Source organism: Parus major, chromosome 5 (genome assembly GCF_001522545.3).
Source record: "Parus major isolate Abel chromosome 5, Parus_major1.1, whole genome shotgun sequence".
Classification (NCBI taxonomy): domain Eukaryota; kingdom Metazoa; phylum Chordata; class Aves; order Passeriformes; family Paridae; genus Parus; species Parus major.
This window is the reverse complement of record NC_031774.1, coordinates 5,572,338-5,644,426: the sequence shown is the minus strand read 5'-3', so window position 1 is coordinate 5,644,426 and position 72,089 is coordinate 5,572,338. Positions and strand designations below refer to the sequence as shown.

At 44.4% G+C, this 72,089-nt stretch overlaps 1 protein-coding gene across 1 annotated transcript; it reads right to left on the bottom strand.

The window, feature by feature from the left end:
- Nucleotides 1–14,252: 14,252 nt before the first annotated feature.
- Nucleotides 14,253–69,927, bottom strand: LMO1 (LIM domain only 1). Its single transcript, XM_015631346.3, has 5 exons — nt 69,823–69,927; nt 69,318–69,419; nt 30,947–31,160; nt 20,052–20,177; nt 14,253–15,568 (listed from the first exon to the last, which is right to left on the bottom strand). The coding sequence occupies exons 2-5, from the start codon at nt 69,340–69,342 to the stop codon at nt 15,463–15,465; spliced, it is 471 nt and encodes a 156-aa protein (XP_015486832.1). The 5' UTR covers nt 69,343–69,419; nt 69,823–69,927; the 3' UTR covers nt 14,253–15,462.
- Nucleotides 69,928–72,089: the final 2,162 nt, after the last annotated feature.

Sequence of the window (72,089 nt, the reverse complement as noted above, 5' to 3'; positions counted from 1 at the left end):
CTGACTTGCCTCAGGAGCCCAAAATTATGTTAGAGCAATTGGGACAGGGTTAAGAGAGAAGACTGTACCCATGAGCACGAATTTCTCCCTCCCACTGAGCAAACCAGTGCCTCCACATTTTGATCAGGGGCCAGCAGCCCCTGATTCCATCACCAGTGAGACTGCAATACTCTGCATTTTTCTAGGGAACCTGCCTCTTAACACCTGCATGCGTGAGGAGTGTGCACACAAAGAAGTGCTTGGGTTCAAGCTCGGTTTGATGCTAACTTAGATGCCTTGCTGGAGAGCCCGTAGGCTTCCTGAGATGAGTGTTTTGTCAGAGTTCTAAAGGCATTCTGGAAAGGCAGTGCAGTGGAGCAGAAGATACAGTTCCCTGAAGAAAAAAAAAATCCCAATTAAATGTTGTGTTCTGCAGAAGGACATTGCAGAAGTTTTCCATGTTGTAAAATGGCATCTTCAGGAGTCTCAAAACCAGGATTATCTTCTCTTGCCCAGCAGCTGGCAGCTGCTTCTCCCATCACACCCCAAAAGACTGTGCTGCCAGTCCCAGTTGCTTTTGCTTGGTGCAATGTGGGAATGATCAACTAGAGTGGGGGGAAATAAATTTGAAAAAAAGGAGCAGGAGGGGAAGGAAGATTGCTCACTCTAACCATCATCCATAACAACATATTTGATCTTTACATGAGGCTCCCAGGGAGGCAAAGAGGCAGTGCAGGTCTGAATCCAGGAATAACAATGTGCACTTAATAGTTCTCACTGCATGATGGAGTATGACACTGACATTTTACCAATGTATCTTCAGAGGTTAATGAGGGAAAACCTGCCTGGAGCCGACAGCCCAGGACCTGCCAAATGGGAACCAAATGGGAAATGGCTTCAGTGAAGAGAAGAGACCCAAAAGAGACACAGCACAAACCACATTGTACAGCTACATGATATTTCAGTGGCTAATGACAAGGAGCAGAAGGAGGGGAACCTGGTGCCAGAGGGGAGGCAGTGAGGGGAGTTCAGCAGCGCACAGACAAGGAGTAGGAAGGGAAGAAGAAAAACCACACGTCCTTGTGGCAGTCTCAGCATTGAACATAGCATCAAACAGGCTCTTCATTTTGTCCCTGATATTGTACCCCTCCTCCTCTAAAGCTTTGCTTTAGAATATACGTGACCTGGGTGTGTGAATCAGCTCAGAAGCAGCAGCATTGTGATTAATAATAATAATAATTAGAAAAAAGTATTCACACAGAGTGTGAGAAGTAAGCACGACCTCTGAGAAACCCAGACAACTCTGCAATTCTTGGGTACCAGCATTAAATGAGGTTTAAAAGCTTGCTGCCCTCTCCAGCCCGTGTGTTAAGACCAGAGGTGGTGGAAGATTGAAGGAGAATAATTTGCAAGGGAGGGGTGTAATTTATCAAATTCTGGGAAACTCATCACTTTGCTTTGGACAGGAACTAGAAGCAAAAATAGCTGGTAGTGATGAACAGGTTTAAAGAGGCACCTGCTCCAAAAGTGCTTTGTATTATGCAGAAACAGAAAATAATTATAATTTTAAAATTATTTTGTCTTCCCCATGGTTCATTTGTTCTCCTCTCACCAAATGAATGAGACAAACAAAAAAGAAGAGCCCTTTTTTCCCCCCAGCTTATTTTAGGAAAGTTACACTTCATTGCTAAGAACAGCATTCCTCATCAACAGGTAGAAGCACACATGGTTAGCCTTGAACCACAGGCGAAGTTGCCTCCTGCTAATGGCAGGTGTTCTCAGGGATGAGAAATCCTGATCAGAAGATGTACCTAATCCTGCAATTATTTCTGACTCTGACACGTAGCAGTGAGCTACGGACGTGGCATCAAATCTCATTTCAGTGTGTTGGAGGGGCGTCGCTGACATTCCTCAGGGCTTCCCAGAGCAGCGAGTGTCCCATGCACCTCGGGATGCATCCCAGTCCTAGCCATGGCTGCCTGTGGCATGCTCTGACCCAGCCTGGCTGTTTCTTTGGGGCTTTTTATAACACAAGACCAAGACACCAAGCGCCCAAAGCAGGTGGCCTGTGGCTGAGGTCAGGGGGCGTGGGGCTCTCCCTAAATGGTTCCCAGCCATGTGGCAACTGGCCTCACATCAGCCACCCCGTGGCTGAACAAAGGCAGAACCCTACACACAAAAAGCCCCAGACCCCAAAGACAGGCCTAAATGTAGGGGTGGGACGTGGGGCCTGGCAGCTGGCACAGCTTCGTGTCCGCATCGGCGCCACTGCTGCCCCACAGCATCGAGGACACACGGCCAGGAGAACACGGAGTACTGCTGGCCTGCCCCAAGGAGGGGAAGCTGGTCCTTTATAAACCCTGCCTGCCCTGGAGCTGGGAACCACTGAATCCCTCCCGTTACCCAGAGCTGAGATTTATATGGCAGGAGGCGGGGGAGCGCAAGCTCACGGGCCTGAGCAACTGGATACCCTCAGATTTATACTCCATTTGGGATGATAATGAGGTGGTTAATACAGAAATACAAGATGGCAATAAAGCACTGACTTTTATAGATCTCAGTGTGAATCTGAATCATCATTTGGTGAGCAGGAGATGGGTGATATACAGCGGCCTGTCCCGCCTCGCTCCTCGCGGCTCCCTGGGAGAGCAGCCGCACATGGGAGCCTGCGAGCACCAGGCTGATAAATCCTCCCTGCCTGTGTGGCAGCAGGGTCCGTGGGATGGGCTTTGCTAATGGAATATGGATCAACTAATCTCAATTAAAAGCATGTTCTTGTTGCACTGAGATCCCTCTTCCCCCACTTGAGTTGTGCTCATTTTTAAGGCCTTACGTTCCATTGGAAATGCACGCTGGCAGCTGAAGGCAGATTGTGTTGCTTGCTTTAATATAGGGACTAAAATTTGGTTTCTGATGGGCAAGGAGCATTAACTACCACTAAATGATCTACTTTCAGGTCACATAAAGTCATCTAAACTTGCACTAACCTGTTTATAACTTTTTTAAAAAAAACAAACCCACAAAACTATGGAATATGTGGTGTAAATGCCTCAAAGTTCACAAGAGTTAAAAAAAACCAAAAAAAAATAGCAACTTGACAAATTCATGGCTTGAAAGGCCCCCTTACCTTACAATATGACACCTCCTTACAGCTGGCCCCAAAGCACTGGAGGCTGGACAAAGTTGTGGGCAGATGCACAGCCCTGGGTGCTCAGTGGTGCTGCTGCAGGGCTCATCTTGCAACTGTGCCCTTGGCTGCTCCTGCTGACCCTGGTTTTTGGGGTTTTTTTTCTGTCTTGGACCAGGAAAGCCTAAAAACCGTATAGAAATACCTTCCAAAGTAAAATAGGGACTTTAGGGTATGTGGCTTTAACAGCCTGACTGCTGAGAGCAGACACTGTCAGCAGCTCCCAGCAGCAGGGCCATAAAAATCACGAGCAGCTTCCAAAAGTATTTCTCTTTGTGCATGTATGTACTTTTCTGTGAGAGAGACTTAGAAGCTGAAGTGATATTTCATTAAAGTAGCTGGAGCTAATCCTTCCCATCCCCATTCTTCTCAGAGACATCACAGGCAGGCAGGGCTGGGCAGCAGGGTTTCTGCTACCTCCACACCCAAACCCATCAGGAATGGAGTATAGGAGGATTTTATTTATCTATGATGGAAGAAAGAAAAAAATAAAAAAAAAAATAAAAATATATATTTATATATATAAAATGTTAGAGGAAGTGGTCCAGAAATGCTGAAACGTAAATGAAGGACTGAAGTGATCTACCCCTACTTTATGTAGTGGCATAGATATAAAAAAAACCCCTGGGCTTTATTATTATTATTATTTTTATTGAGAATCCTTTTTCTTCCCAAGAAAATTGTTTATGTAGAATGTCACAAGAAGCTTCAATTTTTGTTTATATATCCATATATATGAGTGGTGGTAATTTGAAGTCCTCCAAACAATCACTTGTAAATTACAGCCTTTCTAAGCAGCAATATATATCCACAAATCAGTCCCAGGACACTGAAGCTATATATGAAAAGGTCTATTTATGTTACTCCAGGCAGAGAAAAAAAATTTGCTCAGTTTTATATAAAAAGAAAATTTCTCATTAACATGTACAGTTAATTGGATAATAAAAAAAGTAGACCTGGGCTGACTAGAAAGTTGATCTAGTGAACTCCTGAGCAGTGTAATTTACCATGGCAGGTACAGGTTACCTGCTGCACAGCCCCAGCTGTGGCTCCTGTGCCCCACACACACTCTGGGAATGCTCCTGTGGCTCTGGGGAGGAGCAGCCCCACTGCTGGGGGAGGTCTGCAGCAGAGCAGTCACCAGGAGGGACTCTGCAAGAAATCCCTGCAAAACTCAGGGCACTGGAAACAATGTGAGAGGAGGCAGGCTTGGAGCAGGATGCTGTAGCACCAGAGCCCTGCTCCCAAATTCCACCTCTCACATCTGCAGCAGGCAGGCAGCCCTGGAGCCTCCTCCTCTGTCAGACCATCTCCAGCCATGGGAAAGGGGTACTGCCTTGAGCTTTTGCTACTGAGGATAAACCCTAAGCTTATTTTATTTTTGTGGGGTGGCCAGCCACAGCAACAAACCCAAGCAGGTGCTGCCCATCACACCTTGCTGCTGAAAAAAGCCCCTGCCAAGTTCCCCCCTTGGGACATCGATGGGCAGGGTTAACTTTGGAAAAGCAAAGGAAAAGGAAACAAAGGTCCAAAGCAGTGTGCCTTTGTACCTGCAACTTTCTCACAGCCTTTATCTCCTGCTGTAAATGCAGTGTCTGGGGGGAGGTGAAGGAGGAAAGTTACCTCAGTGCTGCTTGATCCTGTTATCAGCCATAAGCTGAGTTTCCAGGACCCTGAGCCTCACCACTCCTAAAAACAGAGTCCAGATCATGCATGCACTTTCTAAAATGGGCTCTTCCTCAAAGCAAGACTTTGGGAGAAGCTGCTCACAAAGCCAGCAAATGACATCAACCAAAGGTTCCATTCATCAAATGGCTTCTTAAGTGGCAGGAGTACTTTATAGAGGCCAAAGCCTCTATTTGCTGCACCTTTCCCTTCCATAAATTATACTCCTGGCTTCCTCAGCGGAGTGTCACTGGAAATGTGAAAGAAAACTAACAGTTGTATTGGGTCAAGCATAAGAAAATAAAAATTACTGGAAAAACACTTCCAGGGCACTTTCTCAAATGCTCAGGTGAGTTTAAACATGAGCAGCCCTGGTTTTTGTCTTCATCTTCCATCACTGCACAAGCTTTGCCCACAGAGCTTTTTGTGTTAGGTGAATATTAATCCTGTCCAGGATTAATATTCACCTAACACAATTAATTAATTAATCCAAAACCAGTCCTTGCTTTTGCCATATTTTCAGGGAATTAGGGCATTTCTAGGATCTTTGTCCTGGCTGTGCAGAGGGAGAGTGCTGGGGTACTCTGGCAGGGTACCAGAGTGGCAATTGGTGTGAGCCATTGCAGGTGGCCAGCACAGCCTGAGCACAGACAGAACACACTCACATGCCCCAAACCAAAAAGGGGAAAAGAAAAAGCAAACTGTTAATTCTGAGTACCAACAGTTTCAGGAAGAGCACAGCCCCTTTGTGCAAATATTCACAAACAGCAGTTGTGCTTGTTGGGGGAATTATTCACTGTGAGTTATTTGGTTTAGTAATAAGCTGCTTTCACTCCACGTGCTTGTAGGAGGTGAGAGCCTCCCCCTGCATCAGGCTTCGATCAGGACTCGTTCTGCAATGCCACCGGAATCACCCCAAAATTCCAACAGCACTGGGGTGAGAAGGCATCCTCCACACCGGGGGGCTGAGGGGAAGAGCCACTGGGTGTTAGTGGGAGAGAAGCCGTGGTGCCAGGGGCAGGGTTTGGCATCAGGGGGATGTCACAGGGTTTGGCATCAGGGGGATGTCACAGGGTTTGGCATCAGGGGGATGTCACAGGGTTTGGCATCAGGGGGATGTCACACACAGCGCAGGGATGCTGTCCTGGAGCGGTGCCGCAGCCACCTGGTGCCGCAGTCTGTCTGCAGCGGTGCCCTAGCAGGAAACCAGCAGGAGCATATGCTGGGACACACGGACACGAGGGGCTGGGGGAGCGGGGCAGCTGCTGAAATAACCAGAAATACAGCACAGAAATAACCACAAAGCCGACTTTGCGGCCAGTTCGCTTTGCGGGCATGCGAACCGTCCCTGCTGCAAATGCGTTCCCTGTGGTACCCTCACAGCCAGGATGGGGCTACAGGGCACCCCCTGCAAGGGACACTGTCCCAGGAGCCCTGTCACACACCAGCCAGGCAGCACAGGGACAGGTCACACACTCTGTGTGCTATTCTCCCCAAAACTGCCCAGTGACGAGCTGTGCAAGCCTCGGGCTTGATTCTGCAGCCCCTCTCCCACGCTGCTGGCCAAAAGCAGAGCAGAGCTGACATGTTCTGATCTTGGGGAAATTACAAAATTACATCCCCCCCCAAAAAAGGGCTCTCCCTGCTGTAGCATGGGGACATCAAATGCCATCAGGGTTGAAAGGCTTCAATAATTCAAAGGGTTTTGATCTTGGAATAATTCCTTTGCGCAGTGCCACTTGGAACAGACTTTGATTAAAGGATAGCTTGCTAATTGATGTTTAAAAGAAGGAAGGATTTTTTTGGTAGTTTTTGCCTTTTTAAGAGGGGTTTAGTGCTTGTGCTATCCTCAAGCTGCCAGAGCAATGTGACACTGCTGGGCATCACGGCAGCCTGGCAAGAGCCGAGCTCCTGGCCATTAATTGCCGGATGGTTCAATGTCCTCCAGCTCCTTCCCCCCTTCCAGCTCCAGACATTGATGAATTTTAAGCTAAAAGACCAGCCGAATTTATTATCTTCCATTAGTCTAATACAATACAATTTATTTTTAAACAGCTTCGCTCATGCAAAAGCATCCCAAAATGATTCACAGCCGATGACAGGCTTTGCATGCAAATCCAGGCAGTTTATACCCTCCTGCATGAGTTGTCCCTCTGGCTGGACCACAACCAGGAGGATTTAATTATCCACAAAATGGCATCCTTGTGCTTTGTCCTGCAGAATGTGCAACTAAAAGAAGGTAAATACGGGAAACAACACATATAGGCATAGCCAGCGGAGAGACAAAAGTAGATTAAATTATGAAAGAAAGGTTGAGCAAATCACACTGCAAAAAAGATGCTCAAGAAGTTGGGAGGAGAGGGAGAAGCAGGAGCAAGCAAGGGCACTGTGTGGAAATCAGTGGCACAGAAAGTGGAAGCTACTATAGAAGAGCAGGGAGCTGACCCAGGGCTCAGAGGATGAGAGAAATACAATAGCTTGAAGACAACAAATTTATTTGCATCAGTTCAGGATCTAGCTGGGTGCCATTTCTACAAACAACCAACCAGCACTTTCCAAAAAACACTTACAGAAGTTTTTATGGACCAAGCCTCTCCCCTAAGTTGTGGTAAGGACAGATTTACTTAAATGACAAAGGGGAAAAACTCTCACCACAACAGCCTGACTCAGTCTCTCTCCCAAAACCCAGCAGGAGGGGGTGGGAGCTTTGTGACCAGAGGCATCATTCTCTCCCACAGCAAAGACCTTCCCTCCAGCCAAGGGGACTTGACCTAAGCAGTGATTTGACATTTCTTTCCTTACATACTACTGCAACTCTTTGCAAGAAGTCAGAACAACACAGCACCAGCACCTAACAAAGTGTCCATCACTTCCCCCTCATGAGGCTCACTCCCTTGCCCAGGATGTGCAGACACATCCTGCACTTTCTCCAGCCCAAACAAAAGCTAAGATAAAGCCCACTGCCCTACCAGTTCCAAACAGATCCTCCCAGCACCTCACCCCAAACCAACTCCTCAGCCCCCTGCAGGAGGTGTAGTCCTGATCATCTTGCTGCAGAACACCTGCAGCTGTTCCAGCACAACCCTCTGGGACAATTAAAGAGATGGACCAAGGATGCAGCAGTGTGTCAGAAACCTGCAGGATGTGCCTCAGCATCCAGCATTCCTGGTTGGATTTGGGGAAGCAGGGCCTGTGGAGAGCACAGGAGGAGTAGCATCACTGCCTGCGTGTGATGAGCCACGGAGGGGACAGGGATCATTGTGCACAGTGAGTAACAATTGCAGTGACCACACAGCTCTCAGGGAGCCTGCAGGGCCCCACAGGCCATGGAGCAGTGATACACGTGCTGGAATTACACAGCCATGGCCAAAACAGGGCAGGTCCCCTTCCCTGAGCCAGCACCTCTGTGCCACCAGCCTGTCACTAAACTGGGACCGTCCTCAGCAGCAGGCCTGGGGTCAGCACCTGGCACACACTCACAGATTCTGTGTGTTTGCTCTCCAAAACAACTCTCTGGGGATGGTTTCAAGTCAGACTCCCCAAAAATCGAAACAGATTAATCCCACATGATTAATTGCATCCCACGTGATTAATAGCATAAAAGCTGTCTCAGTTTCCTTGATTATTTTTTTTTCCTCCCCATAAAGAAACAGACACTTATGCCAAGTGAGAAATAATTTTTTTCCTTCTGATTTTCTCCTTGTCTGTAGAACATTTATAAAGTGGAAAAGCCAGCGGCAAAGCATGTCAGAATTGTCTTTTAAGGGGTTAACATTTGTAAGATGAATGCTGCGAGAGCTCTTTTTTTTTTTTTTTAATTAAAAAATATATTTCTGGAGCAAAAACACAAGCAATAAAGAGTGTTTGCCTGTCGGGAGACTTGTTTTGTAATGCAGTATGAATAACCAGCTGACAATCCGTTTTTTTGTTTTCTGTTCGTATGGCCAATGGCCACGAGCCAGCCAACTTTATTGTCCTTGAAATGTCATGATTTTGAGTATGCACAGAATTCTTAACTGCCCAATTTACTGCATAACATCACTTTTTATTATATGGCAACAATGTGATCCTGGGCTCAAAGACTTACTAGTTAAGAAGATTATGTGTTTTCCTTTTTCTGTTTTGTTAAAGTGCCAAGTCTTGCATTTTTGGCATCTTCTAAAGAATAAAATGTCTTCTGAAATATTCTTTCCAAGCACAGAAGTTACCTCAGAGGAGCTCGGCATGGCAGGGCTTTTCAGTACTTTCTCACTCGCTCAGAAGTTCAGACGCATTTCTTTTCCTCAAAAGCTTCCAATTTTTGTCTCTTTGTGTGTATTGACAGCAAAAAAAATTGTCCTTCATAAGTTTGTGTTTCTTTGCTGATAATTCATTTCTCTCTCTTTTTATTTTCCACCCCCCCCTTCCCAAGTGTTGAATGTTTGTGCTGGTGAGCAGGAGTGGGCAGGATGAGGGGGGTACTGCTTGTCTGCATCCTTGGCTACATCCCTGCATCCACAGCATCCTTGTCCTGCAAAGTTTTGGCCACCCCATCACCCCTGCTGGGAGTGCACACCCCAAACTGGCAGAGTTTTAGCCAAATTCAGCCCTGGCACAAATGTGAAACCCTCCCTTTGTGGGAGATAGATGTGTCAAGAGTGTGACAGCACTGGCTCCCCCAGGTCTGGCACCCAGGGAGCAGGAATATGTTGCAGCTGGAGAGAGCAGGGGTCCATGACTGCTGCCCTGGGTTCAGGGTGGCAAGAAACAGCGTGACTTTGCATCCCATCTCCTCCAGCTGCCTGTGCTTCCCCGGGAACGGAGCCTTTTGGATATGTTTTCATCAGCTGACATTTAAGTATGAATAAACAACTATTATGCATGCACTAAATATTCATGTTTTACAACATTGCCATTGCACTGAGGAATTATTTATGAGGCTGCTGCTCCCCGCTGGAGTGAGGGGACCCGGCTCAGGGCAGCCAGGAGCAGCCCCTGGGCTGTCGCTGTGGCCACGACTGAGCCACAATGTTGATGTTTGTGTCTTGCCAAAGGATGGCATTTCCTAGAGCTTCCTCTGAGGTGCAAAGGCAAGGCATCCTGCTCTGGAGGATGTTGTGTCCTGAACCTTTGTGTTCCAGCTGAGACTTTGGGGCACCTTTCCTCCTCCTTCTCCTCCTTCTCCTCCTTCTCCTCTGGCAGAGGTCATTGCCTCAGCCCCCAGGGCTGCTGTGACTGCCCTGTGTGTGCTGCCAAGGCAAGATGCTTCACTGCATCTCTGGGCTCTGTTCAGCAAGAATTTTAACAAATAATAATTAAAAAAAAAAAATTATGACAAAGATATGCTCTTCTCAGAAAACCAGACTGCAAACAGAAGTGCCTCCTTCTGAACCCAAGGGCTGAGCATTAAAGGGGTTACTTAGCTTAAATAACAGACTTACTGAAAAGCTGTTCTTGAAACCTGGGCCCCTTTCTATAGCTGCTGCTGGAGGATGGGGACAGGGACACCTTGAGCATCATTTGAACATCCACTGCCCTTGAAACACCAACAGGAGGCCATGGCTTGAGGAGTCACCACTGTGAAGGGACCCAAAGCCAAGGGGAGAAGAGTGATCCAGCAGCTTCCAATGTGGGTGTCACCAGGGAGGACACCCCTGTCCTTGGAGGGTGGCAACCCATTTCTGAGCAGCACTGATGGCCACTCTATTACTACTAACAGGCTGTGTAACTTCACTGGGCTAGACATGGATGGCAAAGTGCGTAGGGAAGCATTTTGGGGGTGATAAAACCCCCTGTGAGCTGCAGAGGAAGAGGCAGACCAGAGGAAATCGATGTGTTGCCACTGTTTGGAGGCACATGGGCCTGAAGGGTAAGCCCCAGAGCAAAACAGGTTCTGAGCAACAATATTTTCATTAAATAAAATCACGATTTTTTATAGTTTCTGCAGGGATGTCAATACCTTTAAGAAAATGCCTGATTCTATTCAGTAATAATAAAGCTATTCTTAAGATAATTTTCTAAGTAAAATCACCCATAAAACTCAGGTTGCATTAGCAGCATTTCTTTCCAGCAGTGTTATTATCAAGGACTAAAACGGGCAGCTGGCCCCTCTGCTCCCCTTCAGGCAGACAGCAGGCAGCACCTTCTTCCTCTGCTCAAGTAATTTAAGGCAGTAGTGAAACATTCCTTCAAGGAAGCTCCTGCAGCTTCAGGTTCGTGTGGCCAGTCGGCAGTGGAGCCTGGGTGCGCATTTATATTTACACTTCCACTGTTTACATCACTTATGGGGGGCTTCATCGTGCTTCTGTGGCAAAACTGATCTCTGTTTTGGGCACTTGCCCTCCAATCACTCACAAAAATCACCCGATCTGCAGCTGATCCCCTTCTTCATTCCACCTTTCTGTTTCCTGCTGTTTCCCTGGTTTTGGTTCCTCCAGCCCAGCTTTCTCTCAGACCTTCACTAAAAACCTTCAGCACCACAAAACTGCCCTGCCAGATGTCTCAGCCTGGCCAGAGTTGCCCTTGGCATCCTTCAGCATTTAAAAGCACTCTATTAAAACCAGAGCAAGACACACAGATGGGGTCATTCCCTTCCTTTAGGCAGTGGAAGGCAGCAGCTGCTGGAGGAGGTGGGAGGCCAGGGCCCTATAAACAAGGACAGGGTTTAGCAATGGGACACAGAGTGAGCTAATGAACAATTAAGTCAGAAGCTTTCACTGGAAAGCCATTTCCACTGCCAACAACTCCACATTCCCTGACCCAACTAGGACATCCCCAGGTCCTGGATCATTGATGTCATCCATGGCCACTGTGGGGCATCCCCAGCTCCATCCCACTGCCCATCAAGCACAGCTCCATGGGGCTGCTGGGTCATCTGGGGAAGTGGCTGTCCAGTGATTGCTCGGGGGACTTTGCTCATGGCTCACCAACCCCAGCAATTTGGAAGTGAGGGCAGGGGCTGGTGTGGGAGCACTCCCTGAAAGCCTGGGGAAGCTGTTGGTGGTGCAGACTCCTGCCCCTGTGCCCGTACATCTGCTGATCTCCACACTAAAGACATTTACTGTACATGTTTGCCACCAGGGAAAGCCGCTGTCCGCCACTCAGCTCTGTTACTGGAAGAGCAGCAGCGGCATTTGTGCTGCTCTCAATATTGCGTTTCCAGGACCTGCTCTGTGGCTTTCGAAATCCTCCTCCCAACTCCCCACATCCCCCCTGGCCAATTAGGGAGGATGCTGGTGGGGGTGACGGCCCCCTCCCCCATGTGGTAGTGCCGCGCCGAGGGACTGGCGCCGAGCGGCGCGAACCGTCCCTTCTTGGCCTTGGGAAGCGCGGTTCACAAGCCAATGACAGAGGGATGAAATGCAAATATAGCATTTCTTGTAAAGTAAATTAAGCTAACAACGAGGTAACAAACCGCTGTTAATATTAGATTAACTTGTTTGGCAAGATATGAAATGGGGTGAGCTGGATTGCCGGTGGCGGAGTGCTCGATAGCGCTAATGCTGCTCAGGGAAGTATAACATCCCTCTGACAGACAGGGGCATGCTCCAAAAATAAAATAAATTAAGTCTGCAGGAAGAGCCAGAATCCGTGCAGCAATTACACCAGCATTAAAGATGAATGGAGACGAAGCCCAAGATTTTGATTGCCTTTAAACACTGGCTTGTTTTTTAATCTCAAAATCAGACTGTGCTGTGATCAGCCATTAGCCCCAACCGCAAAAAGAGAAAGAGACAGATGATCCTAGATTTTAACATCTCTAGTATGAACTTGAAATTCCTCTTTGATCTAAGATAAGGAGGCAAATGGCAGATAGTGCAGAAGTTAAAGCCAGTTGAGTGCAGTTGGCAGCTGGGGCTGACATTGGCAACGATGGAGGCTTGGGCAGAGGGGTCACCGGCAGCCGTGTCCTCAACGTGGGGACTGAGGCACGGGCTTAAATGTCATACTATATGCCAGTGGTCACTAAACTGATTAAGCAGTGGTTATCTTTAGCAGTAAAAAGGCTATCTGCTAATACTAAATTATTAGCGGCTAAAATGCCATTTACTCTGCTCTGATTCCTTGAATGAATATTTATGCCAAGTGATGACTATAACACCATCAAAAGGTTTCCGTGCTCTGCTCCGTAGAGTGGAAGCGATTATTCAACAGCAGGTCTGCACTCCAGCCCTTGTTTCTATTAAGCAAATTTGCAGTATTCAGACAAGAATTCATGACTGCATTGTCCTCCTGGGATTTTTATTTTTAAAGGTGACCCACCTCCAACGCTCTTTGGGGCATGGGTTGTGGCAGGTAGGCCCTGCCTGCTGTGCAGACACAGAAAAGAGGGATACAGATGCTGTACAATTTCTCCCTTGTATTTTTTCTTTTTAAAATATAAGACAATTGGCTATTTGCCCCACCCCATTCAGCACTTTGGGTTTCCTCCCATCCACCCAGTCTCCAGCTGGGGCTTTTGCACAAGCCAGCATAATGAAATTCCTGCTTAGGTGTCAGGAATCAGATCTACAGCAATGGTGACAAATCAAGAGGGTTGCCCATCAGAAATGAAGCCCCTGCACCCCAGCAGGGGAGCAGTGCCTGCATTTCACAGCAAGGCAAGTGCGGGGAGGTGATGAGAAGCCGCTGCTCCTGAGTCATGGCCCATGGTGTAACTGAGGTACCTTTCTCTGAAGGACTCTGTCCTTAAACTGGTACCAAAACCCTCTTTAAGAATCTGAACTGAAATGAAACAGCCCTTCCAGCTTGTTTGGTGAGTGGTTTTGGTTTGGTTTTACTGCTCCCCTCCTCACCACAGGACAGCAGCCTTGCCCTGCCATTGTGTGCTGAATTGCAGCAAATCCCACGGGCAGGCAGGCAGGGAGCCATCAATCCAGAGCACAGGCAGGGGCAGCAGCTGCCTGGCAGCCCATTTCAAAGCAAGGAATAGAAACATTTGGGCAACAAGCTGCTCCTTCCGTAGCCCCAGGGTGGCTGCCTCTACAAAAAGAGCATCAACTCTACAGCTTCTCTAAAGACAACCTCCCCCCACCCCAAGAAGCACTAAAATGGAACAGCAGTTTAAACACCACATATCCATAGGCAGCTATAAGTGGCTCTCTAATTGCTATTCCATGTTTATGGGAATAAAAAGAGATGAGGCCATGCATTTAATGCTGGGTCTCCCAACCCAAAACATCTGTTTGAGAAGAAAAATCACTCAATCAATCCCCATGTCTGAGGTAGCTCTAGATGACAGGCAATATTTTGAAGCATGCTAAGTGTCTGGTGGTGCTTTGCTTCTGCTTAGCCATTATTCAGCACAGGTGTGTACATAAAAGCATTTCATGCAACAGGCAGAGCAGCACCAAGCTGCACTGCATCTGGCATTTGCAATTCAGAGAACACACACAAGCGACCCAGGACCAGCAACCAATTAAGTCACATCAGAAAAAAAAAGTACTTGGTGTCTATTTATTAAAGGAAAGGGGGGTAAATCTAAGAAAAAGCAAGAAGACAAAATAAATAGAATTGCAGCCATCCTTTACAGCTACTGGTGCACTATATTAAAGTGACACTCACTATACAAAGAAATGTGTTTGATACAGTCCAGTGGGTTGCACATGAATTGCATAACCTTGAAAATCATTGCACAAAGCATCGCAGCAGGAACACAGTTCAGAATTTTTTTCTCCGGGAGATGCTTCAAATCTGATCGCTTTTATTGCGTGGGAGGTCAAAGCACCTGGCACGGAGTAAGCAAAAAGGGCTGGGAGCAGGGATCTGCTGCATCAGCGCCCGGGCACGTCCCAGCCCTGACATCAGCTCTCACAGCAGCTCTGACCTGGACAAGTGATGCCCCACGGGAAAATCCCACTGCCTAGCAAAGCTTTGGAATTAATATTCTGATCAATGCCCAGGCACCTGTTGGCAGGGCTTCAGGGAGCTGTTCCTTGCAGCCCAGACTGGAGCCACGGGCTCAGCCAGCCAGCAGGAATTCCATGGCAGTGCTCTGTCTGAATCCACAAGGAGCCTCTCAGCCAGCAGCTCAGCAGGCACAGCCGCCTCGGTGGGACCCTGCCAGCGATGCTTCCCAGCCATCACCTGCCCCCAGCTCGTTCCCTCCCTTTATACAGGGAAGCAGGTGGTTGGGTGGAAGTCTCCACAACTCTGCAGCGGCATTTCCCCCAGTTATTGTGAGAGAACCTGCCTCTGCTGTGATCCACGCAGTTTCCAGGGATCTGGGTACACGTTCCCAATAGTCTGCTCAGCTAAAGCACGGGAAATACAGGCTTTTGCCACACAGGGAAGAAACCACAGCAAAGATGACCAGGAAACATTCATAATTTTTAATTCACACCAGTAATAAAATTGCATTACATTTTTCATAAAATAAATGTTCCAGTTTATATACAGAAAACAGACTGTACAGAGCCCTCCCCCAGACCCCAAAAACTCACAAACATACAGGCAATGCAGTGCTCAGCTAAGCAGGCACAACTGTACATCTAAAATTGTAACTGCTTTGTGTTGGGGGGGAAAAGTACTACAATGTATATAGTCCTCTCTGGACCAAGAATTAAAAAAATATTGCAGGCAAGCTGACAGACGCCCTCGCTGCTCGTGCGGCCAAGCGCCCATCCCACAGTGCTCCAGCCAAGCAGGGGCTGTTATTGAACCTGGGACTCGAAGCTCCCGTTCAGCTGCCCTTCCTCATAGTCCATCTGACACAAGATCATGTTGTTCTTCAGGAAAAACTTGTCTCCCACGCAGAATCTGGAGGATGAAAAAGAAAGGATTAGTGGGTGTGAGTATGAGCAGATGTTAGAACGGGGGGGATTTGAGGCAGTTTGGGTCCGAAGGCGACTCCGGTGAGCAGGGTTTGATTTCCAGCTCTGCCAGTGCTTCTCCCATTGCCGTCCCAGGGTTTTGCTCTCCCTTTCCCTGGCACATCCGTGCTTGGCTCCAGGCCACAGGGAGCAGCTTGGGGAGCAGGTCCCACTCTCTGCAGGGTCCCGTGCCAGCTGCAGGAGGAGGCTGGGAGCAGTTAAGGGATTTGTCCCTGCAGACAAGAGATGTTGGCTCTCCAACCAGGAAATCAAGCGGGCAATATTACACTGAGCCTATTTCAAGTTTTTGCTGGTATCCACATTTCCACAGTTCCCTCGGGTGAAGCAGTATTTACACTAATTTCCAGGCAAGGACTGGCTATTAAGTCCTCCCTCACCCCCTTGTGTACAGTGCTGAACAATAAATAGAAATTTCTCGGTGGCTGGACTCCTAACCTTTATCTTCATTGAGCGAAGGGCACTGCTCTCTATATACCATGTAAATTGTTCTGTTTGTCTTGAAGTTGACAGAGAAGCTTGTGATATTTAACAATTTTATTTGACCATTAAGGTCAAAAAAGTTCCACATATAAGATCGGAGAGGTGTGAATTGACAGCCAATAGCTTTTTCCACCCTGCCTGCTTGCTCAGGAATCAGAAGCTAATCTTTACTTCTTAAGATAACAAATAATGTTCTCTGCACCCAGTTCAGGGGCTGTTTTCTGTCCATCATGCTGGCAGGACAATGACAGACCAGAGCACAGGCTGCCCCAAGAGCTGAGTCTGAAATCAGCCAAAGGTCCCTGAAGCAAAGGGACAACCTGGGTCAGGCACTGTGCTTCAAGGCAGCTCTGCACTGAAAGGAAGGGGTAGGTACCAGCCTCTGGCGAGGCCAAGTATCTGCAGGGCTTTGAAGGAAGATCACTGGAGGTGACCCCATCCTCAGGAGACTTAGCAGACCTCAAAATGCCCATTTCCCCTGCTCCCAGGCAGAGCTTTGACACTGCCTACCCCTTGTCTAAAGTGCTTTCATCATCTGTAACTCAGGCAGCTTCAGGCAGAGCATCTCCATAAAAAAGAGTTTTCTGCTAAAAGAATAGGACTGATAATTTCAGAGCTCCTTTACAGGCCCAACACAGGCACAAGATTTCTACATTTTGACACCTGCAATTAGGCTGATGTATTTGCCAAGTTGATACAGAGAGAACTGGGCATAGGTTCACACTTTATAGGATTTCATTGAAGACCTTCCACCTTCTTGCCTCTGTGGCACGTGCTCTAGTAGTTCTGAAATTCAACCTTTTCTATATATTAAAAAGATAAAGATTATTCCTAATTTCCAGTAACAGCTTTTATGGTAAAAACTGTACTGCACATACTCTCCTTAACACCACCTTCCCCAGGAACAGGTTTACTCACAATAAAGAACAGACACAGCTGCTTGCTTTTCACTACTTATCCCCACATTAAGTGCCATAGAAACCTCCAGGAAGAGAAATGCAAAAATTACTCTTTCCCAGCAGCATCATCAACAGCTGTCTCTTGCTAAACCTGGTTTTGGGTGTAGAGGAGCCAAAGGAGGAGCTGGAGAGTTTGGAAGGTGTGGGGGTGTGTAGAAGCGCACGGGAACTGAAATGCTCTACAGGGGGACCCTGTAGAGGGTGATGTGAAGTTTTGGGAGAAAGGTTTGATTCACTGGAAAGGCCATTGTTTCTACTTGCCAGTCCTGCAAATCCACCAGTAAACTGGGGTCTCTTCAGCTGATGCACCACAAGGGGAGGCAGAGGGGTTGAGGGTGACCTCAGGCCCAGATTCATATGCCAGCCCAAAATGATCGGAGCAGGGATGTTGCAGAGCCCATTTGGGTGATCAAATTCCAGCCAGCAGCAGTCACAAATAGGTGCTGAACCTACTCTGCCATTTCTTTAGTGATTTTCTTCTGAGCAAACCCACACTTGAGATAATGCAAGAGAAGCAGCTGGATTTCCTGCAACCCTGGTAACACTGACCTATCAGCCAGTTACAGCAGTGACCAGCCTTTATTCACCACTGCAATGATCATGATAACTTTAGAACAGTTTAAAGCATGGTAGGCTGAGTGGTAATGCAGGACTTGATGCAAAACTGGTGTTTTAGGGAATGACAGTAATAAAAACACTGCACACTTGGTAAAAATATTAGAGATTTTGCTGTGATGGATTTAGCACTCTGTATTACAGAGTCAAGCAAGCTGGAAGAGAACTAAGGAAAAGTCTTCATCATCAAATCTTTTCAGAGCTGAAGAACAAGATTGGGTTTCAGGTGAAGTTTCCAATTCAGAACCAGAACTGGTATCCACATCCACCTCTGCAGTTTTGGCTTTAGGGTTACTTAATCTCACTGGTCTCAGTTCAGCACCCAGTGCTGTCTGTTACTGGATCACTTCCATTCTGCCCTTTCCAGCCCAAGTCTCTACAGAATAAGTCATAAGAATTAGTAGCCCTCTGACCCCAGCCAAAATTAAGAATCTACACATAGCCCACCTTTCAGAACAACTCAGCCCCTCACAAACTGAGCAAATCCCTTGTGCATCACAGCACAGCTCTGCCAGAACGGGGGGATTACCTGCACTCTCCTGCCAGGCAGTGACAGCCCTGGAGGTTGTCTGAAGGACAGAGTGGCACCACAATGGCAAATGAAGAGGGAAGGGAGGGAGAGAGGTGCTTTGGAGCCTTTGAAATGAAGGGTGAAATTTAAAAGAAATTACTGAAAATAAAAACTAGGCAGCAGTAGGATTTTCTGTGAGAGAAGGGTGAAGCAGGGCTTTGATGAGAGATACTCAGCTTGCAGACTCCAAGGCCAACTCCAAGGAGGCTCCTGACTCCACATCCCAGGGCTGCCTGAAGGGACATTTATAATGCTCCAGCCCCAGGTTTGGTGTGGAGTTTGGGAGAAACTCTCTCCTGCCTGGGAGTCATCAGGAGGCTGAAAAGAGCTGATCCTGAGGGCTGAGCCTGGCAGCACCCACAGCACTCCCGAGGCTGGAGACAAATCGCAGAGCTGGCGATTGTCACGGTGTGGAAGGAACATCTTAGGGGACGAGGTGGGATCAGCTCTGTGTTCAAGAACCACAAAACAAGACTGGGCAGCTGGAAGAGAGCCCAAGGCCAGGAGCCACTAGATGTCACTGCCTCTCCGGCACTGCCACCGCGCCCGTGCGGCGACAGCAGTAGTGGGAGTTCTGTACCTCGAACACCTCCTCTGTGCTCGGGCACCAAATTCACCTCTAGGGCCGAGCCACTGTCGTAGGGTGTGAGACCAGAACGGCACAGCATCTCCCAAATTCAGGGGTTTGGGAATGGGACAGCATCTCCCAAGTTCAGGGGCTTGGGAATGGGACAGCATCTCCCAAGTTCAGGGGTTTGCACTCATGTATGGCTGCTCCACGAGCGATCCCACTGTGACTCTTCCCTAGAGTGAGCAAGGGATGTTGAAGTCAGGATTTTAGCTTGACTTTTACAGAATTTGGTCATACATCTTCCCACAAATTTTGTCATCTCTCTCACACTTTCCCATGGGATGAGGCTTTGGTATCCCAGTTTCATCTTTGGGAAAAACAACCACAGATCCAGAACAGGAACACCAGCACAGCCCTTGGACCCTGGGCAGTCACTACAGCCTGACTAAACAAGAAATAAGAACTGCAAGCAGTTCCAGGTCTATCTCAGACAAGGATGGACAAATGGATGCATCAGAAGGTGACACAGTATCACATCTGGTTCTGTGGGCTTCCATTCTGCCTATGATGATCAACAAACATGGTGCTGGGAAGATTATTTCACATCCATCCCAAACGCTACTGGCTCCAGGTAGTTCAAATGAAAACACTGTTTTCAGGCATGGCCCTTTATTATAGTCCCTGATGTCCATCCTCCACCCAGCAGAAACAGCAAGCCCACTCAAAATTATACCACCAAGATCCCCTATTAATTACACACCACCTAAAGGGATTTGCTCAAGGGCTTGGCCAGAGTCTTTTCCTCCTTCCTGTCCCTTCTCTCTATCCTTCTTCTTTTCCACCCCCAGTTTTGAGCGTGTCAAAAATGTGATTTAAGAGAGATAATGTCAGTTTGCCAGAGGAGGTCCATTCTCCATCATCTGCCTTCTGCAAAGAGGGGAGCTGCTGAAAGGACGCTGGAGCAGTTTGTTTTATTCAGCAGCAGCTGTACAGTCTGTGTCCTCCCCCTTGCCCCTCCAACTCCCACCAGCTCCAAGGGGATTTGCAGTAAAAGGGCTACAGGTACTTACATGCATCCCCCAGGTCAGCCTGGCAACCCAGCCCTGCCAGCAGGCTGTGAGCCCCAGACGGGCTGCGTGCATCAAACATTTCATTTCCCGTTTTCTGGGCAAAGGTATGAATTAGTTTGTGTGTACAATAACTGTGTCCTCACCGCTGGTTGCAGAGCTGACAGGCAAAGCAGTCCAAATGGTAAACATTATCTCTGGCCCTCATCACCATCTCAAAGGCAGGGATCAGTTTACTGCAGGCAGCACAATTCCCGGTGGTACCAAAGAGCCTGCCAAAGAAGCACAATCATTAGAAGCCATTTTAATTAAATGGTGGAAGGACTAATTAAGTGTAATTAGCAGTATCAAATACTGTATTGCACCAATAAATAGAAGCTGCAGTCTCCATTTCACTGACCAACCAGCGCACGGGAACTTGGGATAAAACTGCCTGGTGAGCAGGCTCCGATCGTCGAGATGAAACTTCATTTGGTTTGTGAGCCTAGGGCTAATTTGCTGTCTAATGGAGAAAAGCATTAAACACTTGGAGCACTATTTTGGGGCTCACAAAATTTCAGTCAAAAGCTATCTGCCTCTCTGCAGCAGTGGGGTAGGTGGTGGGAGCTGCCCATCCTGCTCCCCACACGGGCTTGCTGCGCTTGGCCGCAGCCTGAGGGAGGGACAGGATGGCAGCAGGACACACAAGTCCCATGAACTTTGCCACTCCTGGCAGGCAGCGCTGTGACAGAGCTCAGGAAGAACCTCACTTACCTGCTGATAAAAAGCAAAAGCACGACATATCTCACAATGAGCACACAGCATTTCGCCAGGCACCTCAGAGAGCAAGCCCTCCTCCCGGGCTGTGCCCCCCTCCTGCCTCCCCAGCCCTCCCGGGAGCCAGCTAAGCCCTTCCACGGCGGCCTGGACAGCATGCTCAGCCGTTCCACTCCAGCTCCCCAGCCCTCCAGGACAGCCCTTCAGCACTGGAAGCTTTGCCATTCTCATCTTGGCTTTCACTATCTGTCTCCCCAGACGTCTGCTGCTGTTGCAGCTCCTGCCGGGGGACTCGAGCAAGTCTGCGGCATCCTTCCCGCGGCCCCCCTGCCCGAGGTGTGCCTGCAGACCCTGTGTGCGCCAGGCTCCAACCGGCCGGGGGCACCGAGCCACGGGCTGACAGAACCAAGGTTCACCCCAGCCTCTGGTCACATGTCACTTGGCCTGGAAGATGATAGAAATGGTATTTTGGGGGTGATGAGCCTCAAGACGTACGATCCCTGCTGGCCATTAGCTCTGTGCACGCAACGCGCCGCTGCCCGCGGACAGATCTGGGCTCACGGTTTGTTTCAAGCCATCGGTTCTGGCTGATTCCACAACACGCAGATGAGAAGCATCAGGAAAATCTATAACCAATTTCTAAACCTGCAATTTGCTAGGCTAATCAATACTAATTATTACTGGCCAGTAATTGTGAATTGAAACACCCAGCAGTGTTATAGAAACCTCCACACAACTCTCCCACCCTCCTACAGTGCTGTCCTCCCGAAGTCAGCTCGCTCTCCAGCTGTAGGAAAGCCCACCCTTATTTTTCTTTAGAAGTGGTATCAGTGGTCTTTCATTAGGCCTGGTGGGAAAATCCCAGACCTTCCTATGAAGAAACAGCACTGTGTTTTCCCTGAGAGCTAAACCACACAAACCAAAACAGAAACACGCGTGCAGGATGGAAAATCCGCAGAGGGAGTACCAAAATTTCTTCCCCCGTGATTCCATCATCTGGAGGCTGAAAGGCAGAGTGAGACCCCAGCTGTATGTATGTTTTTGTACCACATGTATGAATGTTTTTGCACCAGCAAAAGGCAGTCCCTTCCTCCCTGCAAGCTGACCCCTCTTGCTCCTGCCTCCATGGGCAGGCAAGGCAGGGGAGGCAGCTGGGCACGGGCCTCGGCTGCCTAACGCCAGCAGACAGGACTGCAAAAATGCAGCACTGAAAAGCATCCAGGTCTCCACCCTGGAAAGCCCTGGCTCTCATTCAGCACCCACTCACAAATCAAGCCATTAGTCCAGACATCCCTCCCTTCCCCAGCCTAGCTGCCCCTTTCCACTTGGGCACAGCAAAGCCTGACAGCTTTTGCCAGGATTTTCCCATTTCCCATAAAAGCAGGCATCCGTTTTTAGAGTACCCAAGTCACAGCAAACTAAAAAAAAATGAGTCAAATGCATTAGGCAGGGAAACTGGGAGGTTAATCCTAGATTTGCTCTGTGCCCAGCACTGCTACATGCACAAGTATAAAATATCCATTATTCATTAGCATCACAGTTGTGTGGAGCTCAATCTAGATTAAACAAAATAAAGGGGCCCCAGACAGCACCATTTGCATTGTTAAGCAGGTGCTTTTCTTCAGCCTTCAAATAGGAGACTTTTCTAAATGGAAATGATGGGGAAATTTGGACAGATGTTCACTTAACTATTTAAACAGTTAGCTTAAGAAACATGAAAAATGTATTTGGCATCGTATTCACCTGTCTCTTTTCAGGGGTTTTGGGGGTAAACCAATTGTTAAACAGCTTTGACTGTTTGCATAAGAACTGAAGCTTATGTTCTGTCCAGCTGAAATCGTGTTGCCTTCTAATGTCTACATAACGTGGCTTCCAGCGAGTCAGCGTGCTAATCTTTATCTCTTCTATCAAGTTTCACAGTCCTCCATACCCTCCCTTTCCCAACAGATGAACATTTCACACTTATTCTAGCACCTCCTAATTTTAATCTGCTTTTCGGGGAGTGATTTAGAGCCCCATGTATTCACCATGAGTCTAAAAATACGCCGTAACTTGTAGCTTGGCGAACGTGGCTTTTTTAAAATTTTGTTGGAAGAAAACGCAAAATGAACAGAGTCTTTTGCCTTTTTTTGTTTGCTCGTAGGAAACCTGCCACATCTGATATCCCCTGATCCAGAAGCTACTTGAGCTGAAGCTTCCTGAAGTGGGGAGCTTAACGCTATTGGAAGGAGGGAGAGAAGATAAGGGGCAGGAGGAAAAACCTTTCACCCCAAGCCCCATCTGTGGTTAAATTTAAAATAACCCCACATGAACAAGCTGATCTGCATTCTGTCCCCTAGACACCTTCGAAACAGATGCAACACTCTCTCACACATTCACACACACGAAGTGCACTAGAAAAATCTATCAGATGTTTAGCCTCTACTTACCAGCTTGGAGCCATTGGCAGAAAAAAAGCTGGAAATACAGAAAGTTTTCATTTTGGGATTGTTTTGCTTCTTCTAAAAATCCCTATTTATTCACTTCCCTTTGAAGTTAAAAGGCAACAATTTTTAAGTACAGATTTATTCCCCTTTATGTAACAGGAAGACCCAGCCAGCTTGTAAATAAGCATAGACTATGCAGATTTAAAATTTAGCACAATTAAACTTTTACCCTGTGGTAGTAATTATGTTTAATGGCTCTTAGCCTGAACTTAACCACGTCTATTGTTGTCAGCCAGTCTAAAAGCAGGAGTTTGTCCAAGGACAATTTTCTGTAGTTTATGGGCACACTAAAAACCCTGCTATGCCCTGTTCTCATTGGCCATTGATGTCAGTGTGTATAGTAAAAATTAAAGCTAATTGGCATACAGGAGCAGCCCTGAATGCAAATGAATTAATGGGAAAAAGAGGGAAGTAGCAGGGAACTGTCAAAGGATGGGTATTTTATTATTTTATGTAGTCTTGTCTGGGCTGAAGAGCAGTCTTGTGCATGGTGATCCAGACCTCAACAACTCTGAATACACCTCAAATTAATTCAATCCATAGTAATGTCACAGCACCCTGCAGGGTTTTTTTTTTTTTGGGTGGGAGAAAGAATGGTTAAGGGTTCTTACTGTACGGAAAACAGGAAGAAACTTCTCATATGAAAACATTAATACCTTTTAACAGATTTTTCGTTTAACCAAGATGTTCAGGGGGGCTAAACTGAGAACCTGTTTGCCTATTTTTGTCTCCACTAGGAACAACAATCTGGTTTAGTCATTGCCTGCAAGGAGAGAGTCCCCATTTCTTCTCGCCCCCTCTAGCCTGGTGTCTGACTAGATAGCAGCTTGCAATCAAAAAAGGAGGAGAAAATCTTCCCTCCGCAGAAAGAGGAAAAATTTTGGAGCTGTTGACTTCAAAGGAAACAAAAAAAGAGGAAGCAGGACAGGCACATAAAAATAATGAATGGTACAGAAAGGAAGGGTTGGCAGTGTCAACTGGATTTTTTTTAAACACAGGAACAAAACAAGTTCAAAATTCAAACAGCTGAATGGAGACTGATAATTGCCCCCCATAAAAGGTTTTGTCAACACTGAAAGGTAAGAGTTATGAACTGAAGGAAGACTAAACACTAACCTACAGATAAATATCTACATTTGTAGATATTATGTACAACTGCCTATTTTCCTACATATTTATATATCCAGATTATCTGGATATACAAGTTTTGTAAGAGCTATGGAACTCCATGCTGGTATTGTCCCCAGCCAGAAGGTGAAATCGGTTTTCCCATACACCTTCCCTGTTTGCCTGCTGCTGTTTATTTCTTAGTTTCATCAGGGCCTGCTGTAGAACAAAACTTGCTTTATGTACCTGAAATCCATCCTCATGAAAAGAAAAGGTTTTGTCCCTGCCTTTTGAAACAAACCAACAACTGATTTTTCAGTGAGGATGGCTCTTAAATACTGCAATCAGTATTTTTCCCATCTGTGGGTATTAGAAATATGCTGGGCTACAAGTGTGACTTGACTGCAGTATTGAATATACCAATAAATTCAGGGATAGCCTGAACATCACTTAAAAAGATAAAAAAGAATAAGCTTAAAAGCAACTTCAGACAGCTTTGCTGCAATCAGCCCTTGTGTGAATTAGAGAAAGCCTCAGTGATAGGAGCTTCAGCATGGTAAATACATATTTATTTGTGTTTAATTGTGTTGGTGCTGCTGCACCCTCCTATCCAGGACACCGATGTCAGTGCTGCACTGGGAAGTCACGTCAGCTGAAGGAAAGGAAATGCATTTTGATACTAATGAAGTTGGTCAAGCTGTCCTCTCATGAAGCCTTCAAGATCAGTCCCAAAGAATTTACATCTTGCATGCCAAAGGGTTTGGCATTCAAGGACAGCATAGCAGGGGAGTTGAACCAGTACAGAACAGCCCCTGGCCAAGTGACTGCACTGGTTCAGAGATTACTTCAAGGCTGCTCAAGGGAGTCTGTCTTCACTTGAAGGACACATCTGAATGTTCATTTATTTTCACTCCTTTGGCCTCTCCCTCCATATTTTCAGTGGGTATTCACAGAGGGGTTGGGACCATGAGCAGGTAGGAGAAGTCCAAGCCTTCCTCCCCTGCCCCAGCCTTTCCCATGGCATAACTGGAACTGCTGATCTCAAACCCATCCTTGCTCTGGCACTGCTGAACACAAGTGTGTCAACGCCCTCTTAGGAGAGTATAAATACAGCAGTCAGAAAAATGCAAAGCTGAGAGTGCTAGAGGCATGGTAGTGTACCACAGCCAGGCAGAATTACTCCCCATTAGCTTTCCTCCTCAGTGAGAAGTTTTGGAGATGGGGGGGAAGAAAAAAAGGCAAAAAGCAAACAAACAAACCAAGTAGTGGCACAGGCTGTGAGAAAGTCCTGGACCAGCTACTGCAGGAGGAGAAAGAAAGCAGCACTTTAACATCACAAAGCACAGCAATGTAGCCAAGACATTGTATTTTGAGCCTAATTAATCCTCCTTAATCTGAACAGACACCAAGTGCAGAAGTGAGGGTGTCCTATGCAGCATGCAAGATGCTCCCTACTGCGAGGCAGAAGCAGCACTTCAGCTTAGTGACATTTTTAGGCTCTGAGCAGACACCATTTGTTCAGCCACACTGCATTTGTACCTCTCCTTCCCACGCCAAACATGTCCCTTGAAAATCCGGCAGGGCATGCTCTCGGTGCGTACATGCACGCTCTGCTTCTCCAGAGGGAAAACATATCCCAAATTCTCCCTGTCCTGCTCCAAAGGTGCTGCAGCTTCTGCAGGTTAAAGCCACATTAGTAATGTCTTGGGGAGATTAACTTAAATTCTGCCTGTTGGGGCACACACATCTCAGTTCCCAAAGGCTTGTTCTCACACAGCCAGCCATGGTTTAGTGGTTTGGCTCAGGGTTTGACTTGGGGAAGGCCACCAGAAGAAGGGAATTTGTCCACATCCTCCTGTGCCAGCAGAGCAGGGCACCCATGGTTCTGCTCTTATCTCACAAGAAAATTAAACCCTGCATATTTGCCAGATGCAGAATACTTCACCAAGAGGGCTCCTAAAAGCATTCACTGACAGAATTAATGCCCAGGGGCATCTGGAGTAGGGCAGAAACCCCAGGACTGCACCTGAGTCATCTGAAGTAGGAGCTGCCAAGGGTGGAGTTCAAGCCTCTGTGCTACAGACAGTGCTGAGGGGTGACAGGGGATGGCAACCCTGCCAGGAGGTCCCTGTCCCTCAGGTGGGATGCAGAGGACTTCTCTGCTCCCCAGAGGCACCAACACCAGGTGCAGAGGGATGCCTTGCTGAGTTTGCAGCCCTGATCCAAACATGTGGGAGAGTGGGTGAAAAAGAACTGCCATGAAACCCACTGAGAACAGCATCAGGGTTTCCCGGGAAGCCCTTCTCTTTTACTGATTCACCATCATTTTTAAATGCAGGTTTTGCGCTTGCTTTGGAGTCTAATTAAGGCCCCAATCAGTTTACATGATGAAAAACTTTCCCAACAGCAGCATATCAAACACGCAGAAGCAACAGTTCTGCTCCTCTCAAAGCGAGCCCGACTCGCCTTTGCTCGTGTGAGGGCACCATGCTGAGTAAAAAGGAAAAATCACGTTCTTCATCAGCACTTCACAGTGAAATTTAAGTTGTCAGTTCCTCACGGGAAATCCTGATGCAACACCCAGCCCGTCCCTGTGAAGCGGAGCTTGGTGAATGTTTAATTATGCCTCGGAACAAACACACATCGCTGCGTGGGGGCTGCGAGGAGCCATCTGAGCCTGCATGCTAAGCTGCTCTGTCCCAGAAGCAGTTCCTTCAATAGCATTTGCTTATCAAAAATAATTAGAGGTAGGAATGCTGGAACTGCGATTATGAAACAAATGGTAAATCTATTTGCTGAGATGAAATGTATTGAAAGATACATCGAGACACAGCTGGAGACTGAGGTGATACCACAAGGATAACAACTCGAGATCCAATTTCATCTTTCATGATTAAAAAATGAGCAAGAAAGTGTTTTATGAAAAGTGAAGGTTAACAAATGTTCCTTCACAAGCAATGACGACAGTTTATCTTTTGAAACAAATGATCAGGCTACGGTCTGCTCGCAGCTCCTGGAACACGTCGGAAAGATTTCTGCTGAAAACCCACTGAGGATCAGCACCCACAGCTGCCAGCCCACCGTGCTCCCAGTGCCTGGGACAAAGCCAGCTCCAAAGGAACGCTGCCACAGCAGGGAAGGAGCTGGCACCACTCCTGTCCTGAGCCTCTGCCACAAGTCCAGCCCCAGTCCCTGCATGGCTCATCGGTACCTGCCCTCGGGAGGGGTGGCACAGGAGGGTCCCAGAGCTGAAAACTGACAACAAAATATTCCAGGAGCCCTCTGACTGAATTCCTCTGACTGTCCTCCAGGTAAAGTGCTCCCTTTATGGTACAACTACAGTGTGAAGCATGAGAAGTTATTTATAGGAATGAATTCTGCTAAAATTTGACTAGTAGGCCAAACACTGTGAGCTGTTTTACAAGGAAGAAAAAATGGGGATAGAGACTCTAAAACTACTAATGTGAATGAATTATATAATGATGGGGATGGTTAATTCTCCAAGAAGAAAAATTCAAATTATCAGGAGGGAACAGACAGTAGAGAAGATCGTGATGGCAACTTTATCTCCTTCTATTAATAGAAATAATACTTAAAATTGAGAAAGAAATATTTTGTGTGGAAGTCAACACAAGATGTTTTAAAGTAAAAAATTGCTTTATATTTCTATAAATATGGGGCTGCGTAGCAATCCCCTTATTCCTATGCTGGGAGCCTGAAAGGGTTCCTTAGCATCAGACCCCAGGAGTTCAGCAGAGCCCCTCAAAAAACCCCAGTATAAACCAAATTATTTGTAAGAATACAAGCCATGATCGCTGTAAACAGCTGCCTAAACAGCTGAAGGCTAATTAACAGTGCTATTACAGAGTTAATATTATTCCTTCCTAGCTGAGTCTTCATTAAATTTCCCAAGATACAACAACTGGGATATGACCATGTTCTTCCCAACAAAAAACAGTCAAAGCTCTAACATCCTAAATTCATATAAAGGGAAAATATGTACTGTAAAGGCTACACAAGTCTCTACACTTTAACATTTACAATCAACAATTTAACTTTACAGTTTAACCATGCACAAATAGCAACAGACTTCCCCCCTGTCAGGCCAGGAACTATTCCACCCTCAAAAAGGGAGACAGAGTTTCAGGACACCTTTCAGGCACAGAATTTTGTTCCAGAGACCACATTTAACTGGTGCTGGGACAGAATCTGCATGGCCATGGTCAAACACAAGTTCCAGCTGTTGGCTTCTGTGGTTCATGCCATGAATTGCCCTCTCTTCACAAAGCTGGGACATTTCCTGCAGTCTGCAATGGCTTCTTTTCCATCTCCAGCACAGGCTTCTGGTGTGCCCCAGAAAACTCACATCATTCTAGGGGCCAGTGGGAAAATCACAGATTAAGCTCTTCCACCTCAAAGCAGCATTCATGGCAAAAACCAAAGAAAGAAAGAAAGTGCTCTACAACTCCAGTGATAAAAAAGGTCCTTCTAAACCTAACAGCATCAATACTGCTGTCCTTTGGCACTTTAACATGTCTGATTTGATGCCACACATTATTTTTGTTATGAAACTAGAATAAACCAAAATCAATACGGTGCTTATTAAATGGACAAAACATGGGGTAGCTCACAGGTCTCAAAAAGCAAATGTAAATTGGAAACAGTGTCCAGCTCAGTATTTCTAGCAGGGTTCTGCAACATATAGAATAAAGCTGAATATCTATCTTCAGGGTCAAATTAAAAAAAAAACAAAACAACAAAAATCACAAACACAACACTTTTTCAAGACCAGAAATGACAAAGTCAAGTGACAAATAATGAAGTGGAGGATGACAGATAGAGAAACCTGTATCAGTTGGCAAGCTGTGTGCACACAAGATAAAGAAAAGATAATGTATAAACAAGATAAAGTATAAACAAATACTTCAGAAAATAATGCAGCTGCCCTTCCTGGAAAGAAAACTATTCCTGGAAGAAGCTCTCCTGAGAGATTTTGGGGGTCCTTGTGATAGTATCTAACGTGACCCAATTGTGATACTGTGACGAAAGGCTTCCTCAAAAAGAGAAGATCAAGAACTGAAATACTCTTCACTGACCCATCAGAATTATGTCCACAACACAAAAAGAGTATAGCTAAGCTGAAGAAGAACCAAAATGCTAATTTGGGGGTGGAAATCTCTGTGTTGAATTCGAACTTTCTGGAGCTCATTTTGTTTAGCTTAGCACAGACAGGGTTAAGGATGCTTTCAGAGCAAGTGACTTGTGACATTAGTAAATACTCAGATTTAAGGAAGGTACAAAAATTATTTCATTATAGTAAAGACAGTTAACTCTTTCCTCTTCACACCCTTTCCACTTTTCCAAAGGCTGCTTATCTTGTCTTTTCCACCTCAGACCTGTTCACCCTTACCCAAGCTCCTCCTCCCTCATTTAGATTTTGGGGACACACCCCACCTAACCAGATGTGGAGCTGCAAGTGCTGCCTGTGTGGCAGAATTTCACCTGGGATATTTCACATGTGGCCTGGAGAGTTTCAGCTCTGAAACCCTCCTGTGGGCAGGATGCTCTCATGCACTGCTGGGCTGAAGGGCAAGGTGACAGCTCCCACATGGCAGCTGACAGACTCAGTCCTTCTGTTTGGCTCAGCGCTTAATCTCTCGCCTTTAGGAGGAGAAACTTGTTTGTTCAAGTTTACTAAGAAAATATTTACTGAAGATTTTCAGAAAAACGTTTCCCATTGAAACACACGAAGCATCTGAGCACTGACACTAATCTAGGCAGCCCCTGAACACTGCAAGGTTAGAAGGCATTTTACCTCCCTATCTTACAACAGTGTGTTTGGTTTGTTTTGTTTCAGATGTTTTGCTGGTTGAGCTTGCCTGGGAAATGCTATCAGTGCTTGAGGAAAAATAAAAGAAAACATACACATTAGCTGGAGATCAAGTACATTCTTCCAAAGCAAAAAACAAAGCAAAACTCAGAGTGTTTTGCAGTGTGACCCTCATAATAATGTTTGCATTAGGCCTGCTGTCTTATTAATATTCATTTATGTTTGCATAAAGTATTTTGCACAAAACCCCCATACACACCAGGCAAAAAAATCCCATGTGTTGTTATGTATTGCAGACACACACTGACAGAATGGTTCTAACTCCAAGCTAGTGATGGTCTCTGCTGATTTCCTCAGACAGAAACATTTTTTGAAGTTGATCTGTAATTTTAGAGTTTTGGTCTGTTTAGTTAGGGAGGAGACAAGAGCCCCTTGGGAGAAACCTTACTCAAGACTAGAAATCTGTCTAAAAGCTATGACTGAAAAAGAAAAGGTAAAGGGCTGGTCAGGTCTCAGTCAATATGCAGGAATAGAGCATCAGGGATATGCAAGGAGAATTAAGAGGTTTTCCTAATTTACTCAGCAGGCAGAGTTTGTTCTTGCTGGTCCACAATAATAATAATAATAAAAAGTCATTACCTCTTCCTCATATCTTCACCTAAAACCAGAATTTCACCTCCCAGACTACAAAATACGCTAAGTGCAAGTAAAAAGCCGTGCTTAGACAGTGGAAGAAGCTCCAGTGTCCTCTGGGCAGGGCTGGCCAGCCACAAGCACACGTTTTCACATTTTTAGGAAGCCAGACAGCTGGCAGCACGCTGCGAGGCTTCAGGAAGAGCCCGCAGTACGTCCCTCTGTTTACCTCAGGTAATCTCTGCGGCAGAGAATGAGATTTGCTTTTGTGTAAAGAGTTGATCCAACCTCTCCAAGACGACAGTCACAGCAGGCACACTTTAGACAGTCTTCATGCCAATACTTATCCAGAGCCTTCAGCAGGTACCGGTCCTTGATCTTTCGGTTGCAGCCGGCGCAGCCCTTCTGCTTCCCTTTGGGTTGTACGGATAGCATCGGCACACCTGCAAGGCAAGCACAGCGCTTCCTTTAGAGGCCATCCCAACAGCCTGGGGAGGGGGCACTGGGGGCAGAGCTGGCAGCAAACACTGCTGCTGCTGCCATTGCAAGGAACTCATGTTGCATGGAGCTGACAGCCAAAGGAATCCTAACTTCATTTGCTGTCACAGGCTAAAAGGGAGCGCGACGCTTGCAGGGACGCAGCCCCTTTTTTCCTAAGGGTAGGATGGACACAACGCACCAGACTCTTTCTAACCAACATCTTGCAGCAGAATAAACTGGCTGAAATTTCAACATTTATTTTTTCCCCTAATTACCTCACAACAACCCTCCTGTTGGTAATTACCTGCCACAGGCAATTAAAAAGAAGCAGAAGGGCCATCACTGTACGTAACCCCCTGGTCCAGCATCTTGGCTGAATCGAGTTTGAGAGGGAAAGGAGAGGAGTAGGTATAAAAAGATGTGGTATGCCACTGTTTTTTCTCTCCTGTGAATCCTGTGGATGACAAGAGGTCTGACTGAAAGCCAGAGCAGGCAAGGGGCTGCTCCAAAATAAATTTGATTCAAAAGCCCTTGAGAATAAATTTGATTCAAAAGCCCTTGAGGGCTGCTGAGAATAACCCCACCAATGCCCCCATGCCACTAGTGAAGCCACATCCCATAAGCAAAGCAGAGCTTTCCTCCTCCTCTTGTATCACTGGAGAAGGTAGCAAAAAAGCCAGGAGTTTCTTCCTTCCTGGAAAGCCCTGCTGGGAGTGCAAAGCAGGCATGAGATAGCTGGGTAGATGCTCTTCTCCAAGCAGCCAGTGCCTGCCATGGTGAGCACTGTGATACCCGCCACCTTTCTCAGTTTAAGAGCCAGGCAGGAAAGGACTTCATGGAATCAATAGGCAAGGTGGAAAAATAAACAAGGATTGTACTGTGGGCAAGGGATAGGACAGGAAATGATCAAAGAATAAATTCACTCAGTGAGATGCCAGAATTCCATTTGCTCTAGAGCCTTGACTCAATTTGTTATGAATTTTATTTTTACTGGTGTCAGTCACCACAAATGACAATGCTGGGCCTGTCAACAAGCACACTGTGGGCTTAACCAAGGCAGAGATGATGAGAAGGGACACTGGCACAGCAGCAGGTGTCACTGGTTGTATACACTTACACAAAGTTGCTCCACCCTTTCTGTAGGAAGCGCTGGATGTCCCAGAAAGCAGCAGCCTGATAATAGAATTATTAACAGTCCCTTAACCAGAGAGGACCGAGCCAGTGCCACTGCAGTAAGTGACATTTGCTGCTTTCCTTAAAAGCCAGGGTGACCTGAGAGTGGCTAATGGTGAGCACATGTAAACCCACCACTCCCACAGTAGTAATTGCTTTTTCAGAGCCGCGAGCAGACGACAATAGCACTTAGGACACCTCCACACAAACAGCGAGGTATTGATCCATCTGTAATCAAAGTGGCCTCAGCAGCACAGAGACAGGCCAAGTAACATTCAAAAACCCTAAAGGCTTAAAGAATCCTCCTGCCCTCTGCTGCAGCACACTCAAAACTTGTTTACCAAGTCTCTGCAAGGAAACTTTTGACACCAGTGACATATCTGCAGTAATTAAGTGAAAACCTGTGTCTGTATTAGACTGCCACACATGCAACCAGCAACGCTCCCAAGAGAAATTCTACATACAAAGCCACAGAGAAACACACATTTGGAAAGAGGGACAAGACAGGGAAGTATCAGAAGTGGATTATGCTGCAGGTGCCAGAGATCAGACTGCAGAAGTCTCTGGTGAGAGTTCCTTATGAGAACGAGGGAAGTGGCCCTGTGGTTCTGGACACACCTTTGTTTGTTTGGGTTTTTAAAATCCAAAATACATTTTATTAGCAAAAAGAAGCTTCAATTTTCGAGTAATTTCCATGCTCTTCCTGACTCTACTGCAGGAAAACTGCACATTGTGAGAAGAGTCTGCCTTGTTGTGAGGCAGAGAAGGGCGAGCACGTGAATTTGCATTTGCAAGCTGTGTAAGATCAGTAGCAGTGATGAAAGAAAACAGTTCGCACCTATGGAAACTAGGGCCTAGATGTGAGAATTATGTTTTTAGATAGGAGCCCCAGACACCAGCAAGTCATTATTCACCCCCAAACAGGCTCTCTAAATGTCTACCCTTGAAGGCAGAGGAGGATTTCTCACAGAGAGGGAGGTCATCATACAATTCTTTTGCGGGGTTTGTGTAGGTAACACGAGGATCCTGCATCTGGAAAGACACAGATTCCACATAACCAGCACACCTAAAGAGAGCTGCTGCTTGGGTGGGGTTTGAGATCAGCTCTGTGGTTCAGAAATACAAGATCCTCAGGCAGATGGGGCCTCCCAAGGCCTGGCTTGTGAAAGCAGTGCCCTTTCAGAGGTACAGCTGCCCTCACCCAGAGAAAGGATGCCAACACAGCAGCAGTGTCAAGCACAAGGGCAGCTGTGCAGGGATGAAACCCTGGCTGGACCATTGGGAGAGGCTGGTTTGGTCATTTAGGGCAGGTTAGGAAGGTCTCCTGTGGCAAGCAGGCCTGGATGGCTGAGGGCTGACTGCAGGGGCAGTTCTTGTTCCATCTATGGCCCTGGCAGCCCTCGCTCTCCGCAGCCATCCGAGCTCCTCGCTATTGCAAGAGCATCACTGTCTTATGGGAGGCTTCTGCAAGTAAGGGGAATGTAACACTTTGATTTGCTTCTAATAACTAGCGAAGGAACAGATATAGATACATTTTTAAGCAGTACCTTAAGCAAGGAAAAAAGCTATGTATTTGGTCAGTGTTCAGCAGGGGGCTTTCTAATGAAAAAAGGTACCATTTCAGAGATCATATGATGTTCAAAGCTGCTATTCCCACTCAGATAATAACGAGCAAGGTCAGCCTCTGCTGGTCAGGTTCAGTGTTTTGAAATTACATTTTGGGCTGTGAGGTTTCCCTCCGACATCCCAACCAACCGGTCTGCACAGAGCACACAAGCCACTACAGAAAGTTGCACTGCAATTAGCTGGTGAGTTGACACAGCAGGCAAGGCGTGAAACAAAATTTCAAAAACTGCCAAACTTGATCAGCAAGGGTTCCTCGAGCACTTGCCGTGTCATTTCCAAGCAACAAGAGAGAAGCATCTCAGAAGCTTAACCCTTTTCACGGTCAGAGGCTTGCACAGAGAGGACACAATCAACACCAAACCCTGCTTTCCTCCTCCTGCCTCCCCCTTCCAGCAGACCTGAAGCAGCCTGGGCTCTGCAGGCAGAAGCCACCTGGAGAACTGCTCTTTCTTTTTTGGTCATTTCCCCACTGCCAAGACTGAGATGAGGCTTCATCTTGCTATGTCCATTTTCCTCCAGTACTTGCCTAAAAATGTCAAGATATCCAGTTCAATATGATAAGGGGCATGTGGTGTCTAACTGGGGCTGACAAGAAACAAAGGGGTCACCTTTGACAAATTCCGCATGTTCTCTGTGGAGGAGGATAAAAAAATGAGAAGTGTTGCAGAACTAGAAAAATTAACAGCTGCACGCTCACATATTTAAATACGTGATCACAAGGGAACACTGATTATTGCCAAATTCTGAAAGTACCATCAAGTTGCTCTCTCCTCTCCTGTTGCTAGACATCCAGTGCTCTCTTTTCTTAGAAACAGTAGATGAATCCTTTCTATTTCTGGCTACCTACACTCCCTTCTTTGCCCTTTACAACTTAATAGACTTGCTGCTGGTAAATACAAAACTAAACCCGCTCTGAGTGCTCAGAGCTCCAATACACATTAAAAAATTATAGACACCACCTCTGGACATACTGAAATTTATGTCTGTGTCTAAAGAGGCTGTTATTGTAGTGAGTAATCCAAACTTTACCACTATTCACAGCCGGACAAACAAGCTTTAATCAGCCCGTATCTGCTCAGTCGGGGTCTTTCTGTAAAATGATTCAGCTGGCTTTATAACACAAGTGTCCACTAAGTACACCTCTAAATTTTTCCAAGCCATTTTACTGATATTTCTATTCACATGGCAATCAGCTGTGGTTCCTCTAAGGGCACTGCTCATAAAGCCTCCTTTCCAAGAGAGCCTGGGAACTTTTCATAAATGGCAGACCTTTTAAATAACAGTTATCTGCACTGGTCCTACGGCGCACAGCTCCACAGTGCTCTGGTCTGCAAGAGAGCTAGAGGTCCCCTCTGAAAGCAGGGAAGTTCACCACCTAATTTCTCTAATGCAACTCTAAAGGTTAATTGGTCTGAAAGAGTAATGGGGGACTGCTAGCTAATGATATATGCCTCAAGGCTTTGCAGCTTGCCTGTATTTTATACAGTCGAGTCCAGAGCATAAAACACAGGTGATTTCACCAGGACTTTCCAGACCCCCCTCCACTCCAGCTTGTCCCCCTCAGCTACAGCCACATGTGTGGGGAGCAGGCAGCAGGAGCTGCAGGCAGCTCTGCTCCACCTGCATTTCATGCATTATTAGAGAAGTGCCGCCGCTGCACTCCTCATTACCGCTGCGGAGAACTAAAAACAGCCCTAATGAGGAGAGCCAGAGCGTACAGTACGGGCTGGGAGGAGGGACGTCCTCCCACTCTCCCCAAGGAATCCGGCCAAAATCTTCAATTTGCCATTTATGACAGCTAATTAGTTATTCTATTCAAAATCTTTGCTTTAAATAAAAGAACTAATTATACACAAAGGTCAGTCCCCCACCTCCTGTGAAGCACACATAATTGGCTTATTTCCCCAACATTGTGTGTATGTTTTACACAATGCTTTCAGGCAGATGGCTTTAACTCTTTCCCTAGACAAGTTTTTTGGTGTTGGCTTTTTAGTCGTTGTTGGGGCTTTTGTTTGTGGCTTTTCTTCTTGTTGTTGCTGTTATTTTGTTTTTCTTTTTTTTTAAAACCCCAAAACTTTTCCTCAGAGTAGCTACTTCAAGAGCAAAAGCTTGCTCAACAACGAAGCTATGCACACACACAATACTTCTGCTCTCAAAAAGGTTTGTGACAATCACTCCCTGTTGTACAGCACCTTGCACAACACAGCACTGAAATTATGCTTTTATTCTCCAGCACAAATTTTTCCTTGAGCAGTGCCTTCAGACACTGCTACTACATTTCTGAATCATCTTCTGCCAAACACCACAGCTACTCCAGGTTTACATTACACGTATTCTTTCTTTTAATTATTTGTATTATTTTTAAGTTGTTTGTTTTTAATTTACGTAAGTGGTTATTAAAAGGATGCAGCATTCCAGTGCTAAAAGCAATTCTGGTATAAAGACCAGGGGTCTGGCAGTCAGGCAATTGAGCCTAGGTTTCAGAGTTCCACTTGAGGGAAAAAAATGTTTATTTCTAGCATCAACACCCTTTAAATGAACTGACCTCCTTTTGCCTGCTAACAAAAACCCCAGCATTTGGCTGCAGAAGATGAAAAAGTAACTGAAGAGTAGGAGTAATCTTATTAACTCCTGTCTCATCACAATAAATAGGCTGCAGTCCTATGTCTTTTATCAGAGGATCTGATATCATTTAAAAGCATTAGAGCCCTGCATCACCCATTTAAGTAAATGCAGACAGTCATTGCCAAAAAGATGCTGTGAATTTCATTCCCTTAAAAAGAAACTCACTTTGTGTTCCCAGTATTGTATTACTCACCTTCTATGAATATTGCACCCTGTGAAACAAGTCAGACCTTGCACTCCCAATGAATGGAGAATGTCTCGGGCATCTCCACCAAGAATTTCATTGGAAGAATTATGGCCAGCAAGGTGAAACTCGTCATGTCATCTGTATTTCCAATTAAAATGTTACATTTGGAACACCAAGTACTTGCAACTAAATGCTTATGAGTAAGCCTTAGACCATCCATCAGAATTATTCAATGAGAAACCACAATCTTTTTGTCATTTCCGGTTTCATGCTGCAATATGCAGCTGGTGATTTTTACAGTGGCTTTAGCAATTCATTTGGGGTATTTCTTTCTTCTGAATCGTTACTGAACAGATTTCCCAAGCATGGCAAAAAAGTAGGTGGAGAGGGCAGTTCATGGGAGAAGCAACATTTTGATCACCACTTCTATTTTGACAATTCTATAGTCCTCTGCCCAATAACACAGCAACTTTTTTTTTTGTCTGTACACTTCATGACAAGCTGTAGAGAAATGTATTTTAGAGTCTAGTGGCCCCTGGGACTTTCAGCTGCCTAAAAGTGACCTGAAGTTTCATGAGTGGCTTAAACCCCACCTTGAGTCTCACATGGAGGAACCCTGTTTTCAAGCCATTTGCTCACACAGACCAACATATCCAAAATAATTATTGGCATCATTGGAATCTGTACCAACATAGGTCCTGACTCAGGACATGAGGTTTAGGCTTAGAATCCAGACTTTTTTCCCCATAAGTTTTGAGTCTTCCAGTACCTGCTTTTTGCCTCTCTCAATTACAAAGTTTCTCCTACCAGAGGCCAACCCATAGCTATAAAAAAACACATGGCAGCAGGACTAAACACAAACCACAATAATTGTTGCTGCAAGACAGTTTCTATAAATCATTTCAGGAAGCAATGTTTTCCCTGTGCTCATAAAATGTGTTTGTTTGAGCTTTAATTTTTCGTAATTGGCATGTGTCCAAAGTTTATTCTTAGCACATCCAGTGTTTCAGTAAAATCCATTTTTACTGTTTGAAGCCCTGGAAGCGGTACAAAGACATGCAGATTTCTTCTACTTTCAACCTAATCCGAGAACATTCTGATCAAGTTTTCTCCATTTGTCACAATTTAGCATACTGCAGTCTGGCAAAGGCCCTGATTTCAGGTGGCCAACTCCCTCCTTCAGTGTCTGTAGTAGAAAAAAGTCTGGCCATGGAGTGACTACCCTCAAACCACCTTTCCAGCAGTATAAGAATGAGAAAAAAACTATTATTAGGGATGATTGGCCTGAAATTCATCCAATATTCCATCAATTTTGCATCAGTTTGCAGGTAACCATTGAAAAGACACTAACCTCAAAAGTTGTCTATTTAGTGGGTTTGGGTGTCAGAGCAAAGTAGTGGAAGAAGAGTCTCTGAGTCAAATGGTCAGAAAGGTAAGAACTCATCCCCCACTTCTCAGCTCTTTTAAGAATAACCTGTTTACCAAAATTAAATACAAGGCAGGGTTTGTTTCCTTCCCCTTTTCCAACAGGCAAGAAAATCAAATGGAAAAACCTTCTATCAAGTTAGACATCCCAAAGAGTGCTCAAGAAGCAAGAACTCCTCAGTTACTTCCAGGCTCATGTGTGATGCTACCCAATCCTCACCTCCCAGTTGAAAAGGCCTGTTTAGCATGTCGAGGTTCTGAGACACGAGCAAAGATGGGCGGTGCAGCAGTGCTCAGGTTCAGCAGTGAAACATTAACATCACCCTGACAGATCTGGCATGCTATAGATGTGAATATTTTAAGGAGAATAGAACTATATCGTTGCACAATCATCATCATCTTTTCTTCTGCCTCTTCGCAGACATACACAATGTCAACCTAAGCTTTCGGCAACCTTAATAGAATTTCAGTGCCCACTGCCAAATGGCCATTTGATGTTCTGCTCTGTGTACACTGATGAAGCAATCTGTCACAGCCCTTAATGCAGGCAATGATGACTATCCAATCTAAAGCTTTCACAGGCTTATAGAAATTTCTCAAGACTTTTGGAGCCTATAATAATTTGCGCAATACCACAAAAGAATTTGGAATCCTGGTGTGCTCTGTATTTAATGAAATATGAATATACTCCTTTAAATGTTTCTAGAAGAAATCCTACTCAGGCCAAAAGTGTATTTTATACCATCAATCACCAGGAAGTTGTGCTGGCAACTCTGAAATAGAAAATGCTATCGTGATTGCAAGTTGCTGTAGTAGGAATAGAACAGCCCCTCCTGCCCCTGTCCAAATTTAGTGCCAATCCAAGCACTGATGTTCATGCCCTGTGTAAGATCAGTGTAATAAATTTACTAGGACTAAAGTTTATTTGCATCTAAGGGGCAAGGAGAGATTTGCCTATGGAGAATGCAGAGGGAATCTATCTACTAAATGCAATCTGTGTAAGAGACACAATTGCTGTTGACTGACCTTCCAGAAGTCGTGAAATACACTTCCGCAGTGATTTAGAAAGATGCAGTTATCCGCCAAACCTATCCTCCTCCCCCTTTCCTAGCAAAACCAGAGCAACCCATCTGCTATTAAAAGTTGAAAGGAGAAGGGCAAGCTATTTCCTTGTCTTCTTGTTGAAAGGAAAAAAACACAACAGACAGTCCTCTGCAGGACCATTTGCATGCTGAGCTGTCAGACCATGCACTTTCCATTAAAGAGATAGCATCCCTTTTCATAAGTCCATTTGGGATCCATTTTAGTGTTATCTAAAAATCAAATCTACATGGTAATCCTTTTAATGTACTCTTGACTTTTAAAAACAGCTTTATGTTCCTTCAGGAAATGTTTTAAGCCATTACTCAGTAATTACTACTCACCCATGAAAACATTGATCTTTTACAATATATAATCGGTTTGCTGACTTAAAAAATAAAGCAGATTGGAATTTTGTCTCATGAAAGTAGCAAAGGAAAACCAAGGTTAAGAGAGCATCCCATCTCTTCCCCCCACTCAATTATACCCAAGTGGTGTGTTTTTCCTGTTGTATGAGAGAGGCTGAGGTGGTCACAGTTCCAAGTGCCTGGAGTGCGTGGAGACTCTCAGTCACAGCTGTGCATTGGTTAGCACTGTGCAAGTTAACCAAAAAATAAATACTGATTTAGGAAGTTGAGTTTGTATCATTGCAGATATAAATAATACCCTAACCTTTTGCAAGCCCTGAAGTTTTGAGTGACGCTACACAACCTTCCAAAAAAGCTGCTTTAATGAGCTTCATCTGCACAAGAGCAAGTCTCAGAAGAGGTGTCAAAAATGGTTCACATCTTGTGCAGCTTTACTGGATTTATCCACGGCACTCGACATAAGAATGCTCAGTCAGACTCTAGGGGGTTTGAAATTACCTTGAAAGTCCTGCTACCATCTCCTGAAGGATGTGCCTTGCTCCTTTCCAAACTCCTTGACACACCCAGAGGTGGTTGGGAGGCAGAGGAGAGTCTGAGTGAAACAGAGACCCAGAACTGCCTCGTCCTTAGCAGCAGAAGCCAGAGAGAGGAGCTCAGTGCATTTTGCTCAGGTACAGCTGCTGTCTGAGAAGGACCAGACAGAAGCCCATGACTTGCAGGGTACAACCACTCGACCACAGGAGGTCCCTGGATATCCTGGCCTTGCATTCAGTTTGACAAAGACCCAAGATGTTTAAACAAAGTGTAGCTCAACCAATCCTTCCTCTCCCGGTGCTGACCCCCAGAGAGCACAATGCCCTTCATGATGGCTCTGGCAAAGCAGTTTAATATTTCAAGACTAGATACAGGGCAGGGTGATGTTTGTCAGAAAGAATTTGCTGTACCTTGCAAATAATATCAACTAAAGTTGTTATCTTAATGCCATGAAGATAGAGAAGGCAGAGAAAGCAGGGGCTAAAGACTTCAGTGCCTCTGTTCTTCTGTTTGCTGAGGTCTAACTTAAGCCTTACTGAGCCACAGTTTGTTTCCACAGTCAGATTTTACTCTACCCCATTTTGCTACTGCAATTAGGACAGAAAAAGTTCCACTCTAGGACATTTCCCCCTTCATTCCCAGGAAAAGGTATGCAGACCCCAGTGCAAGGCTGTTCATTAAACATTTGTTATAGCTGCAGTTGGCTAGTAACTATATGCCTCAAATTAATTTTTATTATTCACTTCTGATTAAGTCAGGGCTCAAAAGCCACAGCTGGCCATTAATGCTACCCTTCTATACAGGAAAATATGCTGGTAAGAATGAAAAGTGGTTTCTTGGCTGTTGTGTACTCATTCTATAATAAGCTCCTTTGAGGTGACGTATAGAGGCAGGATTTGAGCATTATTACCCTGGACAACAGCAAAGACACAAGTAGAATTGCAAGACTTTTTTCTTTTGCTCCTATTTTTTTTTTTTTCCTTTTTGACATGTCAAAGCAAGGCTCTGAAAACCCTACTGCAATTCATATATATCAGAATAAAGTGGGCACTATAGGTTTGGGGCAAGTTAGCATGACATTTAGTTTGCATTAAAGCATCCTAGAAGTCATATGAAATATAACAGAGCATATTGTACTCTATTAAGCATTCAGGAGCATCACAGCACTCAGAATATGGATGAGAAGCTGGAATTGCACAAGACATTCCTCCTGTTACGACTGACCACTAAGTTGAATTCAAGCTGATCCGGAGGGAGCCATTTTCATTAACCTACTGTAGCTCTCTAATCCTACTCCTTGAATTTCAGACCACCACCACTACAAGAATTTATGACCTGCTGCCTGCACTTCAGATGGTGCTCACACTTCACTCTTCTCCTCAATGCATCCTGCTCCTCTGGATCATTACCACTGCTTCATGCAGCAACCCATCCCCTTAAAGTGGAAGCCTGCTCTTCAGTTCAGTTCTTCATGCTCCATTTAATTCTCACCAACACATGTGAAGATGGCCATGGTTACACTTGGCCAGAAACAATGGAAAACCATAATAATCATACCAGCCAGTGCAATGTGCAGAACTGAAAGCCTCCTGAAATGTACATCCCGAAGTCTGGCCCGGATATGTAGCTACTAATACTTTGCCTGAAACCTCAGACTAAAAAGAAATTCTAAACCACTAACCTTCAGCTCCAAAAAACGCCACATTTCTGGGCCAAAAAACTTACTGAGCAGCTTTTCCTGCGCTCCATTTCCGCGGGAGTGTCCGCCGTGTGATTTGCTCAGTTTTCACCCACCTCATCATGAGACTCCTGACTGCTGAAAAGAACTCCTTCACTGAACTAATGAAATAAGGAGTCTTAAGTGCCCTGCAATCCTTTTTAGAAAAGGCTGTATCTCCAGATGAGTCTCAATTTCACAGCATCAGGGAACCGTGTGCCAACGCGCTGAACCGGAACGCCAGGGCTAGCAGGAGTTGCAGACAACAATGCTAACATCAGGGTTATTTTAGATTAGAGCACTTCCAAATCAATTTTGGATTTAAACTTTTAAATGCACTCTCCAGAAGGAATCTGCACTGACTGAGTATTTTCAAGGCTAATTTTCTAAGCTTGAATGAAACTCATTCTTATCTAAGAAAAAGATGCAACTAACCTTTGCCACAAAGGCTGGGTCGCAGCTAGAAAACGAGGCAGACAACAGTCCTAGAAAGGAATAAACCGCCTAACTACACATCCATAAATCTGCTAACAAAAAAAACAGCCAAAAAATTGTTAAAAAAACCATACTGATTCTGTTGGGAGGAGATTTTAAGTGAGGCCGGAAGCTGTCAGGATATTTGGTATATTTGCTGAGGTACCCCATCTCCCACGAGCAGTCCCATTCTAGCAGGGGTAAGGGAATGCTCTGGGATATCCAGGAGAGCAGGGCTGCACTCAGGACAACTTGCTGCAGGGGGATGAAGGAAGAGCTGAACATCCACAGCCTGATGGCAGTTTTTTTCCAGACTGAAACTCCTGCCGAATTAAGACAGATCCTCAGCACTCCACAGAAAAGAAAGTGGTTGTGATGAGAAGAGAGAATTTGTAAGACAGATGGGAGAGTTAAGGTTAAAGTTCAGACCAGAAGCAATTAAGACGGGTAAGAGTGCTCTGCAACTTGACACAGGTTTGCTTTGTATTCAGAACTTTTCACTAGCATTAAGCATCTTAACTTGTGTATAGAGAGATTATAATTAAAACCTGACAAGCTTAAATTAGCCATTTAGAAAAGGTTCTCCAGAAAGCTTTTAAAGTAGACTAAACATATCTATTAAAATGGAAGAAAGGGGGAAAAAAAAAAAAAAAATCAGAGCCATTTTCAGTTACAATAGTTTTCCCTACCTAGATATTTCAAGAGATTAGACAAATTTGAAATCAAAGTTCTGCAACTGTCCAAAGCCACTTAACAGTGGGGAGAGAGAGGAAGCGTGGCAATTAGAAAAACCTTTAAAACTCCCTCTATTTAATAGCCACAATCCTCTGGATGAACATAAGCACTCCAGAAACCCCATTAAAAAAGTTAAAAAAAGAAAAAAAAAGCGAGAGAGAGGGGGAAAAAAAAAAGAGATCCTTATTTCCCTTTGGGATTTTGAGCACTTCAGGGAGTGCTCTATTATGGTTCCCCAGGGATGGGGGAATTATGCCAATCTGCCACAAGGTGGGCAGTTAGTGAGGGAGGCAGCCTGGGAACTGGCTTTCACCAGGCCATTCCAATTAAAGCATAGGGAGGATTTTCAGCTCACACTGGCTATTTAGATTAATTCCTAGTGTTTCAATGCTATACAATTTTTCTACGAGTTCAAGAAACTGAATCTAAAGCAAATTCGCTCTGTATCAAAGAAAGGAACATATCCACCAGTGCCAAATGACACCAGGTAATTTATTTCCTCTTGAAAGAAAAAAGCTACAAATATTTTGGTATTTCAAGAAAAAGTTCACAGACTATAAGTACCTATTAACCTGGTTTATGAAAATAAAAGTCATTAAGGTCAAGGCTGCTGCAAAGTCCACATTATTTCTTCCAAATCATATTATATTCCCACTTTACCTGCCTTGCCTGTTCATAAAGCAGATGCAGTCCTGGAGAAACACTGCTGGACATCTAGCTGAGACACAAGACCCAAGGCTTGGTTTCCCAGCCCTGCCATGCCCTCCTCTGCTGCCCAGGCCAAGCAAGCAATGCCAGCTGGCTCTTGGCACACCTTTCAGTAAGGAAACACCTTCAAACATTTCCTTATTAACCTGAAGAACCTCCTACATTAACCTGTTGACCTAAGGAACAGCCCTACATTATTCCTAGCTCTGATTGCTCCCAAAACCGCATCAGCTTGTCTCAGTCTTTGTTTTTAAAGCTCTGGAGCAGCTGTTTTTATAAGCATGATACAGGTATTTGGATAGCTCACAGGGGGCCCTTCTCACAACCGCTGCGTGTTGAAGACTCAAGTTCCACCATGGCAGCATCCTGCTCTTGGGTGAGAAAGGAAGGTGGACAGGTAGTGGAGGAACAGAAGACAGCACAAATGTTAAACAAAATAAGGTGCAGACAGGAGTACTGTAGTTCTTCAAAGTAAGGAGAGAGCCAGCACCTGTCCCCGAGAAAAATAATCAAGCTGCAGCAGCAATGATCGCTGTAAAGCCGTGTCATTTATCTGCAGCCTACATTCACTGCCTCCACATGCAAACTGTAATCCTTTTCGCCAATCTACCTCAACTCCACTGCGCTCCATGCAGCACCTCTTTTCAGAGGAGAGTCTAAATTATCTAAGCACAGGAAAAGAGAATGTTACTTTAAAGCAAGCCATGATCTGCCACAGCAAAGCAAGAGATGAGTAATTTGTTACTTCAAGTGCTAGGAGGTCTTTTTTTTTTCCTTTTTTTTCCCCTGAGTGCCAACAGTATTTGAAGTGGTAATGTGCATATAGAAATCTCAATTTACTTTGCTTCATCTTCATAGCCCACCACTGTTCTTGTTCATAATTCACAGTGAACTGAAAGTCTGATAAGGAAAAACAACACCTGCTCCAGATCTAATACCTAATGGAAGTGTGTGAATGAGGATTTCCAAAGCTCAAGATCCATTTGGATCCTTAACTGAACTGCTTTCAAACAGGAATTGGGTGAAAAAGGATAAATATCTGCATTTCAGGCACCCTAAAGTCCAAGTAAAAATATCTATCCCAGTTTTGGTTATCTGTAGCAGCAATTTCACAGCAACTGCCGGGTGTGCAATTGCCACTCTGCTTTCAGAGAATTAAACAGCAGAAGGCTTCTCCAGAGACTTCTCACTTCTTATGTGGGTTCAGCCTTATTTTCACTTCATTCCCAAACCTAGGGGTGGCTGAAATCCGTCTCCACTCCCAAGCAGGTCCATCAGGCACACCAGAGGAGGGCAGATCCCCCTCCCAGTGCTGTAGTGGGACCACTGCTGTACCCTCCCACCCTGCCTTTGTCTGCCCCTGGGGCAAGGGTATTTTCCTCTGGAAGTTCCTGGCAGGAATTCCTCTCCCAGGTGAGAGACTCTGCTCCCCTTTGAGAAGAGTTTGGCTGAGTTGTCTCGAACATCCCCAGTGGTGACAACATCTCCCTGTTGTTTTCTTGTCTCTACCAATTCCCTCAGCCTCTCTCTGTGGGTACCACCAATAAGATGGCTTTGAAATGAACTTGCTAAGCACTCTCTAGTCTGTCAATAGCACTGCTGGCCAGCTTTGAGGAACATTTTTCTTGTGCTCAAAAGCCTACAGCTGATCGCTGACCTCTGAGGAGCAAAAACTTGTCACTGCTATATGGCATCACCAATGACATGAATCAGGTACTCCAAAATACTTACTTTTATTTTAATGAGCTCCATGACAAACTAGTTCTACAACCTGAGCAACCAGAAAACTTGATTTAAAAAGAAAATATGATTCCAGCACTGACACAGCATGCTTTTTGTCTAGAGATTCCTATATTGCAACGATAGAACTGGAGAGTGAAACGTGTCCATCTCCAGAGAGAAATAAAGCCAACAGGCAGCACGATTTAAACAGCCAAGAAAACCAGGGGAAACCTTTCCAATGCATTAGTGTTCTGAGACATCCTCTATCTATGCAAAACAGGCACCACTTCCACACTTGAGATCAGCCCATCCCTCTCTCCAGGATCAACCCTCAGCAATAACAACAGTTCATCTGCTGCTGCGAAGGTCAAGGGCTCCGCCAGCCCTCCGGAGATTTCAGCTACTGGTTCCACAGAGTCTGCCAGTATCAAACCTGACACTTAGATTAGTAGTTACTCCCCAGACATATCTAATTTCCCATTTCTTCAGTTTCTAGTGTCAAAATACACTTGCAGTACAATATGCAAACCTCCACTGACAGTATCTTTTCTCTCTCTTCAGTTGTGGTGGGAGGAATGCCTATTTTTTCAGGAAAATGCTGTACTTTTATGTTAATGTATTATCATGCTCATATACCCCTGAGCTCATGTTTTCGTTATCCAGCATCAAAAATGGTAAAGCTGCATTCCACAGTTACCATCACATTATTGGCAGACAGAGAAATATTTTGGAAGTTAGCATGTGAGACAGATGCTCTGAATTATAAATACCAAAGAATGATCAGTCTTTGACGTGCAGTTCATGGATGGCTCCATCACAGCTCCATTTGGTGGTTTTCCTTGAGCCAATCCACTGCAGCACTACACATCACCCTGGTAAGAACTGAATAAGCACAGGGACCTGCACATTCCCCTCCTCAGAGGCCAGTGAAGAGTTAAACCAAGGCACCACTTCTTCCCATTCCACATGACAAGATTTGAGCAAACCTGTGTCCTTGCCTTTTCCACAGCCTTAATGTATTGAAACTATTACTCACTTTTACTCATCATGAACAGGGTTTGCCTCGTTTTTATCCTGAACTGTGAAGTGGCAATTTCTGCCAGCACTTCTGCAATCCAGGTCTGTTCTCACACACCCATGAAAGGCTCCTGCCATGTCACTCAAGAGCCACCATCCCTTTGTTTTGGGGTGCCAACATCTTAAAAGCCTTACATGTAGAAGTGGCAACCTGACTAATTTCATGCCCGGCTGCAAGGAATTTTTAACAGGGAAGGAGACAAAATGAAGCTTAAATGGCAGGTATTATCTCATCAGTCCACTGTGTGCCAAGGCTGTTAAGAAAGTTTGGAATTACAACAGACCTCTGCTCCGAAACCTACGGACCTGGCTCTCCAAGGCTATGTATTTTAAGTAGCTTGCAGACACATGCTTGTGTCATTCAAGATGCTTTTACATGGGTCCAAAGCTACATGAGCAGCCTCCACACAAAAGCTGTTCTAGCACAGCACATGATGGTGGAGAACAACTTGTCCTCATTGGCTCCACTGGGGCAAACAGGCACCAATTTTGTTCCATTAACTGCATTTATTACAGGGGTGTGCTGGTTCCTTTCCTTCTCCCTGTGTCTGCCAAAGGACAAGCCATCTCTGAACTCTGGGACATTTTATAACACTGCCATTGGGGATTTTTGAGTTCCATTAATTCAGGGACAATTCTGCAGAAAAAGTCCACGTTTGGATGCAGTGCACCTTGGAAAGTGTCGAGAGAAGAAAAGGAAGCCACAGCAACGCAGAGGCTCAGGCCACAGAAACAGCAAGAGGATATCAAATGTTGCTTTAAGTGCTGAAATATTTGTGCTTTGAAAGAAAAATGCCTTCAGGAATCCCAGCAGGAGTCACCTCTACATAAAGACTTCACTTGTAAAGAGACATTTATTATTCTCAATTAATGGCATTCTGATAGACACGTTTACATTTCTATGCGTCAGATTCAGCAGAATACAAAATGACTGAAGGCCTCATATTTTGCTCTGAAAACGGCCATAAAAGGATCTAAAGGTGACAAAAAAGAAAAAAAAAAAAAAAAGAGAGAAAAATCCACATTTTCTAGAAGGCATATGATGTCCTTTAGTTCCTTACAGTTCTGAAGCCTGGTTAGCACAGCAAGGCTTTCGAAATACAGATTTAAACCTGCAAACAGCAAAGCGAGATGCCACTACAGCTCCTCATGAAATTAGGTGATGACCACAGTGAGAGGCAGTAATAGATCTGGATCACATCCTCCCATGGATTATTAGAGAAACCTAATGTGGCAGAACACTGCATAGTAGGTTTTTGGAAAAATGAATAGCTAGAAGTCTCAAAAAAATTCCCACTTTGCCAGCAAAATGTGTATGTTACTGGATTTCAAACATCTGAGATAAAAGGAGATGGAGAGTGAACACCTTCATCCTGTAAGAAAAAACAACTTTTTTTTGGGAAAATCTAGAAATCATGTTTTAACTGAAGCATCAATAAATTCTTCCCACATACACACACATATCCCCAGGTTGCTGGTGGCACAGCACACACGTGGCCAGGATTGACACACAAATTTTTGCCACTTGTGAGCCTCCCTAGGGCTAAGGAGAAAAAGACAACATCAACTCAACCACAAAAAGATAAGGATCATATTTTTAAAAAAGCCAAAACAGTACAAATAAAAGTGCAGGTACTTAAGGCCCAAAGATGTTGCACTGCTCAACTCCCCGAGGCAACAGGTCGTCTTTGTGACGTATGAGCACATGTACATCAACCATCAAATCCTTTTTCAGTCACCTCCAAATAATGTATGTCTCTAGAAGAACAAGTTTACTCATGTTCACTCTCCTTTCTCTGCTGGAAAGAGCTGCAGACTGTTTGCTTCACCAAAAACTGGAACACCAGTTGTTTCTGTCATTGGGTGGGTTTGTTGTGGCCATTCTTTGGTATTTTGTTGTCATTGTATTCAAAATTAAAAGTACCCCATAGAAAATGAAACCTTCCCATCAAGTTACAGAGGACTTCAAATAAAACTGCCTAACCACCAATTCAGCCATATAAATCTATAAATGTTGTGGGTATTCCCACCCAACAGCCTGATGCTAGACCTGTAAATAAATAATTCAATGCTCAAGTAATAGCAGCTAAATTTTAAAAGCACCCACAAAACCTAGCTTTAACTGGAGACTTCAATGCCCAGATTTGGTTTCTTGGGCAGGGTGGGAAATGCAATTTACTACAAGGGGAGGAGTACAAGTGTTGAAAACTAATCCAGCAATGCCTCCAAGTATGGAAGCTGTCCCTCGAGGGATCTGTGGGTTCCACCACCACCCCCAGACTCGCAGGACAAGCCCACCCTAAAAACCCTTGGGAAGAGCTGGGATGCCAGCAGCTCCCAGTTTGGATTAAGCACTATGAATCAGAAAAATCTCAGATTATAACTGCAGTTCTGCCACTGATTTTACACGTGAAAATCTCTGCATCGGTGCCTTCGCTGGTGACGGAGAACCAGCAATGTCGATTGTTTCCAAAAGATTTCAAGTGATCTCCAGCACTCTGAAAAAAAGCACCAAGTTGCTTTCTAAGTGTAAATGTGCTGCTAGCTCAAAAGATTTAACATAACAGGCTACACTTACCTTATCCTGAGATCCTTTATCAAAGGCCAGGTAGATTAAAGAGATTAAACTTTCTGGAGTATTTTAAAACTTACATAAAGTCCCCACACAAGTTTACAAATTTTTTTTCCACAAAGAAACCTTTGGAAGCTATGAGGTGCTCTGGCAGATAGATGTATATTACCAACAAAAAGGCTGTTTTCCCTCCTTCTAAATGATGGAAAGTCAATTTGCATCATAATTAAACCAAGGCCCTGTAACGTTACTTTTAGTTAAAACAGTAAACTACTATGATAAAAGCGTACCTGGGGAATATTTAGAGAAAGCACTAATGATTTCTTCCCCAGTGGTTAATAAATTCACTTCCAGATCAATTTGTTCATGATAGAAACTTGAGAGCATAAACAGTTACACAAGCACATTAGAGTGTGTCTTTCTCAGTATAAATGATTTATTACAATGATTAGCAGCACATAAACAATTTAAAATACAACTCTAATTAGCTTTTTGGAAGAAAAGGAGAAAAACCTTCCTGACTCCTTCTACACATTATGTTTTACTTTTCTAAGTGTGTACTTTTTAATTAAATCCAAATGTCACAATAAATTTAAAGTGTTTTATTACCACCCTGGCTAACTAAGCCATTCATGCAAACACCCATTATATTAAACCAGATGCAGGACTGAAAGTGGTTGAGGAGAGAGGAGAAAGAGGGGGGGGGAAGGCAATTACTTCTATATTTGACAAGAGATTTGTACAAATGTTTAAAGACAAGAAGATCTTTGGAAAGGTTTCTCTGTTTTATCCAGGGAGGCCGGCCAGCTAATTGCTCTTTAATACCTGCTTCCAAGTTTGAAAGCATCACACCAGGTTAAACTTTCCCCATCCAAAGCATAAGGAGGGGACAGGAGAAAGGCAGGAAAACCAGTCTGCATGAAACCTCATACAATCCACCAGCAGCAGCCAAAGCAAACCTGCCTCCACCTGTGGATACACCCACTTCTGTGCCTGGGGAGAGCAGGGGGATAAAGACATGTCCCTCCTAAAAGCTGTGACACCTCTCCCACGGGGTGGCTGACAGACAACCAGCCCTTGCTGTCCATGATGACCATCACTCACATATAGGAGCTATAGGAGCTGGGGGGCTGTGAGGGAGGGAAGGAGGGAGGAAGAGGGAAACCCAGCCCTAGAACCTCCCAACCCATTCGGCAACCCTGAAGCCTCAGGGCCACTCCGCAGGACTCTGTTTTACTGCTTCCTCAGCAGCCTGGCCTAAACAGCACACATTTAGCATAGTTCAACAAAAGCTACCCATTAAAGAAAGCAGCTGTGATTATTAAAATAGGTTAGGGAAAATGGGCACGGTGCAGATAAAGCTTCTGACCTCAGTGTGCAGCTCTCTCAAGAACATTTTAGCATAATTTATCTAAATTAAAAACCAAACACCAAATTCCAAAATGGCACAAAAAGATCATTTAAAAAATACGATTAAAAAAGCAGGTCAAGGGTTGGAAATTAGTAATTACTACTACAATTAACCAAAATCAGACAGAGACACATGAATTGTGCACATTACTGCGGTTCACGTCAGAAAGGCGAATGTGAGCAGAGCGCAGAAGAAAAAGCCGCGAGTTGCAGAACCACTCGTATAATTAACCTCTGCCACAGCAGAGGACCTGCTCTTGTAAGTTTGCGTCATTTGTTTCTAGAGAGAAGTGCTGCCAGCTCCTACACCCAGCTAGCACACCCTGCTCTTCACCAGTAACCCAATTCCTTCCAAACCAATATTTTGATTTTCTTCCAGTCCGAGATCTTAGTGCATCTTCACCCTATTAGCAGGGCGTTTGCCCTTCACCTCCTATTTTAACAGTTCTGAAAAAGATGAGAAAGGCCAACATCTGAACGTCCTGGTATTGAGAAGAGGTCATTTGCCAAAAATGCCACCTGCTAGAGTCCATATTGTTTGAGAGCAAAAGCCTATTGAGAGCTGCAAAGAACAAAACATAAAGGTTTTCTAAAACAGACTACTTAACACTGGATGGAGACAGAAATACTCTGTATGCAACTAGCATCCTTCAGATGATTTTCCTTAGGTTTTGGGGGGATAAAAGATAATTTAACAATTAGCACTTTGTTCCCACTTCAATCTCAGAAGGGCTCTTTGTGAGCTTCCTTGGAACAACTCTGAAAGAGCTCAGTGGGAAAGAACAGACTGACTACTGTTTTGAACTATAACCAAAATGAACTATTCTCTAGGTCCTCCCTTGAAGCTATCATCTACTTTAGGTTAGATGAGGGAAATCTAGGTTCAAATCTTATTCAGGCTCCAGTTTAATTTTGAGAGCTCAGAAGGCTCCACAAATCATTTTAAGTTAAAGTAATGAAAATAGGTGAACTTGAGAAGGTGGACAGGCACGAATGATCTCTTCCAAAATAGGGAAGAATCCATCTGTTCCCTTTTAAAGTGCATAAAAGTCTTTGTAGCAGTAATGAAAATTCAGGGATGTAAGTCATGGACATCATAGCAGTCTATTAGAGAGAGGACTGGGTCTGTATTACAGAATACTGTGAGCTGCGGTGATTATATAAAAGGGATGCAGCAAAGGCAGCATAGCAGAGGGCAAGTCAAATGATTCATGGACTCAAGAATCTCAGCTTTTCAGAAATGGAGGGAGAAATGAAGATTTGTATCTTTTGAAGAGGCAGGATGAGTACAGAGCCACTTGGATGTCTGAGAGAAGCTGTGAAGATGAAGGTATACAGCAGAAAGGGCTCCTCAGACGCAGAAGGCAAATGGCTGCACCTCCAGCTTTGCACCACAGCCAGCACAGGGACAAACAGGCTCAGCCACAGCACTTGGGAAGGTCTCTGCTCCTCCTCTCTTCGTTCCACACACCAAACCATCCCCTTCAGCCACCCGCTGTCAGGCAGGAGCAAGACACAGCCTCCATCCAGACAAGCACCTCAGCTGAGGCAGAGCTGGCGAGGCTGTGGGACACCCTCTCCTGGCTGGAGGATGCCCATGGAGTATCTTCAGCTGTCTCCAGCTTGAAACAGGGGCTGGCTTCTGCTTCCCAGCCCTATGCCAGCAGCACCACCAGCACTCCGCACTGCTTCCCACAGGACAGACACGAGGCTGGAGGAGCTGAGTGTTTGCAAGAACTCTGCTACCCCACAGCAGAACTAGACATGAAACCAGCCTTTTGAGCCCTCTGCATGGGACTGTGGCACAAGGAGGAGAAATGCTACGCTCACCACCTCCCAGTTGTCTTGCTGGACCTGGTTCCTGTGGAGCACCCTCTGCAAAACCAGCCAAACCTCATGAGACGCGTGAGAAGAGTTAACACGAGTTGATCAGTCATCATGTAAAATAAAGACTAAATCTTGACAAACCCTTAAGGAGTTAGATCATTCTTCTGTGTATATTCTAAAAATGGCAGGTTCCACATCTCTTCAGCATCAGTTCTTCTGGCTTGGAGCCAGTAACACCAGAAACCCCCAAAACCCCCAGCATGCCCTGGTTTAAACCAGTGCATGCCCTTCTCCTTGGTGTCTACACTTACCTCCTCCAAAACAGAGATCCAGTTTACTTCCACATTTCCAAACATGTGCTTTGTTGCATACCTCTTGGCTAATACTTTTAAAATTTATACCTTTATATGTAATTTATAAAATTACATAGCTATGTACCTTATTGGGTTTGTGCATTGTTCCCCAATTGGTTTTCCCTATTTTAGAGGAAAAGCGCTTTACCATAATACATAGTATAAAGCAGAGTAAATCAAGCAAGGGGTAGGTGAGGATGACATAAATTGCATAAGTGATACAAAAAGCACAGCCAGATGAGCATTTGATCCAGTGTAATACAAAATCTTACTCCCAAAGTAAACTGGGAACAGACTGACAGCCAGCACCCATGCTGATCTGCCCTTGGGTCTGGTACTGAAGCAAGAATCACATGAACCTACATGGGGTTTTTTTGCAATTCAGCATGAATTCACACCTGAGATCTGGAGCCCAGAATTTCATTCCACCAGGGATTACCAAAATGCTGCTGTTTTGTGAAAGTTACTGTACTCTCGTTGCAGTTCTCAATCTTTTTCTTGATGCTTAATTCAAACGTTCTAACTTAGAGGCTATTTCTTACTCTGCTCTAGGCATACACTGACTTACACAGCAAAGTACCAAAAAAACCCAAAACCACAAGCAGGATCAAGTCCTGTTGGGTTTTTCTTTTTACATGATGTCTTAATGATTTCTTCCAGGACATAGAAAGCATTTTCAGCATTTATTTCATGAAAATACCGATATTCAGCATCTATAGGAGGTGCAAAACCTTTCCTTCACTGGGTAGGCATCTCTCAACTCAAGGGTAAACCCGTAAGTGGAAGGAGTGCTCTGAGAGCTGGCAGGGAAAATGCTGAGTAAACACAGCCCTGCTACCAACACTACTCCTTTAATGACGAAATCATTCAGATGTTAAAGTTGCCTCAAGCGCTTGATCATGATATGCAGCGTGAGGAAAGTTCAAAATCAACTCCTCCTCCTGCATTCTCATACAACTTCAAACAGTAATAGGCACTTACCTGGCTTGCTTTACAGATCTTGCTTTGATAAGCAAAATTTTAACTGGGTTAATGCCATTTGAAGAGTATTCACTTAATTGAAATAGAATGAAACTTGTCACACTGTTCACAGCTGGTACTGTAGCAACTCTCATGACCCTCCCTTGTAGCAGGGAGCAGTGTAATCATCTTCACAGCTGACTTGTTCTGTAGATCTGATAGAAACTTGAGCCAAGACCAAGAAATGTTTGCTTTCTTGGATTAAGCATCATGAAGGAGCATTCTTTGGAGAGTCAGTGCTGCAAGCTCACAAGCTGAATCAGAACAGCAGGCACTGAGAAACTGTAAGAACAAATCAGGATTTGGCAAGGATTTGTCGAGCTCAAATTTTTATCTACTTGCTTGGGGTGGGAGTAGGGTGGGAAACGAGTCATCATTTGAGACTAAAACACTTGGACCTTGTGCAGTGACGAGGAAGGAGCCAACCACCCTGATTAGAAAGAAGATAGGATGAAAGGAAGCAGAAGCAAACACTGAGTATCCACCAAGTGTAGCACGGGGGCGACTGCAGCATGTCCACAGCTCCTTAGTGCACTGTTTAATTGGGCAAGAAGTTTACAGCAGTAAAAGATGGTGAAAATGTTTGTCTCAAGAGGCAATCAGAGCTTTGTTTACTGTACAGAAAATGGACTCAGTTGTGTACAGTGAAACATGCCATAACTAAACTACACTGACCACAAGCAGCCCCTCCAGCCTCGAAGTGCATGTCAAGTGAGGACATGACTGTCAGTCTTTGGTGTCATTTTTCAAGTCTTGCAGATGGAAACTGTCTGACTTCATGGCTGGTCACCTTCAGGAGACATCAAAATCACTCTTTTCTTCCACCTTGGCTGGTGCAGTTGTTGCCATCAGCTCACTGAGGATCCTGCCAACACATATTTTCCTTCTGAGAGTGACCACTGGCAAATTGCAGCTGTGGATGCAAGCGTGGCCAAGTGCCCATGGGGAGCATAGAAATTGCACTGGGCACAATTAAATCTGAGCAGTACATTACTGCAGCATGACCTCTCTGCTTGCTCAAACTCAGAACCTCTCAGCAATTCCACCATCCCTTCCTTCCTGGATTTGTTATGACAAATCCAGGTTTTTTGGTTGCAAGACCAAAAAAAAAGAAAAAAAACCACCAAAAACAAAACAAAACAACAACAAAAAAATCAACCAAGGGTTTACAGCCACATTGCACTCACCCCAAGACAACCCAGAAGAATCTCTAAGAAATTGCTCAGGGAAATCTGATCTCCTTCACACAGATGCACCAAACCCTTGGGATTGTTCAGCTGGGAACACACTGATGTCTATCAATCCCCAAGAAGGGCCTCAATGCTATGACTGTCACCAGGAAGGTCTTCAGCATACCAGACATCACAGGAGGCAGGAAATCAGGAATCCCCACCTTCAGCAAGATGCTCTCTGACTTACAATGGCCAGCTCCTGTGTCCTGGCTGAAGTTTTAATGCTGGTGGGGCACCTTCCCTGGCTGCTCCATCATTTTGAGGAGCCACTGGCTTGGTGAGGAGGCTGACAGGAGGTCAGGAGCACACCTCAGCCCAGCCTGGTTTTGTTCCATAAGGTGCTCAGCAGAACTTGACAGGCTCCACTGCAGCAGGAGCAGCAGCAGTGCCTGGTCCAGACCCTGATGGAGCAGGAATACACCAGTCTGCATCTTGGCACTGCTTCCCACCGAGCCCATGACTGTGTGAGGCAGCTGCATTCAGCTTTTTAAAAGCTACTCCAAGACTAGCAACTGTAAGTGTGACACCACAAACCCCACAGCCTTGTGTGAGTCAGCACCATTAATGTCATTCCCACATTTATTCATGATGCCTTTGAACACCGATGCTCACATGAAACCAGGTTAAAAAGCTTCAATTCCTGAAAAAGGAGCACTGATAATGCTGCACCGAGCTAATTTTATTTGGTCTGGGGTTTATTTTCCCATTCAAAAGAGCACTCTGCTACCATTTCCACTACAAGAAATCCCATCTCATTACAGCCAAGCCCATGGGGTAGACTGTGCATAGGGGAAGCAAAGGAAAGATTTTGTGATATTTAGGAGCTGCACTTGCTGAAGAACAGCTGCAGCAGTCAGTATCCCAAGCATGCTACCACAAGAATTATGTTTCTCTCCCATCCTCCCCAAAGTATTTAATTCAGAGCAGAAGGGGTAGAACGTGTTCACCTTTGAGCTCCCATGCCACAAGCAAGCATATTCATTCAGCTTCCCTATTTAACTAAATGGAGTTCACACATGCTGCAGGATAAAGTTACCTCTTGCCATCTGAAAGCAGCCCAATCAATGCTGTACACAGAGAGTAGCATTTGAATCAGCCTTAAGTTAATTCTTAGTCGTCGAAACTGTGACAGCATGCTGACCCTTTCAAGTCAACTGGGAGCAGGCAATCTTTGCAGAAGATCCTCAGGCCTTTAATCAGATTCTCAGTGGGTTTTAAAGAGATACTACAGCATCAGTTTGTAAACATCTCTCTAGTGAAAATAAAGATTACTTCTGACCTAGCCAATTACTCAGTCCCAGAAGATATATCCTAGAGTTATAATTGAACGAACCATGGGGAAAGAAAATACATTTTAGGTAGGGGGTAGCGAACCCAAATCCCAACTTAGGATGCAGGCAGCACTGTGTCCCACAAAAAGATCAAATACAAAGTGCAATGATTATAAAAAAAGTCCATTAAATCAACTAGCCCTTTTCCCCACCGTGGCAAGATTGCTCTCTTGAGCATAGAGCCCTGCTAAGAAGATTGCAAATTATCAGCTGAAGCTCTTCCTGAAAAGCAACTGTGATGGGGAAAGACCAGATCATTATTTTGAGGAGACCCATAATACGAGGCATTTGTTTACCACATCACAGAGAATCTGGGGTGAGATGCCAGCTCCTGGTAGCATGGATTTGCTGCGATACGAGCAAGGAATGAGAAAGAAAATGCTGAAGAAAGAAAACAGAGGACCTGTGCTCAGCACCGAGACTGTCAAAGACACTAAACAGCCTCTTGTTGCATTACTTTAAAACTGTGCTTTAGCATGAGCAGCCACTGCACTCTGTTGTGGAGAGATACAATTACTGATTTAAAAAAAAAAAAAAAAAAAGTAAAAAAAAAAGTTATTTATTCTGGAGCTATTACAGACTAATGTGTAACAGACATCATCTGATGGGCCATAAAGGCTCTGAGGGCCATTACAGCCTCACAGGTCAGGACCTATTTGAAGGTTTTAAAGTTTGTGGATCACTGCTCTCAAGCTGAACAGCACAAGCAACACCTGCACACAGAAAAGCTAGGGGAGACTTCTGGGAGCAGCAGCTGCTTATGCGTTTTCACACTCAGATCAAACCAAATCACATCACTGAAAAGAAGTTCAGAACCTGCAGACATGGCTTTTGCCATTCTCATCAAGGAGTTCACCCGTAAGATTGTAGCTTGTGCCTTTTTACATCCTTATTTATTTATTTTTAAAGGGAGCACTGAGGAAGAAAATGACACTATAACTTCCATGCTTCTCCATCAGGGCCCCCCCCTTTCTATTTTGCTTTCACCGGAAACTAAAATTCCCAGCCAAGTGACAGGTTTATAAAATTTTAATAGGGAAGAAAAAGGTAACCTCAGGCAGGATCTTACATGCAGACTTTCGCCATAAATGAATGTTCATGAAAATACAGGAGTTTTATGGAAACATTGACAGAGGCTGTGACATAAATGCCTCAACGTGGACTGATGAGAAAGACTAGTGAGACCCAGCTCCTGCAGCCAGAGGCTAGTGCAACATCCCTTTCTCTAACCCAAGCAAGTCAGCTTCATGCCTCCACTACCCTCTGAGGAAAGCGGATCTAGGGACCAGAAGCCCAGAAGCTTTTAAACTGCTAGCCTAGAAACATTCTTAGCCATTTCCAACTACTTGTTCTAATGTTTGGGGGTAAAAAGTCCACTTTTCCTTCCTCCCTGGTGCTTCTCCTCTCAAAGTGCTTATCCAGACCAGTCAGCCTTCATTTTGCAAAGGCAGATGAGCTGAAGCAGAGATGAGCTTCATGAGCATCCTCTGTGCCCTACACCCACATGGATTTACTGTCCCTTAGCTTGAGGGATCTGCAAGTTACTCACAGCAGACAAAGTCTCTGACTGCTTCTCCCCAGCATTATTAACAGGAATCATTATTAGCAGTTTCTTCTTCAATTTTTTTCAGGATTGCATTTGCCTTTTACCAGCTACTTCACACCTCAGTCCTTTTGAGGTCAACCACCATCTGTCCAAGACACTCTCCTCCTCCTCTGGCCTTTCCAGACTTTCCAGCTGGTGCTAATTCCTGCTTGTAGATGTTCCAGAGATCCCCAAAGAGATCAGCTGGGGTTCCTGGGTTCCTTTTCTTACTGTTGTGCACTTCATACAGGAATGAAACCAAGGGGCAACAGCTCAAGGCTTCAGTCCCCCTCCCACCAGTTACTTGCACCACAAAACATATCAGTGGTGGGTTTATATCATCAGGAAATCTGTCCTTAGTGCTCACAAAGTAGTATCCCACCCTCTGTACTGAGAGGTCATTGGAATGACTCCTGTTGGAAAGCAGAATTCATGGCTTTGGTTTCGGGATCTAAAACACGGCTTCTGAAGACAGAGCGATGCTTGAGGTTCATTTCTGCTCTTCACCCAGGTTTGGAATAGAAGCATTATTTCTCATTCACAAAAAAAGAGAGAGATGCCACAAGGAACAGCCACATCCTGTTTAGACTGTCATTTCTTAAAGCAGCAGCAATCTAAGAGCAGTGCTCCACAGCTAAGGTGGCACAGAATCACAACAGTAGGGAAAATCTTATGTAACAATCCTGTACAGAGCTGAAGGAGTTTGTTACTTTTTGCCAGCCATGAGCGTGTACAAGCACTTCAGCAACTCAAAATCCTGTCTCTAGAAAACTTGAAGCTTCTTAATTGCAAGAGAAATATGGGTAGCCAGGAACAGTACCTGTGCCATAGACAAAACCAGTGGTTGTCTCAAGCACCACAGAGACCTTAAATAGCCAAGACCCACCTCCACCCAAAAGCTGCTCCTGATCTCTTCAGAATTTAATTGGCATTCTTTTTAGCACACACATAAGGCAGATTAAAGAAAAATCCAAAGAGTATGCAGGGTGGAAGCACCATTACACGGTATTAAAATGTCAGAGGTTTGAGCTCTGTGTTGGTTTAGTCATGAGTTACCAACAACCACTGATGGCAGACATAAAGCTTCCCTTGAATTATTAAGCATAAAACAGCAGACTGTAATATTTTGCTAAACCAAAGTACAGACACAGACAAAGATGTCATTTCAATATTTGAAACCAGCAAGTTTAATTTAAAATAAGAGCAAACCAATAAGCTCGGAAAATAGCAATGTGTGAGAGGAAAATTACACTGCTAGAGAAAAAAGTGGAAGGACTTAAGAAATTTATAAAAGTAATCTCCAAGTGGAAATTAGAAATCAACCCCTAGAAACAGAATAACACAAAAGAAATATTACTGTCCACTTTCTAAATCAATATAACACTGCTACACGACAGAATTACCATGGTAACTCAAGTAAAAAGAATAAAGCAATTCTTATTATTTCAAAATAAAATCACAGCCTGAAGCCCAGCTTTTATTACAACTGCTGATAGATCGCTGGCTTGTATTTATCTGAAATATTGCTTTTCAATCAGCTATTTTATGAATGTACAAATTTCACTGAGCAGCCCACTTAGACCAAATGCTCAAAACCTGCCCCCCAAAAAACTAGTCAAGGAATCGATTTTATATATGCATACTTTTTCTTTTTTCTTTTTTTTTTTAAAGGGATCATTTACTATATATATTCTTTTCCCACTCTATCCAAGTTAAAGGGAGATAAGGAAATGAGCGAGAGTAAGTTAAAACCTTGTTTAGTCTGACCTTTTTAAATTCCAACTTGGATTCCCTGGAAAAACAACAACAGCAACAACAACGAAAAAGCAACATAACAACAGTAATAAGAAAGAACAAAGAGGAATAACAGCATACCCTAAACACTGCAGCCCTGCACAAGGGCAGGGAACGCGCCTACATCAGGGGGTGCGCACAAACACACACATGAGAGGAGGCACATCTGTTCCCTCCTGATCAAAGGCAAAGAGAAAACACTGTCTAAAATACAAAGTTGCTCAAGGACGTTTTGACTTGCCCTGCTGGGTACTTCAGACTTTTCAAACATTGTTTGTACAGCTTGGAAAGTGCATCAAGCTCAGGATACTTGTCTGCGTTTCAAGCGCGCTGAAGGCGCAGCTCAGCCGAGTTCCCCCACGCCCCCACTGCTGGTGCCACCTTTTAAACACATTAGTGCGAGTGGAAAACCAGCAGGTCACCTTCTGCTCTCCTCCCCCAGACGTTCAAAAGAGCATCGATCGCCACCTGAAAGCAACAGTCGGACTTAAAAATAACAGGCTCCTCCTCTGCCCCCGGCCGCAGCAAACACAGCCCGGGGTACCCAGGGATGGGGCAGAGCTCCGGGGGGCTGCGGGGCAAACTCCTGGACAACCAACACAAGTGATGGATGAGAAGTCAAGCTGCCATCTACCCAAAAAAACCCCCCAAAAGGTCGCTGGGGAAATGCCTGTAGACTGTCAGGATGTTTTACAGCACTGCCTTACCCTGTGTTTTCTGTTGCCCCCATGAACGTGACCAACACTCACAGTTCTGGCAGGAACACAGGCTAGCAAAGGCTCTTCTTCAGCAATTTGCAATTGCTTGGACTGGACCTCAGGGATAAAAAAAACCCCAAAATTAAAATTGCCAATTGAGAGGGGATCAATAAAACTTCCCCCGAAACATTTAAGGAGAGCAATTGCTTCAATAGCACTCTGTCCTTCCCAGGAGAGCCGGAGGTTATTTCTCCCTTCTTCTGCAGAGTCTAACCCAGCATGGGACAGCAGGCAAGGTGGGACCCAGCTGAGAGAAGGCAGAGAGGAACAAACCAGGGACAGCTGAAACACTGAAGTCCACCCATGCCTCATGGGGGTCAGGCACATGCCCCAGATAGCCAGGCCTGAGTTCCAGAGGATGATCACTTGGGGTGCACTAATTCCTCAGTACTGGCAAAATGCTTTGAGGATTAAAAGCAGCAGTGATGTGCCAAGCCTCATTGCTGGAAGTAAAGACAAATGCTGCAACCAGAGCAATAAGCCACCTGCCAGCTGTCTTTTATATTAAAATATTTCAGTGTTCTTAGAGCCGCTTAATTTCCCATCTCGCTCCAAGTCCAGAGGAACTTTGTGGGTTGCTAGCTTTGCCATGCAGCAGTGACATTGCTCATTATTTTTAAAATAGATTTAGAAGCTGTGATCACACAGTTCAATCTAAAAGTATGCACTGTTTTTAGTATAATGTGGTCCTTTGCCATCTACTGCAAATGGGTTTAAAAGCAGTGGTGGAAACAACGTGTGCTTAATCTGAATGTGGACTGCAGAGAGGTTGCACACTCAAATATCCTGTTTTATGTGGTATCTGGTTGTATTTTAAAACACTTTTTACAGACTTGGAGCCAGGTGAGGTCACAAACAATCACACACAGATTAGAAAAGGGAAAGAAGCTGGGGGGAGCAATGGGGAGCCCACTCTGGCACACTGAAATAGGACACTCTAAATATCACTTAGTATTTCTTTAAAAGAAAAACTAGCTCAAATAGTAAGCTTCAGAGAAACAATAAATGCAGAGGTGGTTAAAGAGTTTTTATTCAAATAAAGTCTTGCCCCAGGAGATGGAAGTAGAGTCTTGGAATACAGAGATAGGATTTTACATGTGCTAAAAGCATCAGTGTGACACTTTTTGGGAAAAAAAAAAAAGGGAGGGGGGAAATACCTTCGTTGTTATACATGACAAAATAGCAACTAAATGTTTGCTTTGATCCCAGCACGTAAAGGGTGAAGCTTTTAGGCAAGGAGCGGCAGGTGATCTCAGCTCTTCTGCAAGTCCTAATGCTCCTAAAAGCCACTCTTCCAGTTTCTGTAATTGGGCATCAGTAGTTAATGTAGTATTGACTGCATTACATGCTCCTGTGCATCCTCTCACTAATGCCAATTGCATCACCTTGTACATTTACCATATTGCTTAGCCAATAGCTGTTAAAAGCAATCCAAATCATGAATCATATAGGAAACTTTTAGCAAGACACGACATCCAAAGGAGACAATTTACAGTTGAGTTAATCTGGGTACATTAGCGAGACATGGATTCAGGAAGACAGACCAATTTATGTTACTTTGGTTTTACCCTTTATTGCTTTGTATAGGCAAATGAATGGAAGGGCATGGAGTAAAAACAGATATAAAGGAGTCCTTTTCAAAACAGATCTCCATTCTGTGCAGACAGGTCAAAGGGTTTGAGACTGATGCTTATTTAGGCTTTCATAACCGTAACAGGGTACTTACAGAAATCATTTTCCACAAAGGAGTATAAGGATAAATATATAATGGATCCTGAATAATGTTCAGTGCCCACCCTCACTGCAAGTACATTAACACAGAAACCTGGCTGCTCAACATTATCTGATGCATGGCCTGTCCAGGAGTCACCTGCCACCAGGAATGCCAGGAAGAGGTTTCACAAAAGGTCCCAGGCAGCCCTGCTCATGAGCTCAAGGCAGGAGGTGTTCTGGAAAAGACACCAAGGCTCACCAGCTCAAGCCAGTCCTCTGCCCAAACATCTCCACCGCATCACTTGTGAACATACAGGAAGTCCAATCTTCTCCCTACCTGCCTCGAAGAGATTGCATCTTTTTGAAACATATACCCATTTCTCTGGAACAGAAGGAGAGAATGCAAGAGATAAAGAGAGATTTCTTAGCCCACTTCAGCTGCAAGATAGAGCCAACCAGGAAAGAAATTAGGAGCGAGTTCCCTCTGAAAAAGTACATTTTACAGAACAATTTCACACTGGATGCTTGACCAAAAGATGCATAGCAAATCAACATAGCCCCTTTCTGCTGTTCTGATCAAGCTTGCTAGCATCAGTAAAACAGAGATGGGGGGGAAAAAAAAAAAGACAGCTAGGAAGTGTGCTGTTGCCTCAGCTTTTATGGGTAGTGAGTAATTTGCAGTATTTGTGGAGGGGAAAAAAAGTGGTAGAGGAAATCTAGGGGAAATAATGGCTCACCAGCCAAAAATTTTACAAAAGGAAAACTGAACTGCATCCTTAAATATTGGATTCCCAAATACTGGAAACTCTGGTGCTCTAAGCCTAGCTTAAAAAAAGATCATGATTCCCCTTTGAAAAGCTTCCAGAAGTCCCTTCGAAAGAGTTGCACATGCAGGGAAAATGCCAAAACAAAACATTTTCACTAGCTGATCAATTTAAACAGCTGTGGTAAAGCTGCAGCCACTGGCACCATCATTAACAATTTAAAGCATGGCTGCTTTTGTCTTCCTTCCCAGTTACATTCTCATTATGCCTTTTTATTTATTAGAAACACAGTCCTCCGGAATACATTTCTATATCTCAGATCCATAATAAACCAAGTAGGAACATCCCTGGCTTCTACTCAAATGGATGTTGGCGAGAGGGTTAATTGTTTAATTCTGATCCAAGTCCTCTGCAGTTCAGTCATGAATATGCAACAATCATCCACTTTTTCTTTAAGAGAAATTAGAACTGTTGATATCAATAGTTTAAAAAGAAGACAAATAATACTTTCGCTGCCCAAATCGCCCTTTCAGAGTTTGATCAGCACGCAAGGAACTCTGAACATCGGTGTAAAGAATTCGAAAATGTTCAGTGAAACTTAAAAACCCTCTAAACTTGGACAAGAGCATCCATTATCTGCTTCCATATGGAATGTTGGTAGAAAGTAGTTTGCAAGAACTTCCACTGGAGAGTTGAGCATCTGTTCGCATGGACAGCACCCCACATCGTGCCTGGAAACTTGGGCTTGGGAGTCATCCCATTGGAGGACAGAGAAAACACACACACACACACTGAGAACGAAGAAAAGAGGAGCTGTGGTGAATTCTGCTCAGATAGGTTTAATTATGTTTATCTAATAGTGAACAACTTTCATTTTAAAACACCCTTCCCTCCACCCCCAAGTCTTCAGTGAATAGGAGCTACATTCACTGAATAAATCATTCCCTGGCAACAGTTACGCACGTTATTGAAGTTGGGGGCAGTGATTTCTATAGGGTTTAAAACAATGTCTGTGTATTCTAAATGATGACAATTCTGTCCAATTTTTAAAAGATATAGACCCATTAGAGTTTTATAGTTCAGCATTTAGCAGCATCTGCAGTGCCTTCTTCATTCTTACACTGCAACACTTAATGCTTGATACCATTATTCTGATTTTGAATTGATTTCAAGTAAAATACCTTATTTGCCATAAACTTTCATATTCTTTACCTAAGTAGGACTCCTCGCAGATGCAATCAGTCATAATGCTAAAAGAACAGTTTGCCTTTAGCAGAAATGTAATAGCTCATGCTAATGACAGCGAAGCAAAACTGAGCAGCAAGCACATTTCCAAAGAGAAGAAAACCATCTCTAAACACAACGCCTGAAAACCTTAAGAAAGCCTACAAATGAAATCAATTAATCCTCCAACCATGATAAATTTCTTAACCATTTCAGAAACGTATTTCAGACTCTGCTGTGACCCTTTATCACCAGACCTAATGGATTACTTTATTAATAATGCACTGCTCTTAAAAGGAATTTTTCCGAAGATTCTACCATAAGAGAGCATTTTTGGAATGGCTATGACAAACAGGCTGACATGTTCACATTGTATTTATTAAAGATAATAAAATTTAACACTAACTCCAAAGAAGACGAATTATGTTCTGCTGCCAGGGTATCAAGTAGACTTTCTACTGCATTAAACCAAAATTAGAGCAACCCGATTTCTAAAAACAAGCTGCTTCCTTTGCCTTATTACCCAAGCTGAAAAATGTCCTCACACTGTTTCAACGCTTGCTATGTCAACCAGGCAATTATCACGTGTCAACAGTACCGGGGGATGAAGTATGATGACATCTCACCCAGATCTTTCAGTTATCTAGTCTGAACAAACACTAGGACCTATATGATTGCCTGCCATACCCTTATACAAAGCAGTTTTCTCCTCTCAGGCCTGCTACCTCCTTCCACTTCTTCCCCTAGGATGGGATTTCTTTACATGGATATCTTGGTTATCAGTGCTCCAACTACAGCAGCCTCCACTTCTTGAATAGGTTTAGGCAATTACTTTACTACCCCGTGGTTCTGCCATGCTTCCATACTTGCCATTTCAGGGGCAGAAGGAATCTCCAGGAAGAACTATCTCTAGCTCCACACTCAGTCAGCTTTGGAGAAACAGCCCAAATGGATTTTTGGTCCTTTATGGCCAAACCAAGTCTCATGTTCTGCTGCCCAATGTGCTCCAATTTTATTTAGAAAACTTTTAAAACAACTTTTTATCTCCTCTTCGTGAGTATATTAATCATTACTGTACTTCTGAGTCACAAAAGGACACTGTGTCATGAACTAAAGCCAGACCAAACCTCCAAAAACCACACCAAAACCGTATGCGTGAAGATCAAGCCCTCAAAAAACCAACAGGTAACTCAGCTAAATAGTCAAAAATAAGGTCTTTGGTGACCTTTATCAGTCATTTTTTGAACAAACTGCTGTCTGGGAAGATGTGTAGGGACTCTTCATGCATAGTAAGCTAGACATTAGTGGACCTCAGATAAGGTCTGAGGTAGAGTGGCACAGGAGATAGAAAGGAAAAAGAGAGAGAGATTCAGGAACATCAGGCAACAGAAAAGCTAAATTCCATGTCACGAGAGGAAAAGCCACCGTGCCATCTCCCTTTCTCTGCATGACCCCTCAACAGGTGCACCTGAGAAAGGCCCACTCAAGGGAAAACAAAAGATACCAGCAGCACGCGGAACAGCTCTTCTTCCTACGTGGCACCATTTCTACCTGCTCTATTTTAGTGCGTAGAAAGACTTCTTATCCACAGAACAGGATTGCTTGGACCTGTGTTGCTGGAGATAGGTGTCTCTCCATACCCATCTACCTATCTATAGGTACCTCCTTATGGCAGCTGGCACAGTGCCTTGTGAAGCCAGCCCACAGCCCTGCTGTCCTGGCCAGGGCGCTGTGGCACAAATTCCTGTCACTGACATTATACAATCCATTTCTCTGCTTTTCTAATTCCAAATGCTGCGGTTTTTTACCTTCTGTGTGGGGCAAGATGGGCTCTCACACAACAGGGAACGCAACCGCTGCCACTAATCCAGTTTCAAATTACCTAATATTCATTGCTTTAAATACCTCCCATCAACCTAAGATGCATTCTCCAACCCCAATGCACACAACCACTCAGTACCCATGTTTTCTTCTCATTTTTAAAGAAACTACGAGATTTTCTTTCCATATAAAAACCAAGGTACATGTTTAATGGAGTCCTCTGATATGTTATTTACTCAGCCTACTCTTGTGATGTGTTTAATCAGAGTTCTGCTCGAAAACACAAAGGACCCGTGATTTGGGGTGCTCCTGTCTATGCAAACATCAGGAGGAACACACAGCTGATCAGTGTTTTTACAAGTGCACACACACTCCACAATTAGGTTGAAGGATGCCATGTCTGGTTAACACAGCACAAGTTAGCTGAAAAGAAAACTTTCACCCCCCACACACATAACAAAGAGCCGTGATTTCTATTAGTGCATTTCATACCATACATGCTGATTACCAGGCTGTGCTTCATTGTTAGCAGAGATTACAGCTGGGATAAGCTGCAGCTTTTTCCTAATTGCTATTATGATGACTGAATTTTTGTTTTGTGTCAAGCATTATTCACACATTATACTCCAAAATTTGATCCCTCTATGATGCATTATTGATTCCATGCAGGCAATCATACCGCCGCCAATGTGAAGAATTAATTTGGGCTATTCTGCTTGATTTGCATTGCTCCATCATAGCAGAACATAGTTCTGTAGGGAGGCACAAATTGAAAAGGAAGATTTAACAAAATACAGAAAATGCTGCCGCCCTTTAAAAGAGATGAATCTTAAGGAGGGGGAAAAAAAAACCCAAAAAAACCCAAACCCAGCACAACACGTGTGGTCCAGAATGAAATAAGGTCAGTCAGCCAAATTCATCTTAGTCAGAGGAAGGTTACAAGAGTAGCCTTATGCCTCTAATAAAGTAAACTAGCTTGCTTCAACTTATATTGCCAAAGAAAACAACTGAACACCTCTTAGAGTGACACTGCTTCAAAGCCTTTGAAACCCTGTTAGCTTCATTTGTTTTCCCAGCATAAGCAATACTCAAGCACTTAGTGTGTCTTTTATCCACAGGCCAGTCAACTGCAAAGCTGATCTAGAAGATGTCTAACAGATGCTCCACGTCTACTCATTTTTCTTTCAAAGTTCTACTGTGTTAACAAAGGAACTTATGAGATCTTAACAGAAAGAAAGCCTGGGATTTATTTTTTTTTCCCCCCCTACCAATTAGATTATTTCACAGTTTTGGGATGCCAACTTAATTAGCACGGAATAAATTCAGAAGGGCATGACAACTAATACAGGGACTTTGATCTCACATTGGTCAGCTCTTAGTCCAAATCTGATTGAATCTGCATACCAGGGGGCACTGACAATGATGCATTTCTACTTGGTCTCGTTTTTTAAAGGTGTCAAGTCTTTGTGAAAAGCCCACATTATTTCATTGTCCCGAATGCTTCATGAAACAAAACCTCACATGCCATCCCAGAAACTAGATTCAAATTCTACATGCGTGAACATGCCAGAGAGAGAATTTAGAAATTTTAGAGATTTTAGAAATCAAACTTATAATGACTCGAAATGCTAGGTCTAAAATACTCCCCTTTTTTTTGGAGGCAAGGAAAGAGGGAAGAGAAACTTTAGAAGAAGACTTCTGGTCTTTCAATAGTCAAGCCTTCCTAATTATTTTCCAGTGCAGTACTAATTCAGTTGTAAAATAATAGAAGACAGATATGGGTTGAGGAATAAAAATCATATAATTTCAACTTAATAGCACTGAGCAGCTTTCAGAAGTAGTCACAAAACATGGTTTGCATGACCCCAACACAGGAAAGTAAGTGACTTTGAATCACAAGTTATTTTCCTCATAAATATTTTAAAAAGCAATACATATATTCAAGTAAAATCAATGCTACTGCCAAAAAGCCCAACTTCCAATTTCTCCCAAGCTCTTCTGCTCCCGGTGAAAAGCTGTTTCCTGTCTACAGTCTTACAAATATTCAGTAATTTCTCTTCCTTTCAAATGGCAACAGCCTATGACTTTTTCTTCTTTTTTTAACAGTTAAAGAGGTTTCTGAAATAAATTTTAAAAGATCAGGGAAATCCATTCCACAGCCCACTTCATCCATTTCTACAGGTGGAATGAAATAAGGAGATAATAGCTCGAAATGCTAGCTGTTAAAAGTTAAGATGCAGTTCCCACTTTCCACGCACAAAGTGCCACCAATGTGGAGGTCCTTGGCAAGAAGCAGCGCCATGGATGGAGGTCCATGTGGATGGCTACAGAAGCCTTCTGCTCTGCCTCAGTTTCAATCCTTGCTTTCAGTGTATGAGCTATGAGGGAAGACCTAAGCCACAAAGCAGCCTTAGCAAAAAAAAACAGACCCAAAAACCTCATTAAAAAGTTGTGATCGGACTTACCACCTTCGTCCCAGAAACTACTGATGACTGAGAAGTTAAGTTGCACACCCTGGCAGGCAACAGTGCAAAAGATAGCATCAGGTCATTCAGGCTGCTAACTAACACTGTCTGATATCCCTCACATCAATTTGTTCCCCTTAAGCACCCTTGATAAAGACTAGTCAGCTTAAAAAAATAAGCATATGTGAAGTCCTAAAATCAGTCAAGCTCTCCTTCAGCTTCATTCATAAAATTACAACCCAAATGAACCTCCACTTCTGCTATTAAAAGAAGGGAGGAAATTCTTAGAATAAACTGATGCTTTTTGGTTTTTTTAGGCTTATTAGCTTATTGTCATTATGTTTATAGCTATAAAGAAAAGCTGTGAGAAATAGATATTAAAGGCGCACATTAAAGAGACCTAAATGGCATGCAAATGAAAGGGAAAGAAAAATCACAAAATTAGATTTACAATAAAAGCTGTTAAAACAAACAGGCTAAAATGGATACATTAGAGTAACTTGCAGGGAAAAAAAAACTACACAGATATTTAAAAAAAGAAAAATCAAGCTGTTTCTGCTATGTCCTTCAACAAACAGACTGGAGTAAACCCTTCTTGGCTGTCCGATCATGTCAGAGATGAGGTAAAAAAAAAAATAAAGATCAAGCATGCTTTTACCTACACGAGATAAAAACATCAGAAGCTCAGAGCAGAACACTCTGAAATGCACAGCGCACATCTGTCTCAAAACTACTTATTTCTGCATTAGCAGCACACGGAAGACACCGAGCACAGGCTCACACAATCTCAGCCCACCTACCGTCATCCTTGTCCAGCACCATCATCTCCGCAATCAAGAAAAGTCCGGGCACGGATGCTTCTTCTCCAGCAGCCTCCGCTCAGGGGAGAGGAGAGCAAGTCTCTGGGAACACAAATGAGCTACGGTACAGCTGATCGTCCTCCGGCAGCAAGTGAGCTCTAATTACCCAGTTGTCCAGCTTTTAACCTAGATTGCACTCAGTTAGAATTACACTCAGAAATAAAGCACTTTGCAGATACAAAAGCAGTCTCACCTACTTTTGTGCCTCAGAATTGCAAGGAACTAAAACTGCAATTTAGAAAGAAGGGGGATCGGAGCTGTTTCTTTGGTTCTCACCTTCTAAATGGCTCAATTTACACAGTATAATCTATTTTAATGTAATTGCCTTTGATAGCTCATAACCCTGGCTGTTGCAACCACACAGCTTTCAGCCTTATAAAGTGTTTTCCCTCTGGATTTAAGCCGCCTCTAAATCCGAAATTATATTCAGAGAGGGTTAGAATACCTAAACCCGAGCAGCGCTGCCTCTGCCTCTCAATTGGCGAGCCCTGCACACTTGCTGTGAATAAATGCAGGCGTTTGGCAGGGTCCCCGCCGTGGCTCCTGCCGGGCTCTCCTGGCGGAGCTCGGCTCCCCGGCTCAGCAGCACCACCTGCAGCCCGCCCGGCCCCCGCCCAGGTGCCGCGGGGCCACCTGCGCCGCCGCCCCTTGTCCCCCGGGCCCGGGGGCTGCTCCCTCGGCCGCCGCTCCCTCCCTGCCAGCGGGGCCCTGGCTGGCGCCACACAGCAGCTCGCACAGGCTCACGACTCTCCGCAGAGGATGCCGGCTGCCTTACACCGCCGCTGCCCGGCTCCGTTTCACGCGTCTCCGGTGACCTAAAACTTGATACTAATTTTTCTGAACAAATATTTTGGGTTTGTTTTCACGTGACGGTGTTAGTTTCAGGGTGTACTCTGGAGAACGCAGCTCCATTTTCACTAGGTCGGTGTTAAAGTGAATTTCCCTAATCAAACGCAATGCAGACCCTTAACAGGTTTGCAGCACTTCTCAGAAATGCCATCGATGCTCAAATAAAAAGTGACAAGTTGGGGGCCCACATCTTTTATCCTTCGTCCTGTAACTCCTGTTCCTTTTTCAGGCAAGTCATCTGTTGTCTCCAATGGCCCTCGCAAGGACTGAGGGATCAGACACTTCGCTACCAAGATCAACAGCACCGTTTCACCCATCTCAGTCTTTTAATCTGAGAAAACATTTCATTTCTGCTTTAATGATACTTCTTCCTCCCCTTTACAACTGATACAACGCTACTCTAAAGAGCATGATAGCGGGCTCAAGTTATATATCCTTAATACCAATTTTTAATTAGATTCCTTATCCCCAGCTGAAGTGGCTTTTCCTTCCCCCTTCATTCACAATACTTAATCCTAAAAGTCCTTGAGAATATTTGATGTTAAATGTATCGTTTTACACTGAACTGTTTTCATCTAGTGCTTCCAACAACTCCTGTTTCCTAGTGATTAGTTTGCAAGCACTGAATATGTTTTTTAGCGTAAGTGCGCAACCACCATAAATAATCATTTTCTTTTAGGAAGTGTTACAAGCTAAAAAGGAGGAGGACTTTATCCCAAAGATTAAAGTCTAATAGTTAAAAGCATCCACACAAAAATTAAAAAACCAGAGCATTTTCTAGATTTGAGGCACTTCAACACTTTCAATATACTACTGGCCTCCATCAGAAAACGGTGAACTCCAAAAATGTTCCGTCTTTCTGTCTGTGTTCTTTTCAACCTTGCCACCTTCAAAAGGACAGACTTACCCCAAAATACATGGCACATTTCAACTTCCACTACTTGGTAACTAAAAGAAAGGCAAGGTTTTGATAAAAAATGAAGTTATCCATTGCCTGTCACGGCTGACTTCTGCAGCAGAGCAAACTAGGAGATATAAGGCACTCTAGAAAAATATGCAGTACCAGACCAGTGTGCATTTTATTCCTTTACTGCTCCATCATGTCATAGAGGCTGGATTACTCCCTGTGCAAACAGATTTTTTAAAACACTTTATCTGCTTACTCATTTCACACACCAACAATTAAAAAAAAAAAAAAGTTTTCTAACCCCCAACACATTTGTACAGCAATTTAAGTCAACTACAATTAACACAATCTGTTGGAATTAATCATGCTACCTGATGTCAGTTTACTTTTTTAAGCAGAAATCTGGTCTTTGCGATCAAAACATTTACGTATTTGAGAAATATCTTAACTCTCATTATCTCGAAATTTATAAATGCGCTGCACGGTGCGTAGGTTGGCTTGCCCACAGCAAATTCTGCAGTGATTTACACAGTGGAACTGACTAAAATGCGGGCCTTGAAGTTTTTCTCTCTCAACCTCCCTCTCCCCCACCACACTCTCAGTTCCTAACGTTTGTTCGGGGAAGATACCTGCCAAAGTTCCCCGGTGAACCAGTATTTTCTAATATCAAGTCATGTTGCATCAGTCAAGTTATATTATGTCACTTCAAACATACAAAATGCTGTTACCTCCCTGACAAAACTTGACGCGATGCCACAACGCATCAAGTCAGAAACATTACTATTGTTGTTATTTTTTCAGTCTGCCCCTTCATCCTCAATGATATCTGTGAAGACCCACAGAAAAGTATTATTGAGTCTCTCTACTGCTTCTCGGCACCACGGAGCGTGCTTGCCAAGGAAGCTTTTTGCTCAGAAACGCGGGGTGGAAACACAAACCCGCAGTTATCGCGCCGC

Excerpts from the sequence above, each read along its gene's own strand:
- LMO1 (XM_015631346.3), bottom strand. The coding sequence starts at position 69,342 with ATGATGGTGCTGGACAAGGATGACG. Across the intron at positions 31,161-69,317 it reads GGTGCTGGACAAGGATGACG|GTGTGCCGATGCTATCCGTA; the intron begins GTAGGTGGGCTG and ends CTTGCCTTGCAG. Across the intron at positions 15,569-20,051 it reads TGTCAGCTCTGCAACCAGCG|ATTCTGCGTGGGAGACAAGT; the intron begins GTGAGGACACAG and ends TTCATCCTCCAG.